Source organism: Lathyrus oleraceus, chromosome 7 (genome assembly GCF_024323335.1).
Source record: "Lathyrus oleraceus cultivar Zhongwan6 chromosome 7, CAAS_Psat_ZW6_1.0, whole genome shotgun sequence".
Taxonomy (NCBI): Eukaryota; Viridiplantae; Streptophyta; class Magnoliopsida; order Fabales; family Fabaceae; genus Lathyrus; species Lathyrus oleraceus.
Genome location: NC_066585.1, coordinates 521,574,013 through 521,646,101, shown reverse-complemented (window position 1 = coordinate 521,646,101; position 72,089 = coordinate 521,574,013). Strand labels below are relative to the sequence as shown.

Sequence of the window (72,089 nt, the reverse complement as noted above, 5' to 3'; positions counted from 1 at the left end):
GAAGTTAATTTGTGAATAGTTTGGAAAACCTTTCTCATGCTTCCATGGTTCATTATGAGCGAAGTCGACAATTTCCTCCTTGTAATTAAAACTTAAGTGCCACCTTTGTAAATCATGTATGTTTCGGACAAGTTATTGATTTGTAATGAATATGACATTGATGTGAATGAAAAAATTGGTGTTTCTCGTAGCAAGTCCAAAATCTTTCTTTGTATCTTAGAGACTTCATGTATTCATGTGATGAGATGTTTTTTTTTATTATAAGTTATTCATATGCCATGTACATGGATGATAATGATTGAATGAATGAACGAAGTAATCGAACTATGAATGAGTATGTGGAAATTCTTGAATATGAATGGAATTTTTTTTCAATGTGAATGAAGAAAATATGAATGTAAATTTGGAATGTGAAAAACGTAAAAAAATATGAAATAGTGAACATGAACATGAATGAAGGATATGAAGGTGAATGAAGAAAGAATGCAAACGAGTGATTGATGGGGAAAAAATTTCAGGGCCAAATTCGGGGTATGACAGTTGCCCCTATTTAAACATCCTCCACCAGAGGAAAATGAAACAACATTTTTCATCGGATCGCAGTGGGGGATGATTAAATACCATGAAGACCCATATTTTGAACCTGAAAAATGAAAATGCTATGATATGATATGCATGGATGCAAGACTCTTTATTTCTGAATTTATTCTGTTAGGGACATGGTGAATCCTTAACAGGAGATGTTACTGGACAGACTGATATGTGGGGAATGTGAGGGTCCATAGGGAGACAGACACAATAGGGTAAAACAAACCGCTGGGGATAACAATCATGCTGGAGAATCAGACACACACTAGAGAGTACTCAAAGTGAAATTCGATGAACCACACTTATAATACAAGAGATTTCGGCAGTAAGTTCACACATGACTTACTAAACCCGAATAAGAAAATTTTCTACAACAGGTTCATACATGACCTGATAACACTGAAACAATCATAGAGAAAGATTCTTCAAAATAGGTTCATACATGACCTGGTAACACTGGAATGAAAGCTCAACAGCAGGTTCATACATGACCTGACAATGCTGGAGAATAGCAAGAAGTTCTGACAGCAGGTTCAGACATGACCTAACAAACTCAGAAAAATTCAAAAAGAGTATATCAACAGGTTCATACATGACCTAATGACAAACTTGAACATTTTGAGAAAATTTCCACAACAAGTTCATACATGACTTGACAAAATTGGAACAAAAGGTTCAGCAACAGGTTCATACATGACCTGATAACACTGGAATAAAGGCTCAACATCAACGGGTTCATACATGACCTGACAATGGGGAGTACCAAGAACGGTTCTGATAGCAAGTTCAAACATGACTTGACAAAACTCAAAAAAAGTTCAAAAAGAGTATATCAACAGGTTCATACATGACCTGATGACAAACTTGAACATTTTGAGAAAATTTCCACAACAAGTTCATACATGACTTGACAATATTGGAACAAAAGAGAGAGATTCTTCAAAACAGGTTCAGACATGACCTGGTAATAATGGAATAAAGGCTGAACAGCAGGTTCATACATGACCTGACAAAACAAGAACATTCAAAGAATTTTCTGACAGCAGGTTCAGACATGACCTAACAAACTCAGAAAAATTTCAAAAGAGTATATCAACAGGTTCATACATGACCTGATGACAAACTTGAACATTTTGAGAAAATTTCCACAACAAGTTCATACATGACTTGATGACACTGGAACAAAAGGTTTAGAAACAGGTTCATACATGACCTGGTAAAACTGGAAGAAAGGCTCAACAGCAACGGGTTCATACATGACCTGACAATGCTGGAACATTCAGGGAATTTTCAACAACAGATTCATACATGACCTGACAACACTTGACTATTCAAAGAGTGCTCAATTAACAGGTTCATACATGACCTGCCACCGCTTGGGAAAAATCAAAGGGAGTTTTATCAATAGGTTCATACATGACCTGAGAATATTGGAAAACATAGAAAGCAAGTTTCAGCAATAGGTTCATACATGACTTGACATCACTTGGGAAAAATCAAAGGGAGTTTTATCAATAGGTTCATACATGACCTTAGAATATTGGAAAACATACAAAGCAAGTTTCAACAATAGGTTCATACATGACCTGACATTTTAGAAAACATCTGATAGTTCTGGAGATTTCTCACAAAAAATTCATCCAATCACAGATTTTGGAGATTCCTAACAGGGAATTTATGCAAAACAAAGATAAACGGAAGTCTTCTTATAAGTAGATCATCCACGCAAAAGTCTACGATGATTCTTTACAGAGAAATCAAACAAAACCTCCAAGCTTCTGGGAACTCCTCAAGATGGTGAGTCATACATGACTTTCACGGAACCATCAGGAAAGACAAGGTATTCGAACTCTCTGTACGTCCCTAACAACAATTGGACTTTGACCGTAAGCAATGGATTATAACCAGATTCTTTAATGGATTTTTCCAATAACAATTGGACTTGACGAAAGTCAATAGTAAACAATTACCGGCTACAACGGAGTTTGCTAGCAACAACTGGACTTGAAATGATGTTGGCGACAACCAAACTTCAGATATCAATCACAAATGTATTTACAAACAGACTGGCAGTGATGCCAACGACAATTGGGTTTAAAATAAATGCTGGTTACAACCCGATCTTAAAGGATACCAATTACAACTGGATTTGATCAAAGACATTAGTGACAACCAGACTTAACAGACGATGCCAGTAACAACTGGTCTCAGAGGTCAAGGGATACAATCAACAACGAGACCTGAGATTATGCAAATGAGCGCGAAGCACTTCGGGCTATGCATGATTTGGATTTTGCTTATATGCATGATGTATGAATGATCATGAAATGCAAATGCTGACAATATATAGACTGGAAATTAGGGAAAGCTTTATGGAGGTACTGAATCCTCAACACCAATAACTCAACAAAGGAGTGAGTAAATGCATCAAAAGAGGATCTACCAAGCTGAACAGTTACAACTGGCCCAATAATCCTTCCAGAGAATGATAAATTTGTGCTCTCTGGAGACAGATGTTTATCATCCAAGGGGAGTCTTGCAACTTGAGACTTGCGGGGAAAGACGAAAGATTTCCTTTTAATATTTCCACATGTCAAAGCAAAATTGTGTTTCTCAATATGTTGAAAAACCCTTTTTGAGTTCAAAATTCATTATTAACAAATAAATGACATTTTGTATAACAAAGAAAACCAGAGAAAAATAGCAAATGATAGAATTTGATAGGCAAACTTGTATTTATTCAAGAATGGTAGAACACAAATGGTGTAGCTCCATGGAATGTTACAAATTTGAAAATGGCAATAGGGAAAGGTCTACATTGAATCGCAATAACTACTACTATCCCTAATAACAATGACTCCACGAGACCTCGCTTCTGAAGGGAGTAACTAGATTGATCTTCCATTTTTAGCTCTTCTGTGTTGATCAGTGACGAACCGATGCAGTCTATGCCTTTTGTCCCTAATTTTTGCCTGGATCGCCCTTTCGGGTTTTCAATCCACCGGGACGCTCCTTTTTTCCTAAGTCGCCCTTTCAGGTTTTCAACTTAGCGAGCTACCATTTTTTATTATCCCTAAATTTTGCCTGGCCTGCCCTTTCGGGTTTTCAGTCCACCGGGATTTGTTAGGCATAGTATTTTTTGACTGCATCAGAGTTCACAGGGTGAATGAGCTCTTCGCCATCCATAGTTGTGAGAAATAGAGCACCTCCGGAGTATGCTCTCTTTACAACGTATGGGCCTTCATAGTTGGGAGTCCACTTCCCACGTGAATCTTTGTGTACTAGCAAGATCTTCTTGAGCACGAGATCTCCTTCCTTGAACTCTCGAGGACGGACCTTTTTGTCAAATGCCTTCTTGATTCGTTGCTGGTATAATTGTCCATGGCACAATGCGGTCATCCGCTTCTCATCAATGAGATTAAGTTGATCATAGTTGTTTTGGATCCATTCAGCTTCGTCCAGCTTGGCTTCCATCAATATTATCGTTGAAGGTATCTCTACTTCGACTGGGAGAACTGCGTCCATCCCATACACTAAGGAGAATGGGGTTGCCCCTGTTGAAGTGCGGGCTGAGGTCCGGTATCCATGCAACGCAAAGGGTAGCATCTCGTGCCAATCCTTATAAGTTTTCACCATCTTTTACAGGATCTTCTTGATATTTTTGTTGGCAGCTTCAACAGCACCATTCATCTTTGGACGGTATGGAGAGGAATTATGGTGGTCAATCTTGAAACTCTCACCTAATTCTGTCATTGTCTTGTTGTTCAAGTTTGAACCATTGTCAGTGATGATCTTGCTTGGGATTCCATAGCGACAAATAATCTCCTTCTTGATAAAGTGAGCAACCACATGTCTCGTCACATTGGTGTAGGAAGCAGCCTCTACCCATTTAGTAAAGTAATCGATGGCAACCAGGATGAAGCGGTGACCATTGGAGGCCTTAAGCTCTATGGCACCAATCATGTCGATGCCCCACATTGAGAAAGGCCAAGGTGATGTCAAAACATTCAATAGTGTTGGCGGTACATGCACCTTATCAGCATAAATTTGGCATTTATGACATTTTCTTGCATAGCTGAAACAATCGGACTCCATGGTCAACCAATAATAACCAACTCTCAAAATCTTCTTGGCCATGGCATGTCCATTGGCATATGTTCCAAAGGATCCTTCATGAATCTCCTTGATTAACATGTCTGCTTTGTGTCTATCCACGCATCTGAGCAGAACCATGTCATGGTTTCTCTTGTAAAGCACATCATTGCTCAAAAAGAATTTGGACGATAACCTCCTCAGAGTTTTCTTATCCAACAATGTAGCATCTTCTGGATACTCTTGACTTAAAATATATCGCTTGATGTCATGAAACCATGGTTTACCATCAGTTTCTTCTTCAATCAATTGACAGTAGGCAGGCTCATCTCTTCGCTCGATTCGAATAAGTGGAGCTTCATTATGGAATCTGACTTGATACATTGATACTAATGTTGCCAAAGCGTCAGCCATTTGATTTTCTACTCTTGGGATGTGATGGAAAGTGATATCATCGAAGTATTCTATCATCTTCACAACATGAGCGCGATACGGGATCAGCTTCGCATCACGAGTTTCCCATTCACCTTTGACCTGATAGATCACTAAGGTTGAATCTCCATACACCTCAAGGATCTTGATTCGAAGATCAATTGCAGCTTCAAGACCAAGGATACAAGCTTCATATTCAGCGACATTATTCGTACAATCAAAGTACAACCTTGCTGTGAAAGGGGTAAAACCACCATTTGGATTCATCAAAACAGCTCCCACACCATGACCACTATAATTGGAAGAACCATCGAACGCGAGCTTCCATCGAGATCCTGGTTCTGGTCCTTCATATGGGCCTGGGATTTCACAATCCTTTATCACCATTATATCCTCATCGAGGAAATCAAACTTCAATGGCTGATAGTCTTCAACTGGTTGGTGAGCAAGATACTCTGCTAACACACTTCCCTTGATTGCCTTCTAGGTTACGTACTGGATGTCATATTCTGACAAGAGCATCTGCCAACGGGCAAGTCTTCCAATCAAGGCAGGTTTCTCAAAGATGTACTTTATTGGATCCATTTTCGAGATCAACAAAGTAGTATGACAAATCATGTACTGCCTCAAACGACGAGCGACCCATGCTAGCGCGCAACAAGTTTTCTCCAAAAGCGAATATCGACTTTCACAATCGGTAAACTTTTTACTCAGATAGTAAATAGCATGTTCTTTCCGACTAGTTTCGTCGTGTTGCCCCAACACGCATCCCATTGACCCTTCAAGCACAGTCATATACATGATTAATGGCTTTCCTGGGACAGGTGGAATTAAAATAAGAGGCTCTTGCAAGTATTGACGAATCTTCTCAAAAGCACTTTGACAATCAGAATTCCATTCAACAGCTTGATCTTTTCGAAGCAATTTGAAGATAGGCTCACACGTGGCCGTCATGTGTGAGATAAACCTTGAGATGTAATTCAAACGTCCAAGGAAACCTCTAACTTCTCGCTCGGTGCGTGGAGTAGGCATTTCTTGTATAGCTCGGACCTTGTCAGGGTCTACCTCAATTCCTCGTTGACTAACAATGAAACCAAGCAACATCCCTAAACGGAATCCAAATGTGCATTTTGCAGGGTTTAATCGTAATCAAAATTTTCTGAGGCGTTCAAAAAGCTTCTTCAGATGGCTCATATGATCTTCTTCATTCTGAGATTTAGCGATCATGTCGTCAACATAGACCTCTATCTCCTTGTGCATCATATCATGGAAAAGAGTGACCATAGCTCTCTGGTAAGTTGCCCCAGCATTTTTGAGACTGAAAGGCATTACCTTGTAGCAAAAAGTCCCAAGGGGTAATAAAAGTGGTCTTCTTCATGTCATCTGGAGCCATCTTGATTTGATTGTATCCTGAAAAACCGTCCATAGAGGAGAAGACAGCAAAACTTGCAGTGTTGTCTACTAGAGTATCAATGTGTGGTAGAGGGAAATCGTCTTTTGGACTAGCTCTGTTCAGATCCCTATAGTCAACGCACATCCTCACCTTTCTATCCTTTTAGGCACAGGTACAATATTAGCTACCCATTGTGGGTACTTTGCCACTGCGAGAAAACCAGCGTCAAATTGTCGTTTGACTTCTTCACGAATCTTCAGAGCCATATCTGGTCTTGTTCTCCGGAGTTTCTGTTTTACTGGCGGGCATTCTGGCTGAAGCGGGAGCTTGTGCTCAACGATGTCGGTGTCTAGACATGGCATATCCTGGTATCACCATGCAAATACATCCACATATTCTTGTAGCAGCTTAACCAATCTCTCTTTGATGCTTGCTTCAAGCGTGGTGCCAATTTTGACTTCTTTCTTCTCTTCCTCTGTGCCAAGGTTGATTGTTTCCACCGGTTCTTCATGTGGCTGAAGGTCTTTGGACTCGTGCTCGAGCAGCCTTGCCAATTCGTCGGGGATGTAACAATCTTCTTCACCCTCTTCTTCGGCTTGGTAGATAGGGGAGTCAAAGTTATGAGCGGTAGTAAAGTCATTGGATTCTACAGGGTTATCATTTATTCTGCATGTTTGAATGGTTGATTTCTTTTAGAAAAGTAAAAAATAAAAGATGCATAAATGAAAAGTTTTTTGTTTTTGAAAAGATTGCCATTTTCTTAAGAGAAAGCAAAAATAAATGAATAAGAAGAATTTAACAAAATGCCTTTCATTCATTGATAATGATTATTTGAAAATGAAAAGGGGCCCATACAACATGATCCATTAGCCTTGGGAAGAGCTAAGGATTTGAAAGGAAAAATACACAATTATTACTTTGACAAAGGAAAAATTTCGGGGATCTCAACCGCCTTCCAGTTGTTCAAAGTTGTCTCACACCGGTAAACCAAACATGGCTCATCTTCACTTTCGGTGCTATCTTAAATTGCATTGACTTGATCTCCATGGATGAATCTTGTGCTGAGGAGTACTTCCTGGATGCTTCGGGTGTTGTCCTTTGCAAGGACTCGGGCTCTTTTCGCAGCAGAAGGCACATATCCCAGACCAAAGCGATCATGCTTCTCACGAATATCAATAAGTTGACCCCAACCTTCAGGGTTTCCTCTTTCAATACTAGACTTTGCGCTCTTCAGAGAAGCGAAAGATGAACAAGCTTTCCCAACAGGGTCCTTCATTTCCACAAAAGTGGCATTGGCTATTTCAAGAGCTTGGAAAGAAGTTTCCAAAGCGTCCTCATCAGCCTCAATATACCTGAAAAAAGAAAGGTGACTAACCACAAAGTCCTCTTCCCCAGAAATAATAATCAGTTGATTGTCCACCACAAACTTCATCTTTTGGTGTAAAGTGGAGGTGACTGCCCCTGCAGCATGGATCCAGGGACGCCCCAGCAAGCAGCTATATGCTGGATTAATATCCATGACTTGGAAATTGATCGGGAATACATGAGGGCCAATCAATATGGGCAATTCCACCTCTCCAATCACGGTTCTCCTGGAACCATCAAAAGCTTTCACTACCAAGGCATTGGGCTTCATAGCCGGTCCTTGATAAGATAACTTGGCAAGTGTTCTCTTTGGCATAACATTCAGAGAAGATCCTGTATCAAGCAACACCCTTGCCAAAGCATCATCTTTGCATTTTACTGAGATATGGAGAGCACGATTGTGATTTTGTCCATCCTCAGGTAATCCCTCTCCACTGAAGCTCAAAGTATTGCAGGCTGTGATATTTGCAACTACTCCATCAAATTGGTCTACTGTTATGCTTTGTGTTACATGAGCTTGAGCAAGCACCTTCAATAAAGCCTCCCTATGGGCTTGGGAGTTCAATAACAGAGATAGAATAGAGATTTTAGATGGTGTCTGATGCAACTGGTCCACAACCTTGTAGTCACTTCTCTTGATTAACTTCAAGAATGCAACAACATCTTCGGATTGGACCACTTCGGGTTCTTTAGTGGGAGCTACAACTGTTGATTCCTTGGCCGGCCCTTGAGGAGTCACATTGAATTCAGGCGTATAGATTCGACCACTACGGGTCATTCTTCTCATCCCTGCAATATTGGTGACGTCTTCACTTACAACTTTTGTTGCTTCAGCGTCTGCACTTCCTTCAACAACCTTATCCACATCAGTAATCTCATATTTCCAAGGCACGGCCTTGGTGCTCTCGTAGGGAAAAGGCGTGGGCATACATATTTCCACAGGCGACGACTTACTATTCACTGGAACCACTCCACCACTATAATATGGGATTTCAACTGGTTCAGGTAAATTGAAACAAGGTTCAATTACCAACACATCTTCGTTCTTCACAGCACTGGATATTTGAAGCACTCCTTTATCCATCAAATCTTGAATGTTGTCTCGTACCACCTGACATCCCTTTGGGTATGTGGCACACTCTTCATAATTTTCATGATTAACATTGATCATGCCAGCTTCCACCAATCGGGAATGGAATGCTGCCAAAGGAGTCTTTACATCATCCACCTTATCAACCATAACACCAACATAGGCGTCTTCAATGGCGTTTACCGCAGGATTTCCATGGGGAGGAAGAGGATTGTTCTTCACATTCGGTCCCATGTCCTTAAAAGACAAGATCTTGCTATCAATCAGTTCACGAACCCTATGCTTCGGAGCGTAACAACCCTCTAGGTCATGCCCGGGGGCACCTTCATGAAAAGGACAGTGTGCATTAGGGTTGTACCATGGAGGAAGACGGTCAGGTGGAGGTCCCATAGGTCTGGGAACCATCAACCCCTTTTGCAATAGGGAGGGATACAACTCAGTGTACGACATTGGGATTGGATTGAAAGTCACCCTCTCCCCTTGCCTCCTATTCTGGTTTTGAGCATTTTGCCTTGGCGCTTGAGCTCTCGGTTGTTGATAAACAGGAGCTGCTGGTGCTTGTTGATAAGCTGGAGGAGCCGTGACACGTTGAACTGGAGCTGGTCGATAGACTGGAGGCGCTTGATAAGCCTGAGCAGACTGTTGATTGAATGCAGGCGTCACAACAGCTACGTACGGTTGCGGAGTATACTGGATGGGATACATGGGATGCTGATATAAAGAGGGTTGCTGAACATACTGCTGAGGTGGATATTGTTGTGGTCTCCATCTTGGAGGAGCTCTTCCTTGACCAGCAGTCACAGCATTTGTTTCCCCCTCTTTCTTTCTGGGAAACCCTCTAGAGAACTTCTTTGGATTAGCATTTGAAGTTCCAGCTACAGCCGTCAGCTTTCCATTTCTTACACCATATTCGACGCGAGCTCCTATAGCAACAAGCTCGGAGAATCCCAAAGAAGCACTTCCAACCATCTTCTCGTAGAATTGGGGTTGGACAGTGTCGATGAACAGTTCAGCCAATTCCTTCTCAGCTAGAGGCAGTACGACCTGAGAAGCCAGTTCCCTCCATCTTTGAGCGTATTCTTTAAAGGACTCCTTGTCATGTTGGAACATGCTCTGCAACTGTCTTCTGTCAGGCGCCATATCCATGTTATATTTGTAGTGTTTTATGAACTCGTCTGACAGGTCTTGGAAACACCTGATCCTATTCTGATCCAGACTCAAATACCACTTGGAAGGAGCTCCACTCAAGCTGTCTTGAAAGCAGTGGATCATCAACTTGTCGTCCTCCACGTGTGCAACCATTTTTCGATAATACATGATGAGATGGCTCTTTGGACAAGTATGCCCTTTGTATTTGTCGAAGTCCGGAGTTTTGAATTTGGCTGGAATCACCAACCCGGATACCAGGCACATTTCTTTGGCAGCAGATCCAAAGACGTGGTCTCCCTCTAAATCTCGGAACTTCTTCTCAAGGAGCTGCATGTTCTCCTTTACCTCTCTGAAATCCTCAAACCTTACTTCGTCACCAACAACTGTTGAGTCAACAGTCTGATACATGTGGTTTTGATCTTCATAATGAGGAATATGCCTAGCATAGGCAGCTGGTGGAACCACAATATGGATGACCGGACGTGCATCGGTGTAAACCGGTAATGGCACGGCTTGTTGGACAGATTGCCCCATGTCGTGCACCACCTCCGCTCGGGGGACAAAGTCATAGGGTAGCCCATATGGAGGAAGGGTTAAGGGTAACGTCCTCTGAGGTGGGACTTCCACTGCTGGGCCTGTGGTCTCTGAAATCACGGTCGCTTGCGGAATCTCAAACCTGAAGGTTAAAGCTTGCAGCATCTCTCGTATCTGGGACATGCCTCCCTTGATTTCGTCTAGTTCCGCTCTAACTCGGGCGCTCTCTTGTTCTTGTTCAGCCATTCTCTGTCTTGCTCTGGCGCGAGTATTATACTGGTGTTGAAAATTCAGCGTGAAACTGGAGGAAGAAAGGGCGGTGTGAGACACTTTTTTTTGAAATTGTATGAATGCATGTATGGATGCATTTTGTTTGCAAAACTCTTGGTTCAAACTAAAAGTTTTGCTTTTTATGCGTATGCAATGAATGGATGGATGCAATGTTTTTTTTGGGTACAAGTTCAAAGGTCCGAGGTATGGATAAATTTGATTGCTTTCCAAAACGGGGTTCTCACCGGGTATGATCTAGGGCTTTGTTACAAAGGATCCCCAGAGTCATTGATTCACAAGAATGTTTGACGCTTACGGGAAATACTTTCTGGTCGTCAACTCCATTAAGGGAATCTATTCTGGGTGAGGTTCTCGTACCGACTCTTACGAAGTATTCACCTCGGGAGTCTGCACTACGCAACCATCAACTCGGTTTTAGGCAGGGTACTCATAGTCATGGATTCAAAAGAATGTTTGACGCTTACGGAAAATACTTTCCGGTCGTCAACTCCATCTAGAGAATCTATTCTGAGCGAGGTTCTCGTATCGATTCTTACGAAGTATCCACCTCGGGAATCCATACTACGCAACCATCATTCCTAGTTGGCCAAAGGTTCAATGTTCTAAAAGGTTCTTAGAGTCATGGACCCCTTTGAAACATCGAAGCTTACGAGGTATACACCTCGGGCGACAATATTTGCAAAAGGATCTACTCTAAGTGAGGTTCTCGTACCGACTCTTACGAAGTATTCACGTCGGGAGTCCATACTACTCAACCATCGTCCTATCTTATGTTTTTTCACTCTAGACTCGGGTGTAGAGTCTTTCCCACATGGTTTGAAATCAAATATCAGTACCCAACTCATTGGAACTAATATACAATAAATATATCAAAATAATAATAAAGATAATAAAAAGCAATAAATAAGGAAAAGCCACACAATTAAACAAACAAAGGCATACAAAACGTCCTAACTAGGCTTGACTCGCTTAGGGATTGGGTATATCCCTAGCAGAGTCGCCATCTGTCGTACCTCGATGAAAAATGAGAGAATACGACCTAAAGCGAAGCGCAATCTCACGCTCGCAATGATGGACTAAACAGAGTCGCCACCGAACTTTATTTATTCCTAAAAAGGAAAGGGGAAATATCGATAAAACCCAAGACAAAAAACGACAATGATGTTGGTCGTCGCAACCAAATCAGGGTTCGGGAGTCGATTACGCGAGGAGAAGGTATTAGCACCCCTCACGTCTGTTGTACTCAACGGGAACCATTAGGTCAGTTGTGCGCGTTAGTGTTAGTTGAAATGTTAGGCTTTTCAGGTTATTAAGTGGGAAAGAAAGAAAGAATGAGAGGAGAATGGTTTTGGATTTTTTTAACAAAGGACTAAACCTAAGTTTTTTATTAGTGGGCCTGACAAGATTTACAAATCCTGCTCCTACGTATCTCAACAGAGAAATCAAGGCTTACGTAGTTCTGGGTAGAAAAATGTTTGTTTGTTGGTCGATTTTAGCGAAAGCTACTTTGTGTCAAATCGACGAAAACATTGTTGGACTACCCAAAACAGGTGGAAAAACATTGTCTTGCATTGTTTTGAAACAAAGTACCTTTCGTTTGAGAAAAGGTTTGAAGAGATAATCGCACGGCGGCGAGAAAAATAAATTGATTGGTTTAATGTGTTTTGAGTAATGGCGAGAACTTGGATGAGCGAGATATCCATCTCGAATCCTAGTTTCAGGAGTGCGTGGTATGCACCACGTTCCATTTCCATCTTATTTGCAAAAATGTTTAATAAGGATTAAGTGTTTTTAGGTTTGATTGAGAAAGGGTTTAAAGAAACCGCATTGACAATTTTAAATGATGGCGAGAGCTAAGATAGGCGAGGCATCCGCCTCGAATCTTAATCTCAGGAGTGCACGGTATACACCATGTTCCATTTCCACCTTTATTGAAAAAAAGTGTTTAGATAGGACTTAAGTATTTTGAGTTTTATTGTAAAAACGACTTGACATTAGATCAAGCATTTGATGAGCGATTGAGAAAGATTTGAATGAGTGTTTGAGAGAAAACAAAGTGGATAAATTTGGATGATGGCGAGAACTAGGATGAGCGAGACATCCGTCTCGAATCCTACTCTCAGGAGTGCGCGGTATACACCACGTTCCATTTCCATCTTTATTGAAAAGGTTTTGAATATGAATTAATATTTTTCGAGTTTTTATTATGAAAAATGGCTTGACGTTGGATTGAGCATTTTGTGAAGGTTTGAAAGAAATGGAATGGAATGGGGAGAGGAAATGGATTGATTTGTTTATTGAGAAAATACTCGACGTTGGATCGAGTCATTATTTTTGATCTTTTGAAATTGTTGATTTTATTCTTGTGTTAGTAGCTAACTAAGCAGTCAAGCAATAAAGAAATAAAACAGTAAAATTATTACATGTCAGGGGAGTGAGGGTACATTTTGTCAAATGGGGATTCAAATTTCTGGAATAATTAAATCGGGCCCAAACAACAAATAATGCAATGTATGAGTGTAAGTGCAAGAGAACTGTCTCATTGTAAGAAGGCCCAAGAGTAAGCCATGTGAATAAATAACACAACAAGTTATATATACAAAACACTCAAAAGTTAAATTGAAAGAAACAACATCGGGACGTGCACGGATAAAAATTGAGGGACACACAAAACCTAAATAATGTGCTCAAAGCCGGTTTGCACATATTAACAACAATCGAAATGTCATATGTGATTAATCAAAACGCGGCGAAATACCATCAATGTATCGATAAAAGTAATCATGGATAAACAACATGGGAATTGTTGAATCCATAAATTAAAATCGATGTTTAACAAATAAAAATAAAATAACGGCGAAAGAAAAAAAAGCTAAAGTTGAAAAATGAGAATAAAATAAAACAAAATGATTAATAATAAAATAGATCCTAAATCAATCAAAGATTAAAAATTGAATAAAGTGAAAAAAAACTAAAACCAAAGTGAAGCACAAGGGTATCGAACCCGAGACCAAAGGCTTGCCAAAGCATCCCTTTACTAACTCCGCCAGACAAGCATCCTTGTTGTATGATCTCAAGAACTAATACATAAGATAAACAAACGGACCAAACCTTTTAAATAAAATACAAAGTTGAAAAAGCAGTAGCAGAACAAGTTCATCTTTAACGCACATAGATTCTGTTTCTTTCCATTTTGAACATCAAAATTTTAACAGGAAGTTAACATCACAAACAAACAGGCAACGGTATTGCTAAATCAAACATGGAGTTCAAATCGGAACAACAACCATGGTTCCCTCAGAAGGATGCAAAGCATAATCGAAACATAGAAATAAAGCTCGGAAAGGAAGCTCACCGGTTGCGGCGAGCTCGACCGACGAATGTGAGTAAGCGTTTCGCCTGAACGTTTTCCCCTTCTTGTCCGCTCTTCACCACCAAGAAAAACTATGGCGTTCTTTTCTCCTTGCCGTCGACTCCTCTTTCTCTTAGTGAACAGTAACGGTGCTTTGTGTTTTTTCAGAATTCTCCCTTCCTTGTGGGTGAACAGTGGCGGCTATCCAAACTTAGGGTTTTTCAGCTCTCCTCCCTTTATGGGTGAACAATGGCCTCTCTTTTATAGTCACACTGCTAGGGTCTTTTGAATTGGCCGCTGAGATCAAAGGGGTGTCGGACTTGGAAGTGCTTTTGGTGCTGCCAGTTTGTCTATCCTGTTTTGGTGCTTATTCTGAAAAAGGTAACATGTACCTTGTACTTCTTTTGTGAAAATGTTTTCATTTTTGTTGCCTGTGAACTTTTACTGCCTTACCAAGTTATTTTACTGCAGTGAAAATGGAAAGCATCAGCAGGTCCACTGTGTATCTTTTTTCTCCAAACTATTGCCTCACGAACTGTGATTGGAATGCTGCTACTAGTGTCAATGTCACTACCACCATGGTCCTCAAAAACAGATATGAGAGGATTATTTATCAAATCAGCTGCTATCTTAGTGATCTCGTGCATTGCCGCTTCACTGAACTTTGAATTCACAGCTGAAATATAATCAACAAGTTCAAGCAAAGTTTGCCTCTCTCCAGTGATCTGATTCCTGTTCCTTCTGCTACCGGCAAGAACTTTCTGTATTTTCCTTTATGTTGTCCATGGCACGAAATGCTCCCGACCATAATCTTTTTAAATGCTTTCCAACCTCATAAAACTTTCGTCCTTGAATAATATCTGCAAGGGCGAGACATGATGCTTCACGTTGTCGCATCCGCGAAAAACAACCGGCGGGCTGAAACAAAAAAAAAAACAGAGTCGCCACTGCGCGTTATTTATCCCAAGATAGGGAAAGGAAACGCTCAGAGAAACCTGGAAAAAGCATGGTCTCGCGACCAAAGAGAAAGGGTAAGGGAGTCAGTTACGCAAGGGGAAGGTATTAGCACCCCTCACGTCCGTCGTACTCGACGGGATCCACGTTCTAAGAAAAGAAAAGGTTGCTAAAACATCACACACACACACACCGAAGACAACACAGGTGGGGTTAAGAGGAAAAGAGCTCGATAGGACATCGCATCCTATGCCTACGTATCTCGTCTGGAACGAGAATCAGAGCTGCCGTAGTTCGGCTTACGCACGCCAAACAAGACACACACACCCACAGGCAAACCTGGAACCCGACAACCACTCGATGGAATTACGTCAGCTTCCGAACCAAACAAACACAATCAGGATACGTACAGCCAATCGCTGGGCTTACGTCCATATCCTGACACACAAGAAGATAACAGGTAAACACACACAAAAAAGAAAAAAAGTGCCCGGAGAGACCTCGCACGGTCTCCTGCCTACATACCTCGTCTGGAACGAGGATCAGGGCGATGTAGTTCCCCCTCAAGGGAAAGAAAATCTAGCCAGAAACCAAGGGAAGACACACTACCAGGGAGCTGTACTCGAGCCTAGTGTTGTCATGCATCATTACCCTACGTCGAGGTTTCTACCTACTTGCGCAACTGCAAGCTAATCCTATCCAGGAAGAAAGCAAGCATACAAGCATACAAGCAAACAGAGCAAACAAATATTCACAAAGCACACACTATAACCAGTCAAGTGAGGCTCAAACAATGGGTTTGACTGCCGAGGCAAGTCATCTGTACATGGGTAGTATTCGCTCTTAACCTTGCCATTGCGGGGCTAAGGTGAAGTAGATGAAAGGTGAGTGAAGATTAGACTTCACAGCTCTTATCCCTGACCAGGGAGAGCTTCAGACAAAGGAGCGTGGGTCCAGAATGGAGGGACCCTTCTACGCTCAAAGACTCTGACTCGATTGTGCAACAGCACAAGATCTTGGGTTTGCGTCCCAATGCATCAACACACAGCCGTGTGAGCAGGGGAATGACTCAACAGAATAGTGGGGGATAGATTGCATATCCCTTTGATCCACCAATTGCCTCATAGAGGTCTTTACCTGCTTGGCACAAATGTAAACAACCACAAACATCGCCTCTTAAGGAGGACTTCAGACAGTTGCCTGGCCAAGTAACAGGCCAGGTCTTCCAGACTACATGGAGAATAGAAGTCCTACCTCAACTGGTTTAAAAACCAAGCAGCAGCAAGCAAGTTCTTAAAGAACTGTAAGCGACTAAATGTACCTGAAATCAATCAAGTATCATCAGTACTCAGACAAACCAACAATAAACAGCAAAAGTCAATCTATACAGACAACACAAGTTAATGCACACAAGTGCAAGCTATAAGCTCAAGCTCAAGCATCACAACCTACAAAACAAAGTCAAATTAGTTCTCAATCATCAACCAAACTCAATTCAAATTGCCTTGAAGCAATCTCCTTAAGCATTGTGCATTTCATCCTGAAAATCCAAACCAAATGTGAGAAACAAGACCACTAGGCCAAGCCTAGGGTCCAAAAGGGATAAAAAATTCTAAACAGCAAGTGCAACTCATCCAAAATCATATTAAAACAATTCAAAAGCAAATGCAATTGGTCCCATGCTCATACCATTCACCATTATCATTTCATGCACAATTTAACATCAATCATGCAATTTGCAACATCAAAAGACCAAACAGAACTATTTCACTCAAAAGCATACCAAAACCACTCAATTAATTCCACAAAAATTCAAACCAAAACAGGACATATTCAATGTATAGCATGTCAATTTTCAGCTCAATTGGACAAAAGAAAGTAGGTCAATGAAAATCAAGAAATCCAGACACAATTATTCAAGCCAAACCAAGACATTCAAGCAAGCATCCACTTCAATAATTCATAAAACAGTGACAAAATATTAGAAATGAATGGGATCAAAACCATGATGTCCTATAATGTGTCTACAATGCTCCCACCAAATTTCATCTTCATCCACAACCATATGAGAATTTCACAAAAGATATACAAACATGTATCACACAATGTTGCAAAATGAGCATACAGAGAAGAAAATTATCAATCAATTAGAAAATGACATCAAAAATTCCAGCAAAATTTACATGTTATCTTGACATATCAATGATCATCCACACAAAATTTCAGCTCAAACCAACATCCCTAAGCATTTTAAATAAAATCAGAAAGTTGACCTAGCTTGGTGTGACACAAATTGTCACACCTTAATCCAAAAATTCATATCTAATCAACCAAGTATCCAAAATTCACAAACTCTACATGGAAATCACCATCAACATGTCCAGAATAAGCACTAAAATTTTCATTCATTTCTTTGGAAGCATGAGCATTTCATGAAGGATATGGTGAAACATGTAAAATATGCACACAAGTCAAAGATCAATAGGCAAGGTCAAAATTTCTCCATGCACAACTTATGGTATCATGCCTATAAAATTCTAGACAAAATTTGAGATCTATCAAAAAAAGCCTCACTAATTTTGGATTAGAAATGAATTTTTTATGATTTTTTAAAGTTTTGTTAATATTATGAAATAATTATTTAAGGATTAAAATGAATTAAAATGTTTTAATTAAGTCCAATGGCAGTCTCGTAAATATCACTTCCAAGGCCAAAACGACACAGCAGCCACTTAATGCCGTGTCAGCGCGTGAGTGGACGGTTTTTGGTGGGAAACATGATTTTGAAATTGGCCTTGCAATTCAGTGGATCAAACGCAGCATTTTTCAGAATTTCGTCACCTTCATCGCGTGTTCATGTACCTCTCCTTCCAAAATCGGTTTCGCTCATTTCCTCACCAAAACTCACAAATCTATAACCGTTGGAATCGTCTTAACATGTACATTCAAGATATGCTAATGATTTCTCTTAATTCTCAACACACATCACAGATCGAACCAAAAAAGAAATGAACATCAAACTTAAAATCATGATTTCTCTTTCTACACTCAATCATTTTAAAAACTAAGCACAGCATGATGATCTATGATGAATAAACTACCAAAAGCATATCACAATTCAAGAAATGGTGAGATTCGAGTTTTGGTACCTTGGAGATGGCAGTGCTCGAATTTGAGGTTTCTTGCTCCAATTGTCCAAAACAGATTGAGATCAAGGTTGAGGAAGATGAATGCAATGCGTGCTTTAGCTCAAAGTTACTCCAATTGCAAGAATTTTCCAATCACCATTGTTGACCTTACTTTGAGCAGTGGAGATTCCGAAGGTTTCTTGCACCAAATCACCAAAACAGTTGGAGAGGAAGATGTAAGGAAGATGAATCAAAAAGAATTTCGAAAAATGATTGAGAATTGATGAAGATTGGATCAAAAGAAGCTTGATGAAGATTCTTGAGTTTTTGCACTTTTGGAGGGAAAATCAGTTAGATTTCTTGAGAATTGCAATTGTGATCATCATTTCAGTTACAATTAATGATATATACTATCTCTTAATCACCTCTTAATCTCCAATTAACAAAAATGAATTTGATTAGTGTAATGCCAATTTTGAGTGAAAGGGCAAAAATGACATTTCACCCTAGGCCTCATGACAGCTGTATGACAGCTCAGACATCTTCCAATTATCATTTGTGATGTGTTGGCTTTGGTTTCATAGCAATTGGCATTGTATTTCTCATTTTCCATATGCTATGCCAAAAAATGCATTTTCAAGTGAAGTTTCAAAATAGCCTGGCCAAATATTGAACCTTGAACACTTATGACAATTCAAACCATCTCTAATTGGCATATGTGATGTGTTGCAAAAACTCCCATGCCAAAATTCCAAATATTTCTCAACTTGGACCATTTTGCCCTTGACTTTTTAATTGTACACTTGAAAATTGACCTTTTGCATTGACCACTTTTGGTGAATTTCAATTATGCACCATGAAAGTACATGTCAAATGGAGTTTGCACATAAAAAGATCACTCAATTTGGACACTCCATGTGAAAGTTATGCCACTTTGATTATGGGTCATTTTTGAAATTGAATGGACCATAACTTGCCAACCATACATGGGAATTTCAAGTTCTTGGACTTTTTGGAAAGGTGAGACCAAGATCTACAACTTTCATGTTGAACAAATTTTCATTTGAAGCTTCCTTGGACATGTAATTTTGTGGTCAAAAACTTTCCATTTTTGGAAACTTCCATTACAAGTCACTTTCTATTTTTGGCAATTTTTTGTCTGACTTGATTTTCTCCCTTCTTGAGCTTTGAAATGTCAAATAACACTTGTTTCAACATGAATGAAGTGTATCCAACTCAATTCCACCTCCAAATCCATAAAATCAAGCACAGTTGACCACAGTTGACTTTTCCAACTGATAGATGAATTTGGCAATGCACTGATCCAATTAAGCCCCAATCCTCTAATGAAATGGCTCAAGGATGAAACCCTAGCCTCAATATGCTCAATAAAACCACATGAAATGATCCTCATATCCATCATAGACCCCCTCTCCTTGCTATGCCCTGATTGGCCCAATACAACTGATTAGGGTTGACCAGTGGTCAAAACCCTAATCTCAAGGTATCTTGATCAATCTTCTGAAACCCTTGGATGATATCAAGACCATGATGATGATGATGTATCATTGCAACCAAGACCAAGCTCCATCTCCTTGAGAAATCAAAAACCCTAATTTATAGCCCAATCCTCAGATGGCTAATGATCAGTCAATAAAACCCTAGGCTTGCATCTCCACCTCTTATCTTCTGACCAAGAGTTAGGAGGATAACTTGCACAATGTAACCACATGATATGCAATATGCAATGCCTAATGACCTAAAAATGATATGTAATATGTTATACTAGTCCCAAGAGAGGAGAGCAAATTTTGAGGTGTTACAGCTGCCCCTATTCAATCCACTGTGAACCTGTCGATATGAATAGCCTCGGCTTTCAGATGATCAGGATGAAGAGTGATTGAATACCAAGAACAGACGAACAATTTGCACTCTGATGGGAAAATAATTAACAACGCCTGTCAGAATCGGCGAAGCAACAACCTCTGAACCAAAATCCATCTGGTACGGAGACAGTCGGCCTGAACACCGAAAAACGTCGACCTGGATACCAAAATAAATGGTAACACAGGGATAACCCATGGTCTAAACACCACTCCCACTGGGGATTATATTTCTTTTTTATGCTTTTCTTGAACCCCGAAATTTTCTCTATTTTTCCATTTTCTTGAACCCCAAAATTTTCTCTTGCGCAAATGATCCTCGGATCACCGCATTTGAACCCCGCTCTCCTGTTTGCCAAATAATGAACCCCATTCTCCAGTTTGAACCCCAGTCGCCTGACGATAACTCACGATCGCCATTGTGAACCCCGTTCTCCAGAAAATGCCGCAACATCTCCCTTTCTCCATTTGAACCCCGTCTCCAGAAAATGTCTCCACATCTTCTTTTCTCCATTTGAACCCCGATCTCCAATCTCTCGTGATAATTCCGCTGGCAACGTCGGAAATAACACCAAACACCACTCTGAGGGCGACATGTCAGAGGGTATACCTTCACAAAAGGAAGGTAGCATGTGTATCTCTTCCTCAGAAGACACCTATAACGACCTCCATTGGCCTCAGCCGGAGTCTAAGGCGACACATGAATAGAAGAAAATCTTAAGAACCTCATCCCGGATACAATCTTCAACTCCAATCTCCATATGAACCCCAGAAAATGCCTCAACATTTCCTTTTCTCCAGTTGAACCCCGAAAATCGTGCTGATCGCGTAACATCCTTCGATTTCACTTCCATCTTCGTTCGACGGAAAAAACTCGTCCAGTATCGCACTACTGGAGAACATTGCTGATCTGACATCATGATGCTAAACTCCTCAGAGTAACACCTTCACCCTCAGGCGAAATAAAGACTCCAAGCGGTAACCACGGCTTGAATTGCGCTGATCGCACAACATTTCCCATCTCTGCTCGACGGAAAACTTCCTTCAGTATCGCACTACTGGGGAATACCTTGATTAAATCATGATTCTGAACTCCTCAGAGTAACACCTTGCTCGGCAGATGAAACCACCTCTCAAACAGTAACCACGGTTTGAGACTAGCTTATTTTTGCAATATGATGCATGATCGATTTTTCTGTGTAATGCTCCATAATTATGGAAATGCTACGCGATTTATTATTTTTCTATGCAACATGCTATGCTATTTTTACATGATGAATGTATAAAAGGTATCCCCCTCAAGGGATTCTGCCGGGGAGTACGAGACACTCTGTTGAAGAACCCGTCAATACTCCGATCTCCACCCTGCTGGGGAATAAGCACTGTTGCTGGGAAAAGGTAACCCTTGCTGGGGAAGAACCTCCTTTGCACCCAATCCGCTCGAGAAACTGCTGGGGATAAGCACCACCAACACTCTGTGGGGATACAACAGTCTTTGACTTGCTAGGGATATCAATCCCGACTCTGCTTCGGGAAACCCTCACAGACACCTGTCGACTTTACTGGGGAAGCGCTCACAGAGAGCTCTGCTGGGAAACAGCCACCTCCAGGCCTGGCAACTGGGGAAGCACCGATCTGACACCTGCTGGGGATAACCATTCTGACTCTGCTAGGGAAGCGAATGCCACTCCGCTGGGGATTACCCATGCAATCCATAGGTAGAATCAACTCAGCTGGGGATGCAGATATCAGTCTGCTATGGAAACTCGTCCAATCCACTGGTAGGATGAACATTGCTGGAGATATATTTCATTGAAACCCGCTCCACTCGGGGAGTAGCAACCTTCTGACCTGGCTGCTGAGGAAACATCGTTTACCCGCCGAGGATAACCATCCTGACCCGGCTGGGGAATCCACAGACCTCGGATCTGCCGGGGATTTGGTCCTCTAATTCTGCTTGGGGACCTAGCTGGGAAATGAGAAAAGTTGGTACAGAACCCGTCGACTCATCGAACCATGGTATCTACCTCCCAATCTAGTATCAGCTTTCCACTTTTGAGAATTCCCAGACTCGTCTGGACCTTTTCTGCTCCATCATCTTGTATTCCCAATCGCCCCGCGCTCGACGGAAACGTACTCCTGGGATTTATACATAATTTTCAATCTTCCGACTTTGAAGAGTCTTCTTGATTAATTCCAAAGGTCGTCGGACGTCCCAACGTCTCTCATCGCTTTTCTACCCATTCATTCGTCCCTGATTGGACTCTGCGGGGAATTTCTACAGACTTTCCAATCTTCCGATTTTGAAGAGTCTTCTTGATTAAAATCAAGGATCGTCGTACGTCTCAACGTCTTCGTCATTCTTTCGTGCACTCGTCCCTGATTGGACTCTCATGGGGATTTGATTTGCCAACAACTTCCTCATCACAACCTGCAAGTGAGTGACGAATACCTAACAGTACCTGCAAAACAGATCGTTAGATAAAACCGTGCCCCAGGCGTGTCAAGATTTTAACACTTGGGTCACTCAACCTTCCGAATAAGATTTCAAGCTTTCAATCTTATAAACATGCATTGGAAGGAACCTGTATGTCTTAAAATGCAAAGTTCTTTATCAAAATAATCGGATGTTTTTGCAATCAAAGCGGTAATGAAAGACAAAAACAAAATTATTTGACTGAATATGCATTTAATTGATTGCAAAATGTGTGGCTCAAATTGAGCAATACAAAGGAAGCAATTCCTGAAAAGAGGTAATTGCGCACAAAAGGAAAAATCTATCCTAATGGCAATGTGAAACCGTGATCTCATCGAGTTCCAACTCGGTTACACCCCATATGTCCTCAGACTCTCCATGCTTTCTGCCTTCTGAACAAGACGTTTCTGATTGATCCCCACCGGATTTTATCCATGATGCTTTAACCAAAGCGCAAACGATCATGCTGGACGCAGTTGTTCGTTTCAATCCCTCTTTTGCCTGGACCGCCCTTTCGGGCTTTCAGTCCACCGGGATACCCATTTCTGCCCAAGTCGCCTTTTCAAGTTTTCGACTTGCCGGGTGTACAGTTTTTTCTTTTATCCCTAATTTTTGCCCGAACCTTTCTTTCTGTTTTTGATTCGCCGGGATGCCCATTTTTGCCTGGACTATTTTCTTCTTTTCGTCCAGCGGGTCTCTTATACGAAGTATTTTTTAACTGCGTCCGCATTCACAGGGGAGGGAAAATCCTCGCCATCCATGGTCGTCAACAACAAGGCTCCACCAGAGAAAACCTTCTTGACCACGAACGAACCTTCATAATTCGGTGTCCATTTGCCCCTCCGATCGTTTTGAGGAGGAAGGATCCTTTTCAGCACCATATCACCTACGTGATATACCCGAGGTCGTACTTTCTTGTCAAAAGCACGCTTCATCCTTTGTTGGTATAACTGCCCATGACAGATGGTTGCTAGCCTCTTTTCCTCTATCAGGCTCAACTCTTCATACCGGGTCCTTACCCATTCAGCCTCTTGCAATTTCACATCCATCAGGACTCTCAAAGAGGGAATCTGAACTTCAACAGGTAATACAGCCTCCATCCCATATACCAATGAGAAAGGAGTTGCCCCAGTAGATGTACGCACCGACGTTCGATAGCCATGTAACGCAAACGGCAACATCTCATGCCAGTCTTTATAGGTTACCACCATTTTCTGCACAATCTTCTTAATATTCTTGTTGGCTGCCTCAACCGCCCCATTCATCTTCGGACGATAGGGAGAAGAATTGTGATGCTCAATCTTAAATTCCCGGCACAGCTCTGCCATCATCTTATTATTCAAATTAGAACCATTATCAGTAATGATTCTCTCGGGAATCCCGTATCTGCAAATGATGTCTCTCTTGAGAAATCTGGCAACGACCTGCTTCGTCACATTCGTATAAGAGGCTGCTTCCACCCACTTGGTGAAGTAATCAATAGCCACTAATATGAATCTGTGCCCATTCAAAGCCGTGGGCTCAATCTTTCCGATCATATCAATGCCCCACATAGCAAACGGCCATGGAGACGACATTAAGCTCAAAGGATTTGGAGGCACGTGCACCTTATCAGCATAAATCTGGCATTTATGACACTTCCGCACGAAATTGAAACATTGGGCCTCCATTGTCATCCAGTAATAACTTGCCCTCAACAGCTTCTTCACCATTGCATTCCCACTGGCATGGGTACCGAACGATCCTTCGTGAACCTCTTTCATCAATTGGCTTGCTTCTCTATCATCAACATATCGGAGCAAGACCCAATCAAAATTCCTTTTGTACAAAACCCCATCCTTATTCAGGTAGAACACCATGGCCAACCTCCGCAGAGTCTTTCGGTCCTTCTTCGATGCTCCCTCAGGATACTCTTGAGTCTCTAGATAGCGCTTGATATCAAAATACCACGGCTTCTCATCATCAGGCGTTGTATCCACAGCAAACATATAAGCCGGTCTATCCAGACGACCTACTTCAACACTAGGGAACTGATTCCACCACTGCACCTTAATCAAGGCAGCCAGAGTAGCCAAAGCATCTGCCAAAGGATTCTCCTCTCTGGGCACATGATGCAACTTCACCTTGGTGAAAAACGTCAACAATCTCCTCGTATAATCCCGGTATGGAACTAAATGAGATTGATGCGTATACCATTTTTCGTTAACCTGATTTATCACCAGAGCTGAATCTCCATATATGACAAGGTTCTTGATCCTCAAATCAATCGCCTCTTCAATCCCCAATATACAAGCTTCATATTCAGCTACGTTGTTGGTGCACTCAAATGTTAGCCGGGCAGCAAAAGGAATGTGGGATCCTTTCGGCGTAACCAAAACAGCACCAACACCGCTTCCATTCACGTTAACGGCCCCATCAAACATCAGAATCCATTCGGATTCAGGGTCAGGCCCCTCCTCCGGGATTGGTTCCTCACAATCCTTCGATTTGAGAAACATGATGTCCTCATCAGGGAATTCAAACTTCATCGGTTGATAATCATCAATGGGTTGCTGGGCGAGGTAATCAGACAATACACTCCCCTTGATTTCTTTCTGAGAGGTATACTGTATATCATATTCAGTCAAAATCATTTGCCACCTCGCAACCCGTCCGGTCAATGCTGGCTTATCAAAAATGTACTTGATTGGATCCATCTTGGAAATCAATAAAGTGGTATGAACCAGCATGTACTGCCTTAGTCGGCGAGCAGCCCAGACCAAAGCACAACAAGTTTTCTCGAGCAGTGAATATCTTGTTTCACAGTCGGTAAACTTTTTGCTAAGGTAGTATATGGCATGCTCTTTTCGACCAGACTCGTCATGCTGCCCCAATACACACCCCATAGACCCCTCGAGGACTGTCAGGTACAGAATTAACGGTCTTCCCTCCACAGGAGGCATCAGAATCGGAGGCTCCTGCAAATACTCTTTTATTTTTTCAAATGCCGCTTGGCAATCATTATTCCACCTGACCGTTTGATCTTTTCTCAACAACTTGAAAATTGGTTCGCACGTGGCTGTTAGGTGAGATATGAACCGTGAAATGTAGTTCAATCTACCTAAGAAACCACGAACCTCCTTCTCTGTTCTCGGTTCAGGCATTTCTCTTATTGCTTTTACTTTAGCAGGATCAACCTCGATTCCTTTTTCGCTTACAATGAACCCCAGCAATTTACTGGACCGCACTCCGAACGTGCACTTGTTCGGATTCAACCTCAGTCTGAATTGTCTCAGCCGATCGAACAACTTGGCCAGATCTACCAAATGCCCCTCTTCTGTCTGGGACTTTGCTATCATGTCATCAACATAGCATTCAATTTCATGATGAATCATATCATGAAACAAAGTCACCATGGCCCTCTGATAAGTAGCACCGGCGTTCTTGAGACCGAATGGCATCACCTTATAACAAAAGGTGCCCCATGGCGTAATGAACGTTGTTTTCTCCATATCATCTGGCGACATTTTGATTTGATTATAGCCAGAAAAGCCATCCATGAAGGAAAACACCGAGAATTGAGCTGTATTATCTACCAACACATCAATGTGAGGTAATGGAAAATCATCTTTCGGACTAGCTCTATTCAGATCTCGGTAGTCCACACACATTCTCACTTTCCCATCTTTCTTCGGGACCGGCACAATATTCGCAACCCATGGCGGATAATTAGTGACAGCAAGGAAACCAGCATCCCACTGCTTCTGCACTTCCTCTTTAATTTTCATAGCCATGTCAGGTCGAGTTCTGCGCAACTTCTGCTTCACTGGAGGACAATCTGTTCTCAACGGTAGCTTGTGCACAACGATATCAGTATCCAACCCTGGCATATCTTGATAGGACCAGGCAAAGATGTCGACATACTCTTTCAACAACACTACCAATCCGCTCTTGACACTTTCCTCCAAAGCAGCCCCGATTTTCACTTCTTTCTTAACCTCGTTGGTACCCAGATTCACCACCTCAATCGGCTCTTCGTGCGGCTGAATCACCTTCTCCTCTTGTTTCAACAATCTGGCTAATTCCCCTGGCAGTTCACAATCTTCTTCGTCTTCTTCTTCAGCAAGATAGATTGGATTGTCGAAATCATACAAGGGTGTAACAGGATTGTTATCAATGAGATCCGGAGAAGAATCGCATCTGCATGAATGTTGATTCATGCATTGCTTTAGAACCGGTGTGAGACAAATAAAAAAAAGAAAAATGAAAACATTGCCATTTTTATTTTGTTTTTATTTTTAAACTGCAAAAATAAATGAAAAACAGGGAACACCGCTTTTAACTGAAAAATATCCTTTTATTAATGATGCAAATTTGCAAATTTAAACATGAGGTGGCCCTTACAATGAACCATTACGTGTCGGGCAACACGTATGGCTTTCATGCATATAAACTGAAAACAGGAAAAATATTACTCTTCCAGCAGAGTGACCCGGATGATCTCTTCAGCCTTCCAGTTCTGGATTCCCATCCCTGGTACGCACGGCTTTATCCACCGGTCCATGTCACAGTCGCTATCAGCATCTTCACCCATCATGCAGATGTGATCCGGATCCAGCATTCCGGCACTTGTGAAGGTGACTGACGTACGACGTCCTCTGCCTCGCCCTAAGCCTCGGCCTGGCTGGTACCCCACTCCAAATCGGTCTTTCTTTGCTGGGACATCCATCATTCTGCCCCAACCAGGAGCCTCTCCACTTTTAACCACCTCAGCAGCCTGCTTGTATGAAGCAATGGACGGTTTTTCTTCCTCTTTGGCAAAAAGAGCATTCTCCACCTTAACGGTTTCAAATGCTTGGCTAGGCGTTTCCCATATCTCGCCGTCCATCTCCACATACTTAAATGAGGACAGATGGCTGACAAAGATATCCTCCTCTCCACAAACAGTAACAACCTGGCCCTCCCAGATGTACTTCAACTTCTGGTGCAAAGTCGAAGTCACTGCCCCAACAGCATGGATCCACGGCCTTCCCAACAAGCAACTGTATGCCGGCTGAATATCCATGACATAGAATGTCGACTTGAACACCTTCGGGCCTATCTTCACTGGCAGCTCAACCTCTCCAAACACGGCCCGCTTCGATCCATCGAAAGCCCGTACTATCAAATCGGTCGGGGTCAAAATCAGCCCATCACAGTTAAGCTTTGCCAGAGCCTTCTTCGGCAACACATTCAATGAGGAGCCGGTATCAACCAGCACATGCGAAAGCACGGCTCCTTTACATTCCATAGCAATGTGTAGCGCCCGGTTGTGATTCCTCCCATCCACCGTCAGATCCATGTCTGTAAAACCCAGCCCATGGCTGGCATGAACATTAGATACCACAGTTTCCAATTGATTAATAGTGATCTCCTGAGGAACATAGGCTTTCTTCAATATTTTCAGTAAAGCCTCTCTATGCCCCTCAGAGCTTAACAGCAAAGACAAGATGGATATTTTGGACGGAGTCTGCTGCAAATGGTCCACCAACTTGTACTCTGACTTTTTGATGATCCTCAGAAATTCTTCTGCGTCATCATCAAGTTTTTCATCCGACCCCGCAGGCGCCGGCGTCACCACGGGAGTACTCTCATTCACCACAGCTTTTCCTCTTGCCCTGGCTAAAGCCTCGGCCTTTTCTTTTTTCTCTTTTTCTTCTTCTCCTCTCCTCAACGCATCAGGAGCAAATAACCTTCCACTGCGAGTGAAACCACTGGTACCGGCATTATCCACCTTTGAAATGGTGGTTTCACTAGCAGATTGGTCTTCCAACTTTTCGCCATTACAATAAACTTCCCCGCCATAATGCCACGGCACGGCATCATCTTTGTCATATGGAATTGGTCCAGGTACCGTGATGGTAACTGGAGCCGCTTCAGCAAGGTTAGACAAATCCACCCGATCAAAGTAAATTGTTATGGTGGAGACTTCCTCTTTTTCCTTACCAGCCTTCTTTTCAATCACAATATCCCCATTGTCCATCAGACCCTGGACAGTCTTCCTCAGAAGTTCGCACCCATTAACAGAACCAGTGCACTCAGCACAATCATCTTCACAGCCCGGATGAACCCCATTCTTCAACAACAGCCCCTTGACCTCAGCCAACGGAGTCCTTAGTTGATCAACATCAGACAACCCAACTCTATTCTCCTCAAAAATAGCATTCACCCCCCTCTGACCATGCGCGGGCATGGGATTTGCATTGACATTGGGAGATGGTGCAAAGTTGATTGCCTTTGAATCCACCAGGTCTTGCACTGTGTGCTTAAAAGCTTTACAGTTCTCAATGTTATGTCCCGGCGCACCTGAGTGGAATTCACACTTTGCATTCTCATCATAACTGGCTGGCCTTTGATCAGGTCTCAAAGGTGCCAGAGTCCGTGTCTGCACAAGCCCCAAATCCATCAACTTCTTAAACAGGAAGGAATAGGTCACCGGAGGTCTATCAAATTGTCTGTCCACTGCTCTTCCCTTCATCTGATAACCAGCCCTCTGAGGCCTCTGCTGGAACGGTTGCCTCTGTTGTTGAGATTGTTGTTGTTGCGGTTGCTGTTGTTGTTGTTCAGCAGGAATAGTTACCGCAGCGGTGTGCTGGAAGTAACGGTCCCTACTGGGTCCTCGTTGAGCATACACGGCGCTGGTATCACCCTCTTTCTTCCTCTGGCCACCATTACCAAACGGCTTCTTCGACCCAGACGACGAAGAAGAAGCAGTACCCTGAATTTTACCGAGCTTCAGCCAGCTCTCTATTCTCTCCCCTGCCACGACAATATCAGAAAAATTGGTCACCGGACAACCAACCATTCTCTCAGCAAATGCCCCCTGCAGGGTCCCCATGAACAGATCTAACATTTCTCTGTCAACCAGAGGAGGTTGCACCCTGGCAGCCAACTCTCTCCACCGTTGGGCATATTCCTTAAACCCTTCATTATTCTTTTGAGACATACCCTGCAGCTGGGTACGGCTCGGGGCCATATCAGCATTGAACTGATATTGCTTGAAGAACGCGTCCCCAAGATCCTGCCAGTTTTTAATATCGGAGGACTTTAGCTTGGTGTACCATTCCAAGGAGCCTCCGGACAGGCTGTCCTGGAAGAAGTACATCCACAGCTTCTGATCCATAGTGTATGCAGAAATCTTGCGGACGAAAGCTTGAAGATGAGTCTCTGGACAAGAACTCCCGTTATAACGGTCAAAAGTGGGCGCTTTAAACTTCTGCGGGATCACAATCCCCTCAACAAGCCCCATATTAGACATATTGATCATCCCCGGAGTGGCATAGCTTTCCAGCACCTTAATCTTCTCAGCCAACAGCTGAATCTCCTTGCTTTGAGGCTGGACCCCATATTGCCCCAAGGGCTCATTATGCATTGAAAACTGGTCGGCTTCCCTGTCTTCCTCTCTGTCCTCATCAAACCCGTAGAATGGAGGCAACAGACCGTCCTTCATATTCTGCCCCAGACCGGGCCCAGGCTGACCACCAAATCCAGCAGCATTGTTCACAACACCAACAGTTGTTCTCTTGCCGCCATCTCTAGACCACAACCCCTGGTTGGAGACACCATCCAGGTTAACCCCACTGTTCGCTGCTGAAGCCCGCTCGAGCTTCTCAACCTTATCAGCCAACGCCTTCTGACCAACTGCAAAGCCTTGCATAATGTTGATCAGCTCATTCATCTTGTCTTTCAGCTCGAGGAGATCTGTACTTGGAAGATCCATCAGCCTGGGAGTATTGCGCCTGGTGTAGTATCTGTGAGGTCGGGTTGAGTGCAAAGGTACAGTTCTGCGAGCACGAGCAATGATTCCTGAAACAATCAAGCATGTTAGCAACAGATACCTGCAAAATAAAACACAGGTTATTATGATCAATGCATGAATGCAGTGTTTATCCATATGAAGGACACTTTGTCTCTCGATCCTGGCATCATTGAGACAAATAATAATCCGGCATCAATATTTTGATAATCAGCATTTGATTCTTATCGTGCAGATCGGAGATATGTGATTGAGCATGATACCCCCAACCATGTGTGTGCTTGTGTGAGTGCATACGGTAAAGCAAATAAAGCTTGAAGATCAATCACTGAATGAAAAATACCGTCACATAGCAAAATTCACAATAAGTGCCATAGTCATACATCAAATCAGATACAAATCTCCAGAATCGGGAAAGAGATACAAGCCAATGGATTCCGTCAACAAGCCTGACGGTAATCCACAACAAATGAAAGCTAGCCTGATGAGGGTCCCACAGATGGCCCTAACTCATCTTCCATCTTCGCGAACTCTACGGCGAACCTGAGCTCGGTGTTCTCCTGCTGTAATCTCCCCACCTCTTTCTGGTGAATCTTTATCTGCCTGAAGTAATGATCTCTCTCTGTCATATAATGATCCCTCTCAGCTATACAGTGATCTCTCTCGGCGACGATCTTCACTTTCTCCGCTTCCTTAACCTTCAGCTTGGCTTCCCACTCAGCAATGAGAACTCTGACTCTGTCATCCCTCTGATCTCTCACGAGGATCTGCCTCCTCTTCTCATCTTCAATAACCTTTGCAGCTCTGGCCAATCTCTCTTTGGTGATGTCATGCTCCTTTGCTGAAGATGCCAAGGCCTGACTGACCTTCCCATAATAGGCGGTATCCATCTCAAAGCGCTTTGCTTCCAAGGCATGTCGCTTGTCTTGATCTTCCATCTTCACTTTGATCTCCTGGTTGGCTATCTGAACCCGAGCAACCGTCATCTCCAACTCCGCTTTCTCTGCAAGCAACTGATCTCTGGCCCTCTTCATCTCGAGGAATTCTTCCATGCTGACAGAAGAACTTGGACCCTCAATCATAGGACACCAAGGATCACCTCCCGGAAATGGTAGATGTGTAATCTCAATCCTCTTCCGCAACCAATCCTCAAATAATGGAAAATACCGACAGTTGACCTTACCATAAGGAACCTTACCCTTCCTCTGAATATCACGCCACTCATCCAATACCTGCCTCAGCTTGGCCTGATTGCCATCAATTGGGAAGTAAAAGGACTCCTGAATCTCTCGACTGAGAGGAGGACCCTCTACAGCAAACCCCATCTGTCTCCTGAGAAACACCGGGTTGTAATTGATGCAACCCTGAACTCCCACAAGAGCCACATTAGGTAAACTCCCACAACTGTATATAAAATTCCGTCCTGCCAAACCATTATGAGTCCATGCAATATCATCAGCCCGCAAACCCATCAACCTGAAGGACCACTTGACAGAAGGATCAAGATGAGCAAAAGCACCTCGGGAAGGCAAATACCCCATAAACCACCTGAAGAGCAGCTGAGCACAGCACCTGATCAAACCCCCACGTCGTTTCTCGTTCCTGTTATGAACCGAGTAGTAAACATCTCCGATCAGAGTAGGAATAGGGTTCCTCTGTAGGAACAACCTGATAGCATTATGGTCCACAAAGTTCTTCTGATTAGGAAACAGAACTATCCCATAAATGCTCACAGCAACCAGAGCGTAAACCGTCTTCCAATTACCCACTGCAGCATGTTCCTTGGCATTAGCTTCCAAGAAACTCAAATGAAATCCAGGCAACTTCCCCTTTTCCTTCAATCCCTCCTTGATCATTTCCGGACTCAAATAAAGAGCACGGGAAATCCCAAGGACATCGGGCTCCACCCTAGCAACATGGAAAGGAATCTGATCACGGATCTGAACACCCAGGATGCTAGCATAATCCTCCATCAGAGGTCCCAACAAATAGTCCAGAAACACGAAGCATCTCAGCCCCGGGTCATAAAATTGGAGAAGTGTATGAATGGCGCTCCTGTCACTGTCAGTGAGTCTGAAAACCATCTTCAGGATACTACCGTATGACTCTCTGAACATCCCCACATGGTCGGGAGTAATCAATGCTATCATCTCCTTCAGCACACCAATCTCAGGGTCGAAGAAACTGTAGGCAATGTTGTCTTTCAGACCGGTCCTCATATCTGAACAGGAAGTCTCTCAACTAGGGTCTCGATCAAAAATGTCCCTGCATATGGGTAAACATGTGTTAGATGCAATTAATGCAAGATGTAATGATGCTGATGAATGAATGCAATGCGTTGCCATCCTACAAGCCATCTAATCATCTGTTACTCTGAGTCACAGCCCTGGTTCCTGAACTGATCATAACCATCTGAGAGAACAAGTAACCACCAATCCAACCCACGGGTTCCGAAATAAACGGAAGACAGATACATCATCATCATCATCAAACCATCTCTGAACGGATACCCATAATCATCTGAATCGGCCCGGGGAATCCTAAAATAAACGGATCCCCACTGATAAATACCACGGACAGCACTCCGGCGTCTCAGAAAGAAACGACCATAAATCCGACTTATAAATATGACTCTGATCCTCGGAACAAAAAATCACCATCTGAACATACATCTGTAAGAATCACCCTCCCCTCACAAGTAAATTCTAATCAGGTCATCCTAAGGCGGATAATAGTCTCGACAATCGGGCAGAGATACTCAATGGGTTTGCCCTTTCGGGTGTGCCATTGTAGCTCCCTTAAGATCGTCTAAACCAAAGATCCGGGAAATGATCGGTCACCAGAGTCAACAGTTCAGATGAAGTAACTCAACCAAAGTGGAATACCCACAGAGGCAAGCACTATCAAATGAACCTCGTCCGGCTTGTGGTACATCATGCTGCCAGGCACATGTTGACTTAACATGAAAGAGGCAACATGAGACCACACTAATCCTAGGTGTATACTCGGGCCTGGGTTTTAGCCCCACTCAGAACACCCACCCCCAAACAGAGGAACCACCTGCACAGAGGACGGCAACATGATAGTATGATGCATGCAAATATTTATGCAAATATATACACTGGTTAGAATAATAAATGCAATAAATAACACAACACAAGCAACCTAAACTAATCCTAGAACGCTAGGAGAGACTCGCTTAGGGAAGAAGGACCAGCACAGGTCAACATCGTTGTTTCCCCAGCAGAGTCGCCAGCTGTCGCATCCGCGAAAAACAACCGGCGGGCTGAAACAAAAAAAACAAATAGAGCCGCCACTGCGCGTTATTTATCCCAAGATAGGGAAAGGAAACGCTCAGAGAAACCTGGAAAAAGCATGGTCTCGCGACCAAAGAGAAAGGGTAAGGGAGTCAGTTACGCAAGGGGAAGGTATTAGCACCCCTCACGTCCGTCGTACTCGACGGGATCCACGTTCTAAGAAAAGAAAAGGTTGCTAAAACATCACACACACACACACCGAAGACAACACAGGTGGGGTTAAGAGGAAAAGAGCTCGATAGGACATCGCATCCTATGCCTACGTATCTCGTCTGGAACGAGAATCAGAGCTGCCGTAGTTCGGCTTACGCACGCCAAACAAGACACACACACCCACAGGCAAACCTGGAACCCGACAACCACTCGATGGAATTACGTCAGCTTCCGAACCAAACAAACACAATCAGGATACGTACAGCCAATCGCTGGGCTTACGTCCATATCCTGACACACAAGAAGATAACAGGTAAACACACACAAAAAAGAAAAAAAGTGCCCGGAGAGACCTCGCACGGTCTCCTGCCTACATACCTCGTCTGGAACGAGGATCAGGGCGATGTAGTTCCCCCTCAAGGGAAAGAAAATCTAGCCAGAAACCAAGGGAAGACACACTACCAGGGAGCTGTACTCGAGCCTAGTGTTGTCATGCATCATTACCCTACGTCGAGGTTTCTACCTACTTGCGCAACTGCAAGCTAATCCTATCCAGGAAGAAAGCAAGCATACAAGCATACAAGCAAACAGAGCAAACAAATATTCACAAAGCACACACTATAACCAGTCAAGTGAGGATCAAACAATGGGTTTGACTGCCGAGGCAAGTCATCTGTACATGGGTAGTATTCGCTCTTAACCTTGCCATTGCGGGGCTAAGGTGAAGCAGATGAAAGGTGAGTGAAGATTAGACTTCACAGCTCTTATCCCTGACCAGGGAGAGCTCAGACAAAGGAGCGTGGGTCCAGAATGGAGGGACCCGTCTACGCTCAAAGACTCTGACTCGATTGTGCAACAACACAAAATCTTGGGTTTGCGTCCCAATGCATCAACACACAGCCGTGTGAGCAGGGGAACGACTCAACAGAATAGTGGGGGATAGATTGCATATCCCTTTGATCCACCAATTGCCTCATAGAGGTCTTTACCTGCTTGGCACAAATGTAAACAACCACAAACATCGCCTCTTAAGGAGGACTTCAGACAGTTGCCTGGCCAAGTAACAGGCCAGGTCTTCCAGACTACATGGAGAATAGAAGTCCTACCTCAACTGGTTTAAAAACCAAGCAGCAGCAAGCAAGTTCTTAAAGAACTGTAAGCGACTAAATGTACCTGAAATCAATCAAGTATCATCAGTACTCAGACAAACCAACAATAAACAGCAAAAGTCAATCTATACAGACAACACAAGTTAATGCACACAAGTGCAAGCTATAAGCTCAAGCTCAAGCATCACAACCTACAAAACAAAGTCAAATTAGTTCTCAATCATCAACCAAACTCAATTCAAATTGCCTTGAAGCAATCTCCTTAAGCATTGTGCATTTCATCCTGAAAATCCAAACCAAATGTGAGAAACAAGACCACTAGGCCAAGCCTAGGGTCCAAAAGGGATAAAAAATTCTAAACAACAAGTGCAACTCATCCAAAATCATATTAAAACAATTCAAAAGCAAATGCAATTGGTCCCATGCTCATACCATTCACCATTATCATTTCATGCACAATTTAACATCAATCATGCAATTTGCAACACCAAAAGACCAAACAGAACTATTTCACTCAAAAGCATACCAAAACCACTCAATTAATTCCACAAAAATTCACACCAAAACAGGACATATTCAATGTATAGCATGTCAATTTTCAGCTCAATTGGACAAAAGAAAGTAGGTCAATGAAAATCAAGAAATCCAGACACAATTATTCAAGCCAAACCAAGACATTCAAGCAAGCATCCACTTCAATAATTCATAAAACAGTGACAACATATTATAAATGAATGGGATCAAAACCATGATGTCCTATAATGTGTCTACAATGCTCCCACCAAATTTCATCTTCATCCACAACCATATGAGAATTTCACAAAAGATATACAAACATGTATCACACAATGTTGCAAAATGAGCATACAGAGAAGAAAATTATCAATCAATTAGAAAATGACATCAAAAATTCCAGCAAAATTTACATGTTATCTTGACATATCAATGATCATCCACACAAAATTTCAGCTCAAACCAACATCCCTAAGCATTTTAAATAAAATCAGAAAGTTGACCTAGCTTGGTGTGACACAAATTGTCACACCTTAATCCAAAAATTCATATCTAATCAACCAAGTATCCAAAATTCACAAACTCTACATGGAAATCACCATCAACATGTCCAGAATAAGCACTAAAATTTTCATTCATTTCTTTGGAAGCATGAGCATTTCATGAAGGATATGGTGAAACATGTAAAATATGCACACAAGTCAAAGATCAATAGGCAAGGTCAAAATTTCTCCATGCACAACTTATGGTATCATGCCTATAAAATTCTAGACAAAATTTGGGATCTATCAAAAAAAGCCTCACTAATTTTGGATTAGAAATGAATTTTTTATGATTTTTTAAAGTTTTGTTAATATTATGGAATAATTATTTAAGGATTAAAATGAATTAAAATGTTTTAATTAAGTCCAATGGCAGTCTCGTAAATATCACTTCCAAGGCCAAAACGACACAGCAGCCACTTAATGCCGTGTCAGCGCGTGAGTGGACGGTTTTTGGTGGGAAACATGATTTTGAAATTGGCCTTGCAATTCAGTGGATCAAACGCAGCATTTTTCAGAATTTCGTCACCTTCATCGCGTGTTCATGTACCTCTCCTTCCAAAATCGGTTTCGCTCATTTCCTCACCAAAACTCACAAATCTATAACCGTTGGAATCGTCTTAACATGTACATTCAAGATATGCTAATGATTTCTCTTAATTCTCAACACACATCACAGATCGAACCAAAAAAGAAATGAACATCAAACTTAAAATCATGATTTCTCTTTCTACACTCAATCATTTTAAAAACTAAGCACAGCATGATGATCTATGATGAATAAACTACCAAAAGCATATCACAATTCAAGAAATGGTGAGATTCGAGTTTTGGTACCTTGGAGATGGCAGTGCTCGAATTTGAGGTTTCTTGCTCCAATTGTCCAAAACAGATTGAGATCAAGGTTGAGGAAGATGAATGCAATGCGTGCTTTAGCTCAAAGTTACTCCAATTGCAAGAATTTTCCAATCACCATTGTTGACCTTACTTTGAGCAGTGGAGATTCCGAAGGTTTCTTGCACCAAATCACCAAAACAGTTGGAGAGGAAGATGTAAGGAAGATGAATCAAAAAGAATTTCGAAAAATGATTGAGAATTGATGAAGATTGGATCAAAAGAAGCTTGATGAAGATTCTTGAGTTTTTGCACTTTTGGAGGGAAAATCAGTTAGATTTCTTGAGAATTGCAATTGTGATCATCATTTCAGTTACAATTAATGATATATACTATCTCTTAATCACCTCTTAATCTCCAATTAACAAAAATGAATTTGATTAGTGTAATGCCAATTTTGAGTGAAAGGGCAAAAATGACATTTCACCCTAGGCCTCATGACAGCTGTATGACAGCTCAGACATCTTCCAATTATCATTTGTGATGTGTTGGCTTTGGTTTCATAGCAATTGGCATTGTATTTCTCATTTTCCATATGTTATGCCAAAAAATGCATTTTCAAGTGAAGTTTCAAAATAGCCTGGCCAAATATTGAACCTTGAACACTTATGACAATTCAAACCATCTCTAATTGGCATATGTGATGTGTTGCAAAAACTCCCATGCCAAAATTCCAATTATTTCTCAACTTGGACCATTTTGCCCTTGACTTTTTAATTGTACACTTGAAAATTGACCTTTTGCATTGACCACTTTTGGTGAATTTCAATTATGCACCATGAAAGTACATGTCAAATGGAGTTTGCACATAAAAAGATCACTCAATTTGGACACTCCATGTGAAAGTTATGCCACTTTGATTATGGGTCATTTTTGAAATTGAATGGACCATAACTTGCCAACCATACATGGGAATTTCAAGTTCTTGGACTTTTTGGAAAGGTGAGACCAAGATATACAACTTTCATGTTGAACAAATTTTCATTTGAAGCTTCCTTGGACATGTAATTTTGTGGTCAAAAACTTTCCATTTTTGGAAACTTCCATTACAAGTCACTTTCTATTTTTGGCAATTTTTTGTCTGACTTGATTTTCTCCCTTCTTGAGCTTTGAAATGTCAAATAACACTTGTTTCAACATGAATGAAGTGTATCCAACTCAATTCCACCTCCAAATCCATAAAATCAAGAACAGTTGACCATAGTTGACTTTTCCAACTGATAGATGAATTTGGCAATGCACTGATCCAATTAAGCCCCAATCCTCTAATGAAATGGCTCAAGGATGAAACCCTAGCCTCAATATGCTCAATAAAACCACATGAAATGATCCTCATATCCATCATAGACCCCCTCTCCTTGCTATGCCCTGATTGGCCCAATACAACTGATTAGGGTTGACCAATGGTCAAAACCCTAATCTCAAGGTATCTTGATCAATCTTCTGAAACCCTTGGATGATATCAAGACCATGATGATGATGATGTATCATTGCAACCAAGACCAAGCTCCATCTCCTTGAGAAATCAAAAACCCTAATTTATAGCCCAATCCTCATATGGCTAATGATCAGTCAATAAAACCCTAGGCTTGCATCTCCACCTCTTATCTTCTGACCAAGACTTAGGAGGATAACTTGCACAATGTAACCACATGATATGCAATATGCAATGCCTAATGACCTAAAAATGATATGTAATATGTTATGCTAGTCCCAAGAGAGGAGGGCAAATTTTGAGGTGTTACACACGTGACCGCCAAAGTCGAGATCCACATTGAACTAGTAAATCATCAATAATGAGATCTAAGTGTTCATCAATGGTTTTCTTCGAATCAGCCACTAGTGACTTCCATATGTGTACCATTGCATCCTGTACATTTTTATCAGGATCATACTGGTAGCGTACAAGCCTTGGAACCAAAGATTGTAAATGTGGCTTAAGAGCATCCCCTGCTTGCTTTGCTATTTTTGAGAAGCCAGAAGCAGCTGCTCTCTTAGAATTCAAAGAAGCTTGATGATTTGCTAAATCCATAAACTTATAAATCAAGTCTGGCTGTCCCATCTCATTTGCTAAGCTACATAACTCCTTGTAAGTGTTCAGTTTACCTCCACTAGCAGTTTCACCAAGAGATCCATCTTGAAATACTTCAGAATCTTCAACAAGCTTGATTGCTCTTTTCCATTTGCCTGACCCAGTCAACGTATTCACAAGTTCATTCACCAAAGTTTGTTTCATAGATTCATCACCAAGGTCATACACAATACTCATGCCTTGAGAAGCCAACTCTTGTGTGAGTTCATTTTGTTCACCAAGAAGGTGAGGGAAAGCCTCCTGAATTTCTGGAAGCATTTTCTGAATAGTAGGATGACTGCCGCAGTACTTTGTAAGTGATACTAGCCAGACAGTTCCAGCACATCGCTCTTCTTTCCTGCTACTATACAAAAGCTCATGAAAAAGCTTTTTCGTAATTGCATCTCTTGCAGAAGCATGGTATCTTTCACTATGTTCACTTTGTCCATTTGGGATCTGCTTTGACTCAGCAGAGTTTAAATCTCCCATCAGAAAATTTGAAGCAGTCGATAGTGAAGTGAAGTTAGTTCTTAGGATTGTGTCAGCACTGACAGGAACACTACCCCACAAAAAAGAAAGTGCCTCCCCAACAGCAAACAGAACATCCTCGGCCTTAGATCGGCAAAGACTGAAAATCAAATTTAAGGCCATATCTATATGAAAGGATGATGATTCCTTTACACATATATGCCCAATGGATATGACGATCTTCTGTATTGCTTTACCATCATCACTCAAGAGAAAATTACTCAATTTATCATACAGAAGTATGAGAATTCCATCTGAATTAGAATCCTCAAGTGGAGGTAAAGAAATACGCAATCCAATATGACCTAATGCTTGCATTGCAACAGCAGCAAGAGCAGAAGTTTCAGAATTAACCACATCAACTAGGCATCTAAGTGTTTTCCGGAGAAAATTTTCTGGCATAAGTGCTCTAGACAAATAATCTGCAGTGATATATCCTATTGCACAAAGCGCATCGTGCTGAGTCTCAAATCTAGGCTTATGTGTTTGGCTGATGTGATACGGTGAACTGACTTTGTGTTTTTGCTTTGAAAAGCAATGTTGCGGATAGCAAGAGTCGCCACCGACTTTTCTTTTATCCAATAAGGAAAGGCGGAAAAGAACAGGAAAGACCTTGATTAGATTTTGAGTTTGGGAGGTACATTATACAAAGGGAAGGTGTTAGCACCCTTTGTATCCATGGTTATCCATGGGCTCTTAATTGCTTAACTCACTTATGTTTTCCTTGTTTGAGAAAGTGTTTGAGAAATGTGGTGTGTTTAGAAAATATTTTGAAAAGAGAGTTTAACTTTGTAATGATTCTTGTACGAATGTATACAAAGTGTTTATCTCATTTGATTTTGAAAGATGTTTAGAAAAATATAACTCGGCGATGATTCTGGTGCGAATGTATACCAAGTGGTGATTTTCTAAAAGATGTTTTGAAAAGTGTGAGGTGTGAAAAGTATTTTAAGCTGTGAGCAAGCATTTAAGAGTTATACCTAACCAAGGTCTTTATAGGTATTTCCTATCCTTAGGAGGGTAAAACTGTCCTTACTATTGAGAAGTAAGTAGTCTTATTCTTTGGATGTAAAGGGACATCGTGGGTTCGTCGATTGGTAATTGAAGACAACATTTGTAAGGATACCTTAGCATTCGAAGGGACGATCATCATTTAATCGTAGGCTACAACGAAGGGTCATCGAGGGACAAAGTCATATATTCGAAGGCGACATTCGAGGGACAAGGTTTATCTCGTAGGGACATTGACTTTTTGATCGAAGGGACTATGACTTATCTGTTTAGGGATGATGATGATTAATCGAAAGGGTCTTTGCTAAGGGTATCCCCACATTCGCGGGACATGACCGTAATATCGTAAGGCAACATAGAGAGGGCCAAGATCATATATTCGAAGGCAATGTAATTGGCCAAGTAATCAGAATAAATCTCCACAATGGTATCCCACAAATAAAGTGGAATACCGAGCATCTCTTCAAGGGTCATGTGAGCCCTTACAAAAACTCAGCAAACATGTTAGAATAACGGGATGGGGTGCAATCAAGAGTTGCACCAAACAAAAGAATCATAGCAATAATAGTGTCAGGCAAATAGCATGAAAATGCAATAGAAAACATGTCAAACAAATCCCAAACAGATCAGAATGAAAACAGAAAAAAAATCAACTACTGTCATGTTCGCTACTGCCTCGCCTAGCGAAGGCCTGGCGAACCCTCGCTACATGTTCGCTTAGCGAGGTGCTAGTGAACGGTTGCGGGTTCTGGGTTCTTCTTTGATACTGGTACGATTTCGGAAACCCCAAACCCTATGGCATCCATTACAGAAATTACGTGGTTAAACATTCAAGGTATGGTTTTACACATTCATGCACATCTAAACCTACAGGCAGAACCTAACAATACCTACCCTTCCAAATTCAACCACAATGCTTCATACATTTAGAAATTTCAAATTGGAGCATAGAGTAGTGGGAATAGGGCAAACCTGATTGAATGAAACTGAATTGCACCTTAGGGTTTAGGCCTGATAGAGTTGGTGGAGGTAACCTTTTTGCAGATGAGTTCCCTTCCGCGTATATGGAGGCTGCTTTGAATTAGCTTCTAGGGTTTTCTCCGTTATTCAGGGTTGTCTCCAGGGTTTTCTCCTCTGTCCTCTTTTTCAAATGAGGTCTTGGAATTTATAGCTGATTTTTTGTGTCTTGGTGGGCTCAGACTGAAGGCAATTTAGGCCCAGAATTTTTGTATATCCGCAAGCTTCGCTAGGCGAGTGAGCTAGTGAAGGGTTCGCTAGGCGAACACTCAGTAAGTGTTCCAGTGAATACTCCCAGACTTGGATAAAAGCACAGCTAGTACTTACTCTCTAGGCGAGCATCTAGCGAGTAGGTAGCGAGCATTCCAGTAGCTAAACCAACAAGGTCCGCTGGAGCGAAGGATGAAGCGTGGGCTTGGCCTAGCGAAGGGTTTGCTCGCCTAGCGAGCATGACAGTTCAGGTCATCTTCTGGATTTGGTGACCTGTGCGCTGGATCTTTGTTCCTTTGAGATTAATGCTTTGAAAAATGAATATACCTCATTGGAACCTGTTGAAAGTATCATAAAAATAACGGGCAAATTTTGGGGTATGACAGTTGCCCCTGTAAGATATTCTTAAACCGAGATTTAGAATGGTATGTACGCCATTCGTGATCGGGAGGTGGAAGATTATTGAACACTTAGAATGCCTGGAAAATTTGCACTTGTTAATTAAAAGATAGTCTTGATGGAGATGGACTTAAAGACGCCATCCAGAGAGTTTGATGATGAGAGCTTCAGAGGGCGTCGTATATTAGACCATTTCTGAAGACATGGGTGTCACACCGAGTCGTACTCTAAACCGTATAATGAATCATCCATTAGGTGATATTAGGGTGAGCTGAACCTGATGAGGCAAGGGTCAGAATGGGTCAAACGCTGGACCGTATCTGAGTTGCAGAATAAGTCGTCCATTAGGCTGGCGACTTCACTGAGGATGAAAGATAAGAATGGATCATACGCTAGATCGTATCTGAGTAGCAGAATGAGCCGTCCGTTAGGCTGTATTTGGAGAAATAAAGATCAGAATGGATCGTACGCTAGATCGTATCTGAGTAGCAGAACGAGCCGCCCGTTAGGCTGTATCTGGAGAAATAAAGGTCAGAATGGATCGTACGCTAGATCGTATCTGAGTAGCAGAATGAGCCATCCGTTAGGCTGTATTTGGAGAAATAAAGATCAGAATGGATCGTACGCTAGATCATATCTAAGTAGCAGAATGAGCCATCCGTTAGGCTGTATCTGAGATAATGAAGGTCAGAATGGATCGTACGCTAGATCGTATCTGAGTAGCAGCATGAGCTGTCCGTTAGGCTGTATCTGGAGAAATAAAGATCAGAATGGATCGTACGCTAGATCGTATCTGAGTAGCAGAATGAGTCGTCCGTTAGGTTGTATCTAGAGAAATAAAGATCAGAATGGATCGTACGCTAGATCGTATCTGAGTAGCAGAATGAGTCGTCCGTTAGGCTGTATCTGAGATAAGAAGTAGTCGTACGCTAGACTACACTTCAGAATGTACCGTACGCTAGGTAGTATCTGAGTAGCAGAATGAGCCGTCCGTTAGGCTGTATCTGTAGAAATAAATATCAGAATGGATCGTACGCTAGATCGTATCTGAGTAGCAGAATGAGCCGTCCGTTAGGCTGTATCTGATGATAAAAGGGGTAGTCATACGCTAGACTATATTTCAGAATGTACCGTATGCTAGGCAGTATCTGAGGGGATGAATATCCAAATGGGTCGTACGCTAGACCGTATTGGAACAGTTGAAGGAACCATACGTTAGGCTGAGTCAGAATGAGCCGTACGTTAGGCTATATTTGATAATATTTGTATATGTTGTATTTGCAATAAATGTATGGGATGGGCTTAAAGATGCCATCATTAGGGGGATATCAGAATGCTTATCCGAATGAATATTCATATAGATTATATCTGAAAGATGTATCTGAATCTTGAATGTAATCGATAAAGATATCCGTCTGAATGAATCTTTATTTGACTGTATCAGGAGGATAATTAACCTGAAAAAAGAGTTAGCCTCATGCCATGTCATGATGCATGAGATGTTTTATGCTCTTGAAAATAAATGCGAACATTGCATGCATGTATATGTTGTGAAATGATGCATGAATGAATTATGTGTCTGAAATTTTTTGCCATGGGAAAATAAATCCCAATATTCGGGTTGGAGATATTTGTATTGATGACCCTTTCTTAGCTAGGGATATTTGATTTCTGTCTGATGGTAGAGATATTCAACAGAGCCTGACTGGGGATAACAAAGATGACCAGTCTGTCTAGTAGTGCCAATTTCTTCTGGGAACGACTGGTTTTGCTAGGGAACAGGATTTGCAACCGGATTTGTTGGAAAGCATGGTTAGACATTATCCTTGATCCTAAAGTCTTTTAGTAATTGCTATTTCTATTTTATGCATGTATTTTTGGTAAACATAATCATATTCAAATGCATATATTAATTCGAATTAAATCAATGGGCGTTTATGCAAACAAAACAGAGTAGGTAAAACAAAAGTATCTTTTTGGAAATGAAATTGTATTGATTTTGAAAGAGGACCTATAAACAGGCGATTTTAATACAAGGAGACAGAAATCCTAGTAAGAGGAGATTGTCAAGAAAGCAAAGAAAAACAGCTATGGGAAAAAAAGTCCTATTGATTTAAATTCTGCTACTGCTATTATGTCTTCAAGCATCTCATCCCTTGTTGTCGGATGGAAGTGATTGGCTTGCTCAGTCCCTTTGACTTTGGTGAAGCTGATCGAGAATGGGACATAGTCATACGTTTTAATCCCTAATTTTTGCCTGGACCGCCTTTTCAGGTTTTCAGTCCACCAGGATACCCTTTTTTGCCCAAGCCGCCTTTTCAGGTTTTCGACTTGCCGGGTGTACATTTTTATATGTTTATCCCTAATTTTTGCCCGAACCCTTTTGGTTCGCCGGGATGCCCTTACTTTTGCCTAGATATGTCGACCTAGCGGGTCTCTCTTATGCATAGTATTTTTTAACTATGTCCGTGTTACGCGGGAAATCTTCGGCATCCATTGTAGCAAGCATCGTGGCTCCACCAGAAAATACCTTCTTGACTACAAATGGCCCTTCGTATGTGGGAGTCCATTTGCCTCTAGGATCACCTTGTGGTAGAATGATACGCTTTATCACCAAGTCGCCAATTTGATACACCTATCTCTTGACTTTTTTATTAAATGCCTGGGTCATGCGCTTCTGATATATCTGCCCATGACAAACAGCCGCAAGTCTCTTTTCATCAATCAAATTTATCTGATCGAGTCGAGTCTGAATCCATTCATCTTCATCTAAGCCTGCATCTTTCATAATTCTTAGAGAGGGAATCTGAATTTCCACTGGTAAAACAGCTTCCATTCCGTAGACTAAAGAGAAAGGAGTTGCCCCTGTCGAAGTGCGTACTGAAGTGCGATAACCATGATGAGCAAATGGTAACATCTCATGCCAGTCTTTGTATGTTACTGTCATCTTTTGTATAATCTTCTTAATATTCTTATTAGCAGCTTCTACGGTGCCATTCATCTTTGGCCGGTACGGAGAAGAGTTATGGTGTTTTATTTTGAACTGCGTGCAGAGTTCAGTAATCATCTTGTTGTTCAAATTAGTACCAATATCAGTGATAACTCTTTCAGGGATGCCATACCGACAAATAAGACTATTCTTGATGAACCGTGCTACCACATTCTTGGTGACAGAAGCAAATGAGGCTGCCTCTACCCACTTCGTAAAGTAATCAATAGCAACAAGAATGAAATGACGTCCATTAGAAGCAGTAGGTTTAATCTCTCCAATCATATCAATCCCCCACATTACAAAGGGCCAAGGAGCTATCAACACGTTCAATGGATCAGGAGGTACGTGTACTCTGTTCGTATAGATCTGGCACTTGTGACAAGTTCTGGAGTGATGGTGGCAATCAACTTCCATAGTAGACCAATAATACCCTGATCTCAGAATCTTCTTGGCCATTGTATGTCCACTAGAATGAGTCCCAAAAATACCGTCATGCATGTCTTCCATAATCTTTTCTGCTTCCTTTTTATCCATACAGCGAAGCAAAATCGAATCATGATTACGTTTGTATAATACTCCATTACTCAAGAAGAATTTAGCGAAGAACTTCCTCAGAATTTTTCTGTCATTGATGGATGCCCCTTCAGGGTATTCCTGAGTTTCTAAATATCTTTTTATTTCGTGGAACCAAGGTTTCTCTTCTACTTCATCAGCGTTAAGTTCATAACAATTTGCTGGTTCATCTAATCGTTCAATGGTGATCATGGGAGCTTCATTGTCCCATCTGACTCTGAACATAGATGACATGGTAGCCAATGCGTCTGCCAACTGATTCTCTTCTCGTGGAATATGTTCGAATGTAATCTCTTCAAAGTATGGGATTAATGTCAACACCCGCTCTCGATAAGGGATGAGATTCGGATGTTTAGTGTCCCATTCTCCTTTGATCTGACTGATTACTAAGGCTGAGTCTCCGTACACACTCAAAAACTTGATTCTCAGGTCTATAGCAGCTCTGAGTCCCAAAATACATGCTTCATACTCAGTCATATTATTGGTACAATCAAAATATAGTCTAGCAGTGAAAGGCGTATGGCAATCCTTGGGAGAAATAATTACAACACCAACACCATTGCCTAATGCATTAGAAGATCCATCAAAAGCCATAGTCCATCGGGATCCCAGTTCGGGTCCTTCATCCGGTCCAGGTTCTTCATAATCAGTAACAAGCATAACATCCTCATCAGGGAACTCAAAATTCATAGATTGGTAATCATCAACTGCTTAATGAGCCAAATGATCAGCTAACACGCTTCCTTTGATTGCTTTCTGGGTAGTATACTAGATGTCATACTCTGTTAAAATCATCTGCCATCTTGCTATTCTTCCGGAGAGAGCAGGTTTCTCAAATATATATTTGATAGGATCCATCTTAGAAATCAATAAAGTGGTATGATTCAACATATACTGTCTTAGTCGGCGAGCAGCCCAAGCCAAAGCACAACAAGTTTTCTCAAGCAGTGAGTATCTTGTTTCACAGTCGGTAAACTTTTTGCTAAGGTAGTATATTGCATGCTCTTTTCGACCAGACTCGTCATGTTGCCCCAGCACACACCCCATTGAATTTTTTAACACGGTCAAATACATGATTAGAGGTCTTCCTTCAACTGGTGGCATCAGAATTGGAGGTTCTTGGAGATACTTCTTGATTTTGTCAAAAGCTTCTTGACATTCATCATTCCATATTATCTCTTGATTTTTCCTCAGTAATTTGAAGATGGGTTTGCAAGTAGCAGTCAAATGGGAGATAAATCGGGCAATGTAATTCAAGCGTCCCAAGAAACCTCTGACTTCTTTATCTGTACGGGGAACTGGCATTTCTTGAATAGCTCTCACCTTAGCCGGGTCAACCTTAATTCCTTTACCATTGACAATAAAGCCCAAGAGTTTACCGGATCTTACTCCAAAGGTGCATTTGTCCGGGTTCAATCTCAACTTGTATTTCTTCAACCTCTCAAACAGTTTGTATAAATGATCGAGATGTTCTTCTTCAATATGAGATTTGGCTATCATGTCATCCACATATACCTCTATTTCATGATGGATCATATCATGGAACAAAACCACCATAGCACGCTGGTATGTTGCCCCTGCATTCTTTAAACCGAATGGCATTACTTTGTAACAGAAAGTGCCCCATTGCGTCACAAATGTAGTTTTCTCCATGTCTTCAGGTGCCATCTTAATCTGGTTATAACCTGAGAATCCATCCATGAATGAGAATACCTTGTGTTAAGCGGTGTTATCTACCAGAACATCAATGTGCGGAAGTGGAAAGTCATCTTTGGGACTTGCTTTATTCAAATCTCTGTAATCTACACACATTCGCACCTTACCATCCTTCTTTGGCACTGGTACCACATTAGCAACCCATTGAGGATAATAAGTAACAGCTAGAAAGCCTGCATTAAATTGTTTCATAACCTCGACTTTGATTTTCTCGGACATTTCAGGACGCATGCGACGAACCTTTTGCTTAACAGGATGACAATCTTCCTTCATCGGCAAACGATGTACTACTATATCAGTATCCAGTCCTGGTATGTCTTCATAAGACCAAGCAAAAATCTCTACATAGTCATGTAACATCTGAATCAATCTTTCTTTGACACTGTTTTCCAAGCCTGCTCCTATTTTGACTTCTTTCTTGTCTACTTCAGTACCCAGATTTACAATTTCAATTGATTCCCCATGCGGCTGTATAGTCTTTTCTTCTTGCAGCAACAGTCTGGCAAGCTCTCCAGGCACTTCGCAATCTTCCTCACTTCCATCCTCGGCTTGGTAGATCGGATTTTTAAAGCCATAATTAACAGTAGCAGAATTATTATCAACAGGATCTAAAGTGGATATGGATCTGCAATTTGTTATTTGAGTGTGTGTAAGAAAACATAGCTTATTTGAAAGATGACAGGAAAGATAAAGAGCGCAATATTTGAATGCAAAAAGTCCATTGATTTATTGAATGTGAATATGCTTATGAAAATGACAAAACCCTTGAAAAATTAGCTATTGTGCCCCGGGTATAGACACAATGCTTAAAAAATTACAAAATTTGAAACACTAAAACAGCAATAACAATTACTCCTGACTAAAGGAAATCAGGATAGTGTCTTCAGCCTTCCAATTATTGGGTCCGTCACCAATTGTTGGGAAAATCCAGCTATCCAAGTCGCAATCGCTATCAGCATCTTCTACAGCATTAACAGTCTTATCATGATTAGGCAGAGGAGCACTGATGACATTAGGAGTCTCCGGAGGATCAAAATCAATCTCTCCAGCGTCGATCATATCCTGAATCTTATTCTTCAACAACCAACAATCGTTTGTATCATGCCCGGGGCTATCAGAGTGATATGCACACCTGGCATTGGGATTATAACGAGGAGAAGTAGTGTTGGGATTTGCAGGAAGATCTCTGAGGGTAATTAAATTTGCTTTTAGCATACCCTGTAGTGCTTGTGCTAACGTCATATTGATCTTGGTAAACTGTCTTCTTGGCATGTCTTGTCTGTGTTGGAAGTTTTGAGGTGGCGGTGATGCGATCGTAACTGCTCCAACAGTATGGTCACGATTTTTCTTGTTATGACCCCTTTGACCGTACACAGCATTTGATTCATTCTTCCCCTGATAAGACTTTCTGGTGCTTGCGGAGGTAGCCGCCTGTATCTTTCCACTTCGAATGCCGCTTTCAACACGATCACCCGTCAATATAAGTTCAGTGAAACCCGATGAGGAACTTCCCAAAAGATGGCTGTAGAACGGGCCAGTCAGTGTACCCATGAACATGTCCACTAATTCTCGATCAGTCATAGGGGGTTTGACTCTGCCAGCCAAATCTCTCCATTTTTGAGCATATTCTTTGAAGCTTTCTTTAGAGCCCATAGTCATATTCTGCAGCTGTAGCCGAGTAGGCACTAATTCAGAATTATACTGGTAGTGCTTGTAGAAAGTTGTCGCTAAATCAGTCCAGGTGCAGATGTTAGAGCTCTCGAGCTGATAATACCACTCTAACTGTGTGCCATATAGACTCTCTTGGAAGAAATGGATCCATAGCTTCCTATCAGTGGTATACGGCTGAATCTTTCTCACATAAGCTCTCAGATGCATCTGAGGACAAGACGCACCATCGTACTTAGTGAAAGTGGGGATCTTGAATTTGCGAGGAATGACCACATCAGAGACCAGACCTAAGCTTTCGAAATCCAAATCGGGTGCCTTCTGACCCTCCATAGCTAGCATACGTTCTTCCAGCAACTTATACTTATCACCTCTCGGAGAGTACTGTTCGTTCTCATAATTTTCATAGTCGTCATCGGGGTTGAAGGGATCAGCATTCTCGTCTTCCGAATCATTTTCTGACTCATCTTCTTTGTCCTTCGAAATTCCAATCTTGACTCCTGGAGCCTGTCCTTTAAACCTTCTTCCCGGGTTAATACAACTCACAGACTTCTTGTCTTTCTTCTTCTCAAGCAATAGAGTCTTCAGTTCCTCCTGCCCCTTGGATAGGTTCAAGATCATCTTCTGGAATTGAGCATTCTGAGCCTGGAGATCCTTGACAGTTTGTTCGAGAGCCATTTTCCTGATTGAATGAAATCGTGAGAACATTGATCCTTTAGAGTACCTGTTATGCAATGTTATGTTATGCTATGCAATGTATGAAATGTTTTCAAGGAATTTTGGAATTTAACTTTGCGTAAACCCCCCAAAAAAGGGAACTTTTATTAATAATTTTTTTAATCAATGTTCATTACAAACAAAATAAAAGCTCAAGTCTCCCAGGGACGGCTTCTTTTTGGGCGGAGATATGCATTGAGACTTCGTTCCTTATTAAGCTGGCTGGTGAGCTCTAATACTTTCTTCCTTTCAGCACAGAACTGAGCTTCAAAAGTATCCCTTTCCTCTCTCAACTGGATCTAAGATTTCTTCAATTCTTCAACATTGGTAGGCATATCTGGATAAGGAATGATCTGAGGGGTACCTCCTTCCACTTTTGGTTCAACAATCAGAGGCCCGATTGCAAGATATGGCATGATAAGCTCACGAGCTCTGGCGCGTACCCATCTGAGATAAGGTTCCATAGGAATAGAGTTTTTCTGTCCTAAAGTACTTCTTTTCACCATGCCCCAAGCTCGTACAAACCTTTGACGGAGACCTTGAGAATCGTTGTCATAATCAAACACAGTGCCTTGGATAATTGTTTCATGTGGACCATCTCTTCGAGCATAACCAAACTGACGTAGGGCTAAAGCAGGATTATAAGTAATACCTCCTATTATCCCCAGGAGTGGTACGTTATAGAATTCTCCACAACGGTCAATGATGATAACATTGTCTTTGGGTTGGGGACACCAATGGATGTCTGGATGGGAGAGCGACATTATCCTTTGAGACCATTTCAAATTTTGCTCATTCTTCAAGACTGATTGAGGAAGGTGCGAAATAAACCACCTAGATAATAAAGGTACGCAACACATGAGAGTCCCTTGCCTTTTCATAGTACGAGTGTGAAGGGAATGCAAAACGTCTCCAAGCAAGGTGGGCACAGGGTTATGAGTGAGAAATATCTTAACAGCATTTATGTCTACGAATTGGTCCGGATTAGGAAATAGCACCAAACCGTAGATTAGTAATGCTAGAACATCTTCGAAAGCATGGACACTCATAGCTTTTAGGAATTCTCGGGCCTTATTTATCATAAATTTGGCAAGTAAACCCTTAACTCCACTTCTTGTTACCCAATTAGTTTCGATATCGGACTTTGTCATGTGTAAAGCCGCATCAACCTCTTCAGACCTCGGAATCTTTTCTAGACCATTGAACGGTGTTTGATCAAGGATAGGTATACCAAGTAACCTGGAAAATTCTTCTAATGTGGGTACCAACTGATAATCTGGGAAGGTGAAGCAATGATGTTTAGGATCGAAGAACTGGAATAGAACCCTCATCATATCTTCCTTGAAACCGGTGGTAACTAAATTGAGGAGATAACCATGTTTCTTGATGAACTGAGCAAGATCGGGAAGTTCTGACACTAAATCCTTGAGTTGAGGAGAGGTCGCTACAAAATTGATCCGGATGGTCTTCCTGGAAGCCATAGCCTTACAAAACAGAGCAAAGTTAAATCCCTAAGTCCTCGAAACGGTTAGTACAATGCCACAATGCCATGATGTTATGATGCTATAATGTTATGATGTTATGATGTTATGATGTTATGATGTTAAGTAAGTAACAAGCACAAACAAGTCACACCGCAATTATTCCTAGGTTTTAAGGCTTGCATGAGTTCCATAGGTAAGTACCCTCCCCACTGAAGTTTGGTTGGTTCAACCTGTCCTAGAATAGTAACCGGGTTCTAGAAGGATCTCAAATCATTGACCTTTCCTTAAGTCCACTTCAGTGCAACACCAAGCGGTTGACCAAAATTTCCCTAAAGTCCAATCTCAAAGAGTGTAGTATCGAGTATCAACCAACCCCAGTCGGAACCGAAGTCAGTTATCTCACTACTTTCTAATGGCTAGGATGAGTCAATTAGGGTTCTAAAGGTCTAGTTAATGCTTTGATGACACCGCGCAGACGCCAAATTTTTCCTCAAGTAAACATGAGGAACATCAGGACATCCAAAGTGTCACATTAATTGTAGCCATCATTTTAACCATTCCAGTATACGCCAGACAGTCGCGATGATCTCTTGCTACTTACCTAAGGTACACTAGATCCGGGTGTAGGATCTTTCACTCAAGCATAGAATACCCAAATAATTCCTTAAAAGTAAATCAGAAAAAGAAACAATTCGAAAACACAAGTGATCTTGTCTTTAAGGTAACCTCTCTTTTTAAGAGTCCCCAGCAAAGTCGCCAGTTCTGTGATACAGTGAACTGACTTTGTGTTTTTGCTTTGAAAAGCAATGTTGCGGATAGCAAGAGTCGCCACCGACTTTTCTTTTATCCAATAAGGAAAGGCGGAAAAGAACAGGAAAGACCTTGATTAGATTTCGAGTTTGGGAGGTACATTATACAAAGGGAAGGTGTTAGCACCCTTTATATCCATGGTTATCCATGGGCTCTTAATTGCTTAACTCACTTATGTTTTCCTTGTTTGAGAAAGTGTTTTAGAAATGTGGTGTGTTTAGAAAATATTTTGAAAGGAGAGTTTAACTTTGTAATGATTCTTGTACGAATGTATACAAAGTGTTTATCTCGTTTGATTTTGAAAGATGTTTAGAAAAATATAACTCGGCGATGATTCTGGTGCGAATGTATACCAAGTGGTGATTTTCTTAAAGATGTTTTGAAAAGTGTGAGGTGTGAAAAGTATTTTAAGCTGTGAGCAAGCATTTAAGAGTTATACCTAACCAAGGTCTTTATAGGTATTTCCTATCCTTAGGAGGGTAAAACTGTCCTTACTATTGAGAAGTAAGTAGTCTTATTCTTTGGATGTAAAGGGACATCGTGGGGTCGTCGATTGGTCATTGAAGGCAACATTTGTAAGGATACCTTAGCATTCGAAGGGATGATCATCATTTAATCGTAGGCTACAACAAAGGGTCATCGAGGGACAAAGTCATATATTCGAAGGCGACATTCGAGGGACAAGGTTTATCTCGTAGGGACATTGACCTTTTGATCGAAGGGACTATGACTTATCTGTTTAGGGATGATGATGATTAATCAAAAGGGTCTTTGCTAAGGGTATCCCCACATTCGCAGGACATGACCGTAATATCGTAAGGCAACATAGAGAGGGCCAAGATCATATATTCGAAGGCAATGTAATTGGCCAAGTAATCAGAATAAATCTCCACAATGGTATCCCATAAATAAAATGGAATACCGAGCATCTCTTCAAGGGTCATATGAGCCCTTACAAAAACTCAGCAAACATGTTAGAATAATGGGATGGGGTGCAATCAAGAGTTGCACCGAACAAAAGAATCATAGCAATAATAGTGTCAGGCAAACAGCATGCAAATGCAATAGAAAACATGTCAAACAAATCCCAAACAGATCAGAATGCAAACAGAAAAAAATCAACTACTGTCATGTTCGCTACTGCCTCGCCTAGCGAAGGCCTGGCGAACCCTCGCTACATGTTCGCTTAGCGAGGTGCTAGCGAACGGCTGCGGGTTCTGGGTTCTTCTTTGATACTGGTACGATTTCGGAAACCCCAAACCCTATGGCATCCATTACAGAAATTACGTGGTTAAACATTCAAGGTATGGTTTTACACATTCATGCACATCTAAACCTACAGGCAGAACCTAACAATACCTACCCTTCCAAATTCAACCACAATGCTTCATACATTTAGAAATTTCAAATTGGAGCATAGAGTAGTGGGAATAGGGCAAACCTGATTGAATGAAACTGAATTGCACCTTAGGGTTTAGGCCTGATAGAGTTGGTGGAGGTAACCTTTGTGCAGATGAGTTCCCTTCCGCGTATATGGAGTCTGCTCTGAATTAGCTTCTAGGGTTTTCTCCGTTATTCAGGGTTGTCTCCAGGGTTTTCTCCTTTGTCCTCTTTTTCAAATGAAGTCTTGGAATTTATAGCTGATTTTTTATGTCTTGGTGGGCTCAGACTGAAGGCAATTCAGGCCCAGAATTTTTGTATATCCGCAAGCTTCGCTAGGCGAGTGAGCTAGCGAAGGGTTCGCTAGGCGAACACTCAGTGAGTGTTCCAGCGAATACTCCCAGACTTGGATAAAAGCACAACTAGTACTTACTCGCTAGGCGAGCATCTAGTGAGTAGGTAGCGAGCATTCCAGTAGCTAAACCAACAAGGTTCGCTGGACCGAAGGATGAAGCGTGGGTTTCGCCTAGCGAAGGGTTTGCTCGCCTAGCGAGCATGACAGTTCAGGTCATCTTCTGGATTTGGTAACCTGTGCGCTAGATCTTTGTTCCTTTGAGATTAATGCTTTGAAAAATGAATAGACCTCATTGGAACCTGTTGAAAGTATCATAAAAATAACGGTTAAATTTTGGGGTATGACAGCTGAAAATTAAAGTCAATTCCGAAATAACATCAGATGTTGCAGGCAGAGGAAGAGCAGAAGACACGATTCCAAGTAAACATGCAATGGATTCCCGAGTGTTCCAATCTACATGATTCAGTAGTAGTTGCTTAAGCCATGGAACTTTGAGAGCATAATGTGATGCTACCACCTCTGGCATATGCGATCCAATTATAAGCAATGCTTTGGAAGAAGTGACATGCAACTCAACAGAGTCTTCAAATGACATAGAGTGTTCCAAGAGAAAACAAAATGTCTTCACTGATGATATAAATTCAGGCGAGCCTTTTGAATTTTAATTTGCTTTGAATCATCAATTGAAGCTTCATGTTGGTTGCCTTCTACATATTCCATTTATGTGAATCCAAGTGAACTCATATAAGAAGACAAACTCTCCAACTCAATGGCCTTTTCATCATCGGCCCCTTGAGGAACTTTGGTGTGAACATTTGCATCTTGAGAAGGGTTAACAACAGTGCTAGCTTCAGAATCATTGTTTCGGCGTGCGAGGGAATCATTTGGTCGAACAAGAAGAGTGCGTCTTGGCCTAATGATATTTCTTTTCAAGATCTTCAAAGACATCCTCATATAAATCTCTCGGGGTAGAACCAAATGTATTTAATGCAACAGATTGATATTGAGGCAACTCTTTCACCTTCAAGCAGTAACCTCGCCATTGTGTTTTAGCAGTAAGAACTCCATCAGCAATATGTTCTTCCAGCAACTTGCGAAATGCATCACGGTTTTGCCTTTCACCCCGACGGAGTCGTTCCTTCTGTATTCTTTTCTGTTCCTCTTCCTCCTTCTCCAAGTCACGAATATAATCCTGGTAAACAAGCAAGCGGTCAACTTTTTTTAGTACTAAGTGTCTATCATCATCCTCTAGCCGATCTTGGATTTTTCGCCAATGACTATTCACCTTCACAAAATCACAGGGTCTCAGAAACTTCCTATATTCTGCTAAATTTCGCCGGTGTTCCTCTGCAGCATTTTCCTTTTCCTTTCTCTCAAGTTCCACCATGTAGCTTTCAAATAAATCTTCCCGGTCTCTAGGTCTTTCAACGGCATTGAATCGTTCATCATTTTCAAGCATACTTATAGCTTTGCTCCATCTAGTGGACGATTTTAGCTCCTTGCACTCTTCTAACATCTTTGTGAATTCTTCACGGGCCTTTTTCTGCTTTATGCGCCTCTCTTCAGCCTCTAGCTTCTTCCTTTGGCCCAAATACTCATTGAATGCTTGTTTTTGCTCACCAAGTGTTTTCAGGGCATTATATCTTTTATCACTGATGATTTCTCACATTGCCTGTTCCCACGTCCAATCAGAATGAACATTCGCAGATTCCAGAAGCCCTTTAAATGCATTTTTTGCTTCCAACTTATTTGCATATACAAAAGTTTCACCATCGTTGGTTTTCTCCTCTGAAGGAGTCACATTAGTTTGTCCAACTATAGAAAATCCTCTTTTGCCTTCCTCCACATCTTGAAGAGGAACTCTATTGACAGAAGAAGTAGAATCATGAGTTGCCTGATTTTCAGCAATGGGTGGAATTTTTTAATCAAGTGAGTTGGTTGCTATTCCTGAGCTTCCTGTGACTGTTGTGGGTGCAGTACTCACAGTTACAACAGTGCTTGGTTCAACTCCTGTGGTGTTTGAAGTAACTACCAAATTGGAAACATGGGTAACCGATAAACCAGAAACCAACCGTTGATGATCAGAGGCTATAATTGGTGTAATAGAAGATGGGCTTGAAGCAAGACCGTTAGATGTCAAAGTGTTGGAATTGGCTGCATTAGCTGGTGTTTGTGTTGCAGCAGAGGAGGCAGCAACATTGGATGTATCACTTGCATTTGATACCATTCCCTGGCTAATAGCTTTCTGTGCTTGCTTACGAGCCAGCTTGAGTTCTTCTGGTATTGTCCATGTTGATTGCTGAGTAATCTTATTGAAGTAATACTTTCTTCCATCTGAAGCAGTGAACTCTTTCCAGACAGTTGATTCATCTCCAAGAGTGACACGGCCACCAAACTCAACAAATACTGCATGAGCTTCCTTTCCAAAATTTTCAACAGCAGATAATAAGGAGCAGAGAAGTCATCAACATTGGATCCTGAAAGAAATTGAGCAACATTGAAATAAGCTGGGGTGGTAACGACATCATCACAAATTGTCTTGCCAAGGAATACTTTGGCGGTTTCCTTCATCTCTTTGATGCATCTTCATTATCCCACACCTATGAAGCATAAGGCTTTTGTGCTGGTTCAGAACTAGAATGAACGATATTGTGTCGTCCTCGAACTCCTACGACTTGTGCTGATTCTGAAGTTATTTTGTGAATAGTTTGGAAAACCTTTATCATGCTTCCATGGTTCATTATGAGCGAAGTAGGCAATTTCCTCCTTGTAATTAAAACTTAAGTGCCACCTTTGTAAATCATGTATGTTTCGGACAAGTTATTGATTTGTAATGAATATGACATTGATGTGAATGAAAAAATTGGTGTTTCTCGTAGCAAGTCCAAAATCTTTCTTTGTATCTTAGAGACTTCATGTATTCATGTGATGAGATGTTTTTTTTATTATAAGTTATTCATATGCCATGTACATGGATGATAATGATTGAATGAATGAACGAAGTAATCGAACTATGAATGAGTATGTGGAAATTCTTGAATATGAATGGAATTTTTTTTCAATGTGAATGAGGAAAATATGAATGTAAATTTGGAATGTGAAAAACGTAAAAAAAATATGAAATAGTGAACATGAACATGAATGAAGGATATGAAGGTGAATGAAGAAAGAATGCAAACGAGTGATTGATGGGGAAAAAATTTCAGGGCCAAAATCGGGGTATGACACTTCCCATAAGGAGTTGTTTCCCCCTTCTTACTGATTGTCATTAACTCGATGATCATCTTATTCACAATACTCTTAGAAGGGTTTTCTACTTTGGGAAGGCCTCATGTAATGGAAATGACATACTATTGTTTCCTTTTTTGTTCTTCCTCATCCTCATTGCTATTATCTTTCTTTTCCTTGGCTTCACTCACAACCTTGGTAGTTTTCTTGGTGGATGGTTTCTCTGGGAGAAAGGATTTTTTATTTCTTGACAACTCATCATGCCCTCTATGATCTCTCTCTTTTGGTCTTGGTCATCTCTTTGGGCTCCTTCCCAAGTATACCAAGTGATTCATTCCTTTTTGACAAGTTCTTCAATTTCATCCTTCAGGTGGATGCCTTCATTAGTGTTGTGGTCGTGACTTTTGTGAAACAAAAATACTTTGACTTATATGTGTTGGCTCCTAATTTCGACGCCTATTTTAAGAGTTAAAAAAGTGGAATGTCTTGTGAATATGTTTTCGACTGATCTATTATTTGAAGCTCCAATTAAAAGTTCCTGGATAAGAAGTGTCAGTGTGCAGTAGGGACTTAGAAATATTCTTTAGTGTTTGAAGACGGTTTCGACTATAAATTTAAAATTCAAATAAAGGAGGAACTTTGTTCTTATCTGAAACTACTGAAGGTACACGTGGAGCATAGTGGATAGTTTCATCCATGCAAAGCGTCATTTGTCTCAATGTGATTGAGATGCCATTAGAAGCGGATATTTCTATTAGTATAAATAGAGGGTCTTAGTGCTAGGATCGTGTGTGTCAAAGTGTGTATAAGGTCTCTAAAATTTACCAAGTACCCGTGTGTAGAGAAACAGTACATTAAGAAATGTACGTTCATTTACACCATTGTCATTTACTTTGAAGTACTGTTATTTATCTTTATTTTCTAGAAATACTTCTTTATTTTAAGGATTCATCTTTGTTGCTAGTTATTTTTCGTTTTTTACAATGCTTTTCTTTAATTTGTGTTGGTCTTTTACTGTCTAAGTATTTTCACTAATCACCATCATCACAAATATTGTCGAAGTATTCACATTCACTAGAGTTCACTTTAAACAATTAGCACATATCCTAGGATCAATCTGATCGATCTTGTAAGTAACCAAATTTAGTCATTTGGAAGATCAATGGTTGTTTACCAATTTTCACGATAAACAAATTGGCATGCCCAGTGGGACAGTGCTAACATTTTTAGAAAATTGAAATTGTTTTTCCTTATTCTGGCTATTCATTCATTTTCTCCCTTTCGAAAGAATTCGTTGTATGTTATTAAGGAGTGGTAAGGTAGCAAAAACCAACGAAGACAGACCAATGGGAAAATCCACTGGGAGAGTGGCAAATTTAGATGCGCCAAATAACCAAAATTCTCAAAATCCATCAACCAGCAATATACCACCCCTTTCTTCTTCGATGGGGGCGAACACAACCACAATGCACGTGTCTGAACCAGTTCCATCTATGGAAAGTTCGATGCCTACGCATTCGATTCCCCATACTGAACCTATTTTGACTTACATTGGGCCTAGGGGGCCTCCTCACCCCCCTACCGATTGGAAATGTTCTAAACATGCCTTCGATACCCCCTGGTTTCTCTATACCCTTTGGGGATCGAGAACAGCCATATGGAATGCCAACTTTAGTGATGACAAGTTTACATAACGTTGCTTCGACATTTTTAAAATGAGTAGTCAACATAAACTCCCCAGTAGAAGGGTCAGGATCTAGGGCTAATGTGGGTCGAAATAATCAATCTTCAGGTTTAGGACACCAAACACACATACCCAGCCTTACCAATAATTTTGCAGCAGTGTGGAGACAACAGATGGACAAAAGCAACCATAGGATGGTCCAAATGCTTACCCAAACATTGACCATCATATTAAATCCTTTGATTTAAAATACGGCGCAATCGAATCAACCGATGACAGCGCAGATGGCGCGAATGTCTGATTTCCTAGGTGTACCACAACCTCATCGACACCCTCCGAGGGATTGGGTAAGGGAAACCAGGGGGAAACCTTCGAAGAAGACCCTACTATCAACCAAATTCAACAATATCAACCGCAACCAGAGATGGTAAATCAGGGAGTAGGAGTCGACCCCCCTAGGATCGAACCACAAATCCCCAAGGAAATAAGAGCCAAGGATAGTAATGGTAAATAGAAACCAAAACGTCGATAACGTCATACGGCAAAGTCGACATGATGATATGGCAGCAGATAATAATCTAACAGTCATGGTCGAAAGGGTTATGGTTAGAAATGGGGTAAAATTTGGCCTTCGAAGGCCAAATTATACATCACCTTTGTCAGAATATATCCTACATGCATAAACACCCCCTAGAACAAAAATCCCCAAATTACTAAGTTTTCTGGGGATACTACTGAATCCACTATGGAACATGTGGCTAGATATTTAATAGAGGCAAGATACATTTCGAACAACGAAAGCCTTAGGATAAAATATTTCCCAAGTTCTCTCATAAAGAATACCTTCACGTGGTTTACCACCTTTCCAAAAAGTTCGATTCATACTTGGAATCAGTTGGAGAGAATGTTCCATGAGCAGTTTTACATGGGACAAACAAACATAAGTCTAAAGGAATTGGCTAGTATTAAACAAAAGTTCACTGAGCCAATTGATGACTATCTGAATAGGTTTAGATTACTCAAAGCTAGGTGTTTCACGCAAGTACCAGAGCATGAACTGGTCGAAATGGCCGCTGGGGGCCTTGACTATTCTATTAGGAAGAAGTTAGATATCCATTATTTGAGAGATATGGCCCAACTGGCTGATAGGGTTCGACAGTTAGAATGCTTAAAGGAAGAAAAGGCTAGAGCAAATAAGAATAAAGGAGTAGCTTACGTCGATTTCAGCAATGATAACGAAGGATCCTATAATGGAACTTTAGACTTCGACGAAAATGAAATTGACCTTGTTGAGTTGAAGCAAGGGCCACCTTACGCGTGCGAGGTGTTGGCCCCGTCGAATGGAAAAAACCTTATTGAACCAGAAAAGAATGATAAATTTCCTAAGAAAACTTACACTTTCAACGTTATAAAATGTGACGAAATCTTCGATTTGTTAGTTAAGGATGGTCAAATGATAGTGCCTCCTTTAGAACAAAGAAAGAAAAAAGGGTTTTGAAGTACCATAGTTTTCTGGGTCATAAAACATCTCAATGTTTTCTTTTCAGGGATCTGGTTCAAAATGCTATCCAAGAAAGGAGACTCAAGTTTAGAGACAACCCTAGGAGCCAGATGAAGATCGATTCCAATCCTCTACAAATGGCTGATGCCCACTATACGGAGCCAAAGGGAGTAAACATGGTCGAAGTCACTAACGATTTCGACATGACCGAAGTTATTGAGGACTTCGTCAACGAACCTATCATGGTTAGGGTTTCTGAGCATCTTGATCAAGAATTCTTTGATGACTTCATTCAAGAAGTTGTGGGAAATACCACCAATGAAAGCACTGATGTTTTCGATACTGGAATCACTGAAGATTCCAACCTGATGATCATGAAATTTTTTATGTGCACACAAAATGTTAAACACAAGCATCATGCAAAAAATTGGAATCATAAAAGCTCAATTGACATGTATATGAAAATGGACAAGAGCAACATCAAAATGTGTGACACACATTGTCACACCTAACATCCATGTGTCCAAAACAGAGATGGAATATGCTAAAAATACCAAACAAAAGCTCAAGAATCGTACATGTTAGGAATCAGCATATCAAATTTCAAAGCAATTGGACAAACAATGAGCATTTCACAAATCAAATAGCACAACATGTCACATTTTGCATCATGTTCAAACAATCAAGCATATTTCAAATTTCAGCAAGGCACAAATCATGAAATAAATGCTACAAAATAATAGACATTTAAATGAACATGTGAGAAAAAATTTGAATTAAATTGGACGCATATGCTATTTTTTATGAATTTTGGAAATTGATGAAAATATTTGGATTAAATGGAAATAACATGGAAATAAAATGGCAAATGAAATGGAAACATCATCAACAAGTGTTGAACCCAGGTTCATGAGGTTATGGGCGCTCAGGAAGAAAATTAATTGGAAAAATGTTATGTGAAGGATTCGAGCAGGGGTAAGGGAGGTCACAAGGCGCGCTCAAAAGGAAATTAAACAAAATCCACCAGCAAAGGATCGAACCGAGTACGCTGTGGTTGAAGTGCGCTTAGAGTGAAACGACATTGTTTCAGAGCGCAAACCCTAGGTTATAACAGGCGGTGGCGGACGGTGGTTTCCACCGTCTTCTCCGGCCGTCTCCGGCGGAGCGCCATCGTCACCAAACGCAGAATTCAGTGAATTTTATACCGTTGGAAAGATCTTTGAACGCACATTCCAAATATCCTATTAGCTAAGCCTAAATCTCCATGGATTTTCTGAATCGAAGCAAAGAAGTTTCTAGATCTAAACTTGAAATCATCATATCTCACTCATTTTTCATCCAAATTCAAAGATATTTATATCAGAATCACCAGTAATGAAAGTTCTACCTATTCATGGCAATAAAATGAAGAATCATGAGATTCGAAATCCAACCTTCTTGAAGAACAGAATGATGAAACAGTGGATTCAAGCTCCAGTAATGTCTAGATCTTCTCCTCAACTTGTGTATTGAAGCTTTATGCACGAATTATCAGCTGAAAAGGCTTGGATCTTGCTTCATTTCAGAACACCATCTTCATCTTCAAGCTTTGAGCATGCATGATTCTTGACCAAATCCACAAATCCAGGCCTTGATTCCTACTAAATGATGATCAATGAACACGAATATGCAAGAAAATGGATGTGTTATGTGAAGAATTTTGAAGTTTGAATTGAGAGAAAATTTTGAGGGAAAAGAAAATTCTAGATCTAGAATGTGTAATCTAAAAATTCTGTTACAATTAAGCTTATATACCATGTACTAATCATGCTGAAATAGTAATTAGGCATTGGCTAATTGTAATTAGGAAGATATGAGGTGCATGACCAAATTAGCAAAGACACCTATGCATGGTAAATGAGCACGTGAACAGTGCCATGCATGGTTCAAAATCACTTAAAATCAACTCATGAGCAAGATTGGATTGGAATTTTGCATGTATGATGCACCAAATTTGAATTATGCATTTTCCCTCTAAAATACTCATGCATGGATAAATGATCATGTGATTTAATTTCATGCAATGCAATGATGGATTTGGAAAATATTGGTCATAAGAAGCATAATGCAAGAAAAGGGACTCAATTTGGAGTTTTGGATCAAAAGTTATGGCATTTTGAAGTTCCAAGCACACTTTGCAGTCATTGGATCATAACTTCTTAACCATTCATAAAATGGACATGATCTTGGACTTTTTGAAAAGAGGAGAGGAAGATCTCCAACTTTCATGTCCAACAAAAATTCATTTGAAGCTTCTTTGATGTTGGAAAGTCAAGTTGAATATGGACCAAAAACTTCCCATTTTTGGAAACTTTCAATTACAGGTCACTTTCCATTTTTGGAAACTTTTGTCCTGACTTCAAAATCTTCAAGATTGATGTTTGAAATGACAAATGAACCTCTTTTGAACATGATTGAAGTGTTGAAACTCATTTCCCCACCTCAAAGCCCTCAGTTGACTTTACAGTTGACTTTCAGGTCTTCAGATGACCCTGCAATGCCCTGATCAGCTTGAACCTCCACCACTTGAGGAAATGGCTCAGAAATGAACCCCTAGCTCATGTAAGCCCAATATAATACTCATGTGATCTCCATCTCAATAGAATACCTCATCTCCTTGAGAAACCCTGGTTGAAAGAATGCATTGATTAGGGTTGACAAGAGGTCAAAACCCTAATCTAAAGGAACCTGAGCAAGAACAATGAAACCATGGATGATGACATATCCTTGATGATGATGACATATCCTTGCCAACAAGATAATGCTCAATCTCCTTGAAGAATCAAGAAAACCCTAATTGAAGCACAAACCCTCTGATGGTTGCCCTCAGGCTTGAATCATATAACTTCCAATCTTCTGAAAAGACTTTGGAGGATGACTTCTTTTTTTGTTTTCAAATGATATGCAAAATGCAAATGCTTAATGTCCTACAACATGGAATGCAAAGTGAAACTAGTTCCAAGAAGAGGAGGGCAAATTTTGAGGTGTTACACTTACCATATTTCGTATTTTACTTAAGTACACCGTACCTTACGATGTTCCTTAGTTACTCTATCTCTCATCGATTCGTCCTTTGTATGTGACCCTGTAGGTTTTCGCGACGTTGGCAATTATATTAAATCACGCATTTAACATAATAAACAGTGAGCGGTATCTAGCAACACATCACTGCTACCCAAGACACGAAAATGTCATGTGATCTGACAAAACCTCATGTGATGTGTATAATTACCCCTTTGCCCTTATGTCTATATTAAACGCAAGGTATAGACCGTGTCACCCTTGTCCAGTTCAATATTGGGCCCATAGACATTTATCCTGTTACGCAGGATGGGCAAATTCCATCTAGGACACTCATGTCCCTCAGCATGCTTTGTGGAGTACCCATCAACTGTCTTTATGGTTATCCAGTTACGGACAACGTTGGATCAGCAATAAAGCACTCGACTCTACATCTAGGATCCATAGTGGTTTCAGGTCGAAGAGTGGTATACACCATTATCACCATGAGAATAACTTATGACACTTTGCATAACTTTCTATATAGTACTCTCATAGCGGGTCAATCCGGTATAAATATTACTCTTAATATTCATACCTATGTTTAAGACTTGATAACTCTTTATCCATGATCCATGAGATGTGATCATCGTCTACAAACATAATAGTCTTAATGCTTTAATGTTATCCCACTTCACAATAAAGCTCGACTATGGATACTTTAAGAATAGTGTCCTTATGTTTAATGTGCTCTCATGATTAAGTCACACTTAATACATTAAACGGACTATCTATTCCAGGGACTTTATTAATCAACCATAATAAAGAAAAAGCCTTTTTATTAATTAATAAATAATTCGATATAAGTACCAAAAGTGTTGGCCTCTAGGGCTTACACCAACAATCTCCCACTACCACTAGAGCCAATCAGACATACCCCTTATGCCCATTGATCTAGTATGGCCATCATGCTTCTGCTGCGCAAGAGGCTTTGTCAGTGGGTCAGCAATATTGTCAAGTGTAGGTACTCTATATATTTTCACATCTCCTCTAGCTATTATCTCTTGAATGAGATGATAACGCCTGAGTATGTGCTTAGATCATTGGTGAGATCTAGGCTCCTTAGCTTGTGCGATAACACCATTGTTATCATAATAGAGACCAATGGGATCCACAATGCTAGGGACTATGCCAAGTTCACTAATGAACTTTTTGATCCAAACAGCTTCCTTTGCTGCACTTGAGGCAGCAATATACTCGGCCTCGGTTGTAGAATCAGCAACTGTATCTTGCTTTTAACTTTTCTAGCTCACAGTGCCACCATTTAAGCAAAACACATAGCCATTGGAATCATTCATATTAAAGCATCTCAACACTTTGTCTATGTACTCTGACTTAGGCCAAGCAATTTTGTGATCTATCTCTATAGATTCTGATTCCTAATATATAGGCTGCTTCACCTAGGAAAAAGCATTTCCCCAACCAAGACTTTACTTGTTGCAAGGTAGGGACGTCGTTTCCAATGAGTAATATGTTATCTACATATAATACCAGGAAAACGATCATGCTCTCACTCACCTTCTTGTAGACACATGGCTCATGTTCATACTTGATCCATGAGTAATACATCACCTTGACGAGATATCCATATCTCTCAGGTAGGTGACGTATCCTGCTTGGCCTACTGTTAGATACCCAAAAGTGCTTATTTGAGCTATCAAATATGAGCATCTTTCACTCCATTTCCTTGCTAAAGTGTGTGAAACCACCTTTGTTTTAGATGAATTGCAATACAATGATAAACGATCTTGGTACCTTTGATTTGTGTGTTATTGTGCAGGAATTAGGCATGAAATAATAGAAAATGAAGCCACAAGAAAGTTGGCAAAGGGACCAAAGAAAGGATGCATTCATCAGCTTGCTCGCTAGGCGGGGGCTGTGGCGAAGAGCTCGCTAGGCGAGAACCCAGCGAAGAGCTCCAGTATTTTACAGTAGCAAACATCAACACACTCGTTAGGCGAGCAGCCAGCGAAGGGTGTAGCGAACACGTCCAGACTTGGTCAAAAGCGCATCCAGCACTCACTCGCTAGGCGAGCCATTAGCGAGCTCCTAGCGAGCAATTCCAGTAGCAAAACCTCCTAAGCTCGCTGGAGCGAAGGGTGAAGCGTGGGCTTCGCCTAGCGAAGGTTTTATTCGCCTAGCGAACATGCCAATTTGGCAAAGGTTATTTCTTTGGACGCAGGTGCCTCAGGTGCCTCATTTTGGGGCTCGCTAGGCGAGCCATTCTGCTCGCCTAGCGAGCATGACAGCTCAGTAGCAGCACTATAAGTAGCAAGGGCTACTTTTTGGAGCCATACTTTTACACCTCCATACTTTTGTACTTTTTAGATATTTTTCCAGCATTGCTCTAGAGATACTTTGTGACCTAGAAATCATTTCTCTTCATCTCTTAACAATCTTTCATAAAAAGAAGGGGGATTCCCATCCAATCTCGATTATTCGACTCGGATGTTGATCAACCTTCTTCCGAAACTTGTTGACCAAGCTACCATGAAAATGAGTAGCTAATTTCTTCATTTTGTCAAGGTTAGATGTAGATGATCATTAGCTTTGTGTGTAAATGGGATGATCTTCATTTTTAAACTCTTTAATGGTGAATATATGGTGAAAACTTTATTCTTATTGAAAACTCTTTGTGTTGGTTTATGATCGAGAGATGTTTACCAACTCTTTACCTAGGTTTTCATCCAATCTTGTTTGTTAGCTAGAGATAGTAATGAATGATTTTGTTCACCATAAGGTTGAACCAAAAAGTTTTCATTTTGATAGATTGTGTTAGAGATAAACAATGGATCAAAATGGGAAAACTCACAATGTGTGTTAGAGATAAACACATTGGGAGGACTTTGTGAAATAGTTTATCATCTAAAGGAGTTTATAAGTTTTGTTGATTGAACATATACATGCAAAGTGATCGTCGAACCCTAACTTTGGCAATATTTCTCAAATATTAAAACCAAATCTTTTACCGCATTTTATTACACTTTTATGCAAGATACCGTGACTAAACCCAAAAACCCCCATGTTACTACGAGTTAAGAATTGAAACAACTGTCAAAAGGCGGCGATATCTCACAATCCCTGTGGAGACGATAACAAAAACCCGACAATAAAAACACATTCAATACCTACGCTGGTCTTGTTCTACTTGAGCAGGTTGCTCTTCCACAACTACTTGTGTTTCCTGCTCTAATTCCTCCATAGGTGTATCAATGCTTTGTGATTCTTGAATTTCTTCAAGTTCTACTTTCCTCCCACTGATTCCTTTGGAAATAAAATCCTTTTCTAGGAAAACTCCAGTTCGAGCTACAAACACTTTGCCCTCAGGAGGATTGTAGAAGTAATGCCCTCTTGTTTCTTTAGGATACCTCACAAATAAGCATTTGTCAGATTTGGGCTCAAGCTTAGTTGAAATTTGTCGTTTCACATAAACTTCGCAACCCCAAATCTTCATGTAAGACATATGTGGTCTCTTACCACTCCATATCTCATATGGTGTCTTATCAACCTTTTTGGATGGAACACGGTTAAGTGTGTAAGCTGTTGTCAAAAGTGCATGTCCGTAAATGGAGTTTGGAAGATCGGCGTGACTCATCAAGGATCGGACCATGTCTAACAGGGTTCGATTTCTTCTCTCAGATACACCATCCCATTGGGGTGTTCTAGGAGGAGTGAGTTGGGATAGGATCCCACACTCTTTCAGATGGTCATCAAACTCTAGGCTTAAATACTCACCACCTCGATCTGATCGAAGAGTTTTAATATTCTTACCTAGTTGGTTTTGTACTTCATTCTTGAATTCCTTGAACTCTTCAAAGGACTATGATTTGTGTTTCATAATACACATAACCATATCTACTGAAATCATCAGTAAATGTGATGAAGTACTGAAAACCTCCTCTGGCTGGCATGTTCAGTGGTCCACATACATCAGTATGTATGAGGGCCAAAAGATCATTAGCTCTTTCACCTTTTCCTGTGAATGGAGTCTTTGTCATTTTTCCAATTAAACAAGATCTGCATGTCTCATATGATTCATAATCAAAAGAGTCCAAGAGTCCATCTTTATGAAGTTTGGAAATGCGTTTCTCATTTATGTGGCCTAATCGACAATGCCAAAGGTAAGTTGGATTTAACTCATTAGGTTTCATCCTTTTAGTATTAATGTTATAGACTGGCATCTCAAGATCAAGGACATATAATCCATTGTTCATTTGAGCAGTAGCATAGAATATATCATTCAAATAAATTAAGCAACAATTGTTCTTTATTATGAATGAAAAACCAAACTTGTCCAAACAAGAAATGGAAATAATATTTCTGCTAATTGCAGGTACATAATAACAGTTCTCTAACTGAATTATTAAACCACTAGGTAAAGTCAATACATAAGTTCCTATGGCTAAAGCAGCAACCTTTGCTCCATTGCCAACTCGTAGGTCAACTTCACCTTTTGCCAACTCTCTACTCCTTTTCAGCCCCTGCATATTTATACAAATGTGAGAACCGCATCCAGTATCTAATACCCATGATGCAGAAGTAGATGAATTAATTTTAATAACAAAAATACCTGAAGTTGAAGTCTCTACTCCATTCTTCTTATCTTCCAGGTACTTTGGGCAGTTCCTCTTCCAGTGTCCGGTCTTACCGCAATGGAAGCAGGTGCCTTCTTTTGCTATGCCTCCACTAGGCTTTAAATCAGCAACGATGGGTTTGGGTTTGGGAACTTCCTTGCCTTTCCCTTTATCACCCTGCTTAGTGGGCCTTTTGTTCTGTCTCTTTCCATTTCTGATCATCAGAATGGACTTCCCTTTTGACTTCAGATTCTGCTCGGCAGTTCTTAACATGGTGAGCAATTCAGGAAGCGATTTGTCCATATCAATCATATTGAAATTTAGGACAAATTGACTGAACCCATCTGGCAACGATTGCAAGATCAAATCAGTCGCAAGTTCCTTTCCGAGGGGAAAACCCAATCTCTCAAGGTTTTCCACATACCCAATCATCTTGAGTACATGGGGACCTATAGGGGCTCCCTCAGCTAACTTGCCTTGAAAAGGGGCTTTTGAAACTTAAAACCTCTCATGCCTTGCTTGCTCTTGATAGAGCAACTTCAGGTGTTCGATCATATCGAACGCTGACATGTTCTCATGTTGCTTTTGCAATTCTGAGTTCATGGTAGCTAGCATGAGACAAGCAGTTTCATTGGCATCATCGACATGCTTCTTATAAGCATCTCTTTCTGCCTTAGGTGCAGAACTAGGAGGTTCCTCTTCAGGAACAGGTGTCTCCAAGACATACAGCTTTTTATCATGTTTGAGGATAATCCTCAGGTTTCGGTGTCAATCCAGAAAATTTGTCCCAGACAATTTTTCCTTATCAAGGATTGATCGCAGGATGTTGTTAGAGGTGTTTGCTGTCATGGTAATCTACATAAGGATAAATGAAAATATAAGTATCATTGACATATTTAATTAGGCCTTTAATTAAATATGCTCCCACTATTTAACTCAAAACAAATGACCCTTATCATTTGATTCGGAAAATCCCGTTGGAAGATTTTCTAGTGGGTCGAGATCCATATTTCACTTCGTTCTAAGTCCGCGTAGGCAGATTACACAAAACTAGGTTATTTAGGTAGGAACTCCTTCCAATTGCATCTCATACAACTCTCGAAAATTTCAGTTGGGTGAATAACTCCTTATTCCAATCCATCATATGGATCATTCCCAACTCTTATTTCTAAACATTTATAATCTTATTAAAATTTGTTTAGTTAAGTTTGACCCATTGTTTTAACAGTTGGATATTACAATTATCCCATCGCACCTTACTAATATAGAACATGCACCTCGCGTAGGCGAAACCTACATTATCCATTACTAGTCTTGATGAGTGTTAAAACTTGGAAAGCATAAACTTAATATTTAATTTGAGGGAATTGCAATTTTTCTGATCTCACCGGCTTGTTTATCATATAAACCGTCTCTCACATGCATCAACATACATTCACATGCATCAACATACATACATACATAATGAAACAGTTATGGCCCCTAGCGCAATTGTTCTCCCAAGCCAATGAGAGAACCTAAGCTAACCTAACAACGATCTAAGCTTCTCCAAGCAAGATCTTCAAGGTTGTCCTCCTTTGGCACTGACTTCTTTGCTTTCTTCATATCATTACATTACACAAAAGAAACTCTTTTTACATACGAGGGAGTGAGATGAGAAAAGAAGTTACATTTGGGAGATTAAGAGAGAGGCACGACACGCAAGTCGTATTTTAAACCCAAAGCAGAATAAAGGAAAACTAAGGTCATAACCGATCACCACAAGACAATAATAAACACTTTATTATTATTAATTCCTTTAATTAATTAAAATCAAATTAAATCTCGACGACCGATCACCATATTTTAATGAACAATTCATTTAAAATCGATGTCGCTTTTCGCATCAACACTTGATACTTTTAAAGCACTGAGTTAGTCGAACGGGTGAATTTTTCCTTGCGTTAACCGGTTAACCATTTGCGTTAACCGGTTAACACTGTTTGAAATCTGTTCAAAAAAAAAATTCTGCCATGCGTTAACCGGTTAACACTGTTTGAAATTCTCTTGGAAAACTGTATTCCGTCTTGCGTTAACCGGTTAACCAAATGCGTTAACCGGTTAACACTGTTTGAAAACCTTAAAAATTTTAATTTCGCATTGCGTTACCGGTTAACCATATGCGTTAACCGGTTAACACTGTTCCAAAAAGTGTTTAGAGAGCACAACTCTTGTGCAGTCAAAACCCCAATCGCATAACTCTCTGACAACACAACCCTTGTGCCGCCACTAACCCTGATGCACCAATTTTAGACCGTCAAACACATCTCGATTGTTAATTCAGTATGATTGATCAACACGTCATTGCTTCACCATACTAATGTCGGATCAAGAAGCAAACGACCATTGATCGCTCAAAGGAAAACAATCATTGAGTGTTTGAATGAACGAAACGAGAACACTATATCATATATAATGTATTTTGCATCAGGATTACATATATCATATATATGTAACTTGATCGATCTCAATTTAATCTTTGATTCATTCTGTCTTTAATCATATTAATACAGAACAAAAACAGTTATCAAATTCATGGTTTCGTAAGTGGCTCTGATACCACTGAAGGAGAATTGCCATCCAAGGCGCAGCGGAATTTAAAATTTCTCCATTTAGTGATCCTTACGAATGGGCATGATCAGTGATAGAATCGTTACCTCTTGTGGCGATCACGAAGGTTGAACGATGACAACGTCTCTACTCAGTCCACACGAACGGATTCCTTCAATCGCAGTGCTAGCTGTTATGAATGAAGGCTTTGAGTGAGAGAAAGAGAGATACGAAATTCCAACTCTTCAGTTGTGTTGTATTCCCATACCATGCTTCTGCACAAGAGTTCTATTTATAGAACCACTTGTGTGGGCTTCAAGCCAAAAAGCCCACTTAAGTGTGTTTTGGCCCATATCTCATAATATGCCAAAATCACTTAAGTATTTGGTACCTTACCATATTTCGTATTCTACTTAAGTACACCGTACCTTACGATGTTCCTTAGTTACTCTATCTCTCATCGATTTGTCCTTTGTGTCTGACCCTGTAGGTTTTCGCGACGTTGGAAATTATATTAAATCACGCATTTAACATAATAAACAGTGAGCGGTATCTAGCAACACATCACTGCTACCCAAGACACGAAAATGTCATGTGATATGACAAAACCTCATGTGATGTGTATAATTACCCCTTTGCCCTTATGTCTATATTGAACGCAAGGTATAGACCGTGTCACCCTTGTCCAGTTCAATATTGGGCCCATAGACATTTATCCTGTTACGCAGGATGGGCAAATTCCATCTAGGACACTCATGTCCCTCAGCATGCTTTGTGGAGTACCCATCAACTGTCTTTATGGTTATCCAGTTACGGACAACGTTGGATCAGCAATAAAGCACTCGACTCTACATCTAGGATCCATAGTGGTTTCAGGTCGAAGAGTGGTACACACCATTATCACCATGAGAATAACTTATGACACTTTGCATTACTTTCTATATAGTATTCTCATAGCGGGTCAATCCGGTATAAATACTACTCTTAATATTCATACCTATGTTTAAGACTTGATAACTCTTTATCCATGATCCATGAGATGTGATCATCAGTCTACAAACATAATAGTCTTAATGCTTTAATGTTATCCCACTTCACAATAAAGCTCGACTACGAATACTTTAAGAATAGTGTCCTTATGTTTAATGTGCTCTCATGATTAAGTCACACTTAATACATTAAATGGACTATCTATTCCAGGGACTTTATTAATCAACCATAATAAAGAAAAAGCCTTTTTATTAATTAATAAATAATTCGATATAAGTACCAAAAGTATTGGCCTCTAGGGCTTACACCAACATCTGGTTACCTTCGTCTTCTTCCTCCACCACCGTAGCTTTGCCATCGTTACCCTCTTTGCTGGGGATCGACTGTGCCTTCGACGTTGGGTGAACCGTCTCCAGGATTGTCTCCAGCTTGAACTTCTTTCTCCACCACCACGGGATCTTGGT

General features: G+C 40.9%; 1 protein-coding gene and 1 pseudogene across 1 annotated transcript; both read right to left on the bottom strand.

Annotated features, from left to right (window-relative positions):
- Positions 1–14,735: 14,735 nt before the first annotated feature.
- On the bottom strand, positions 14,736–54,680 carry LOC127104718 (uncharacterized). The gene is made up of 7 exons (XM_051041884.1): positions 54,665–54,680; positions 54,353–54,587; positions 47,688–47,719; positions 38,779–40,140; positions 33,187–33,192; positions 15,045–15,167; positions 14,736–14,962 (listed from the first exon to the last, which is right to left on the bottom strand). The coding sequence occupies exons 1-7, from the start codon at positions 54,678–54,680 to the stop codon at positions 14,736–14,738; spliced, it is 2,001 nt and encodes a 666-aa protein (XP_050897841.1).
- Positions 54,681–54,858: 178 nt separating this feature from the next.
- Positions 54,859–58,679, bottom strand: LOC127104717 (pre-mRNA-processing protein 40A-like; annotated as a pseudogene).
- Positions 58,680–72,089: the final 13,410 nt, after the last annotated feature.

What these genes read in the sequence shown, in the direction of transcription:
- LOC127104718 (XM_051041884.1), bottom strand. An exon ending in TTACTTATTATCCTCAATGG is followed by an intron (nt 40,141 to 47,687) that starts GTTGCTAATGTG and finishes AAAAACACAAAG; the next exon opens with TCAGTTCACCGTATCACATC. An exon ending in CATAAAGGAAAATACAGAAA is followed by an intron (nt 14,963 to 15,044) that starts GTTCTTGCCGGT and finishes ATTATATTTCAG; the next exon opens with CTGTGAATTCAAAGTTCAGT.